Below are 72,089 nucleotides of genomic sequence, written 5' to 3' on the forward strand. Positions count from 1 at the left end.
ATTGTTGTTGTGATTTGGCGCTATGTAAATAAAATTTAATTTTACTTCATCACCTATAAAAAGTTGAATCAATACCCCCTGATTGTAGTGTATGTACAAACATATACTTAGCTAAAAACTTACAGGTAAATGTAACTACATTGTAATTACACCCTTAGACATGAGCTGTCTTATAAAGTGTTACCAATATGTTTTAATATTATTGAAAAGTATGCTTATTTCAGGGTTTTACCTGTTTGTTTGTGGTTGGAAAATTCTGTGTGAAATATTATGTAACACTTCTCTCTGCCTTCCTTGCATTAGAAAAAATGAATACTTGGTGTCTTGGTCTTGTATTAACTGCCCATCACCATGTCTACTAAATGAAATCAGCACCAATTACTAGTATTTCAATGAGGAGTGACTCTTGGGAGCAGTGCTGTGGCTTTGTCTGGTGTAAAGCATGATTAAGTATATAAAACAGACAGATGAGCTAAAATTTGCTTGAGGCGACTTTAGGCTCCTCTGGGGGTCCACTGCTGATTCTACACTGGCTGTCAAGTGCAAGTCTTGGACCTTTGACGGATGTTTTCGTTCCTTCTGCCCAGTGCTGGGATGGGCCTCATCTCTAATGGTGGATTAAGGGGATTGACAGGGGAAAAAAATGAATGAACAAAAGGATTAAGCAAGTAGAAACTATGAATGAATGACTGCTGAACAGAGAATCGACACAGCCCAATACAGCTGTGTAGCAGCCTATATGAGGCTGCAAAAAAATAAAAAGAAAACAAAGCTGAAACACAAAGTAGGGGAGATTAGACCAACATATATATATATAAAAAAAGAAGTAGTATTGTTTGGAGATGTGTTGAGTATTGTCAAGGTTTTTCTTTCACTTGCTTTTCCTTTTGGCACGAGTTGACACTATGATAAAGTGTGTCTGTCTTTATGTCAGTTACACCCCTATGTGTCTCTCTTCAAACTGCCATGCCCTCATGTTTCATCACCTTTAAGTGCTTATGAAATTATCTATATTCAGTGATGGCTCAGAGCCCGTTCCCTTTGCTTCACCAGCTAGCAATGTTGTTTGTTCAGTCAGTCCTGGGGGCAAAGAGAGCTCACCTTGTCAGAGCCAAGGACAGAGATACCACCTCTTCATCCATGCTGCACTCCCCCCATCGTATTTTCCGACTTTTCCCTCCACCTTCTTATGTACGCTTCCAACTCGCGAATGTACATTTTTTGCATGTCCGTGATGAAGTGCTCGTGAGTTTCAGCTTGTGCTTACAAACCCGTGTCCGTGGCGCAGCGCCAGATTCAGGCAGATAGCATCTCGAAGAAATTACAGTATTGCATACTCAATTCAAATTACTCAGATGTTTATAGCAACCAGTGCCACAACAGGTGGAGAGGGATGAACCTTTGGCAGGCTGGCAGGTCTTTTTCTTCATGGAGCTGTGGTTTCTGATGCCTTATGACAGCAAGTCGAGAAGAACTGACTCACCTGAGTGTAGCACGTATAAAGAAGTTTTTGTCTGCAGCAGAAAGAGAGAGAGAACTGAATGTGCACAATAAACTTGCCTTAATGCACACTCCCATATTACTTATGTATAATTTGTGTTTGCGAGCTTGTATTTATGCTCAAAACCGCACCTTGTAAAACAAATTGCACGTTGCTGTTGTTAAAACATCATTTTCATTGTTGTTTCGTCCATTTCCTTCTTATTTGCCACTTGTTACTCATGGTGCATGCCTGGCTTTAAAAAAAAACTTATTACAGAACTTATGAAAACATCTAAGTGTGAATAATTTAACTTAAACTAATCATGATTTGTAATTTGCACTTGTCGTTTCTGACAGTCATGAGTAATATGTGGTATTATTTCTCTTTGAATAACCCACAGATTAGTCATGCCTGCTTCTGCCTTGCAAGTAGCTGCGTGTATGCGCCTTGCCATAAGCGCAGATGTTTTGGAACGTCTTGCCACAGCTCCGCAATTACCTCCACTGAATATAACTGATAATTAACAAGTAGATTTCATGAAATTATTTTGTTTTGTTTTGTTTTTATTTCATTCATAAAGCCACGTGTGTGATTCAGTAGCACTTAGCAAAAAGATGCCACTTTAACAGAGTAAATGAGGGGGCTCCACTCCTAGAGTTGACAGCTGACCCCTAGCTGCTCCCTGACATCAGCCAAGGCAGAAAAGCAGAGAGCCACTTCTCAGCATCACTGGCATGCTTTGCTGTCAGAGCGACTGACAGAGGAGAAGCTAAACATATTGAGAAAATAGCAGCTCCTCACAGCATGCCAATCACCAATACCATCATCTCTTGCTTTATTTATTTTTTCCCCAAGTGGAAATATTTGACGAGAGAACAGATCCCTCACCTGAGCTCATCGCCTGCCTGCGGTCCAACATTGCTCAGATAAAGTGACACTAAGTCCTTTTACAAACACACACACACATACACACACACACACACACACACACACACACACACACACACACTTTTCTATGTATTAAAAGGACCTAAATATGAGCATTTAGATAGAAAAGAAAACCTGACTCTGTCAGCACAGGAAAGCATCCCGGTGTGTGTTTTCTTGTTTTCTTGAGTCTTGTTTAAAGAAATTTGAACAGGGAGGAAGTTTTCCTTGCTGCTCTGTCAAAGAAGAAAAAGACAAACATGAGCCAGATAAACAGTGTCACAAAAAAAAGAATCGAACCAACTGCAGACACACACACACACACACACACACACACACACACACACACACACACATTTCCTTGGTTAACTTCATTTTACTTTGGTCAGGCACAGGCCTATGAAATGAGCTTTCAGCAAATACGTAATTGCTCAGTCATTCTGCCACTCGGCTGATCCCACATTACACAGCGACCGCTGTTGCACTTTTTCCCCCCAACTCTCGTTGACATTTCCTTGGCTTTCAGAGCGCCTTCCTTCATAAACTCCAGTCTTGGTGTAAAATGTGGATTACAAGCATACTGAGCTCAGTTTGTCATGTAGCCGAGATTAAAGTGCATTGAAATCTGCTTTTTATGAACAGGGGGCACACCGAGGGTGCAGGACGAGAGGGGAGAAAGGAGAGAAATGTAAAAGAAAGGTCGGAATAAGTAGGAAATGATCTTTTTGATCAAGAGGTCCTTACATATACAATATGTACAAAGAGGTCTGTGAAATACTTTTACATACTATTACTTACTATTACTTCATTGGTTGTGCAACAAACTAAATACCAGTCAGGTTCAAATCTTCCACATCGCTATTGAATTTTATTTCGGATAGTTTCAGCTTTCAAGTGACCGTTAAATCTGGGAGGTATGGAACAAAAAAACTCATATTCAGCATCAGAGTCACTCCCAGCTGTAAACAATCTCTCCTCTAAGCCATTTTTTTTAATCTGAAAGGTCTGATTTGTTACTGTAAAGCAAAGCAAGGAACAGCACCATAAAATCCCCTGTCTAAATGGCAAATGAGAGTATATCTCTCAAAGGCCAGACCAGGTCACAGTGGGGGGAAAAAGAGAGAGAGAAAAAAAAAGAACAGCAGGCTTTGCTGGATTTTGTATGGATGACTCCCATGTTCTCAGCTGTGCCTGAGAATGAGTTATGATCACAGTGAGAAACTCTGACAGTACCCACCACCCACATGGTGGCCCTCACTTTTTTTTTGTTTTTTTATTTGGCTTTTGATGTTTGCTTATATCTTGTCATGAATAAAATATAGAGAGACATGCTGTAAGTAAGGGAAAAATATGGCAACTGAAAAAACCTCGGGCACCAAGTTTATTGCTGATATATATCTGGAAAGCAGCAAACAACAGAGCATTTACAATATGTGGTTGGATGATGACAAATATCTGTGACAGTTTGATACACTGCTATCTAAATCTTTATTCTGATTATGATTGATTCTGATTATTACGTGAATCTGAAGAAACAAAATCTATAAATTCCCATGTACGTTGTGTGACTTTAGCCATTTTTAAAGAGCACATAGGGGATTAGTTAAAGACATTATCCAAAGTTGCCTTTTCTCTTAGGAGCTGGCCCACTGCTTTTTCTTGAGGGTGCTGCCTGTATAGATGTTAGTGCTGGAGGCGAGAAAAGCATCCACTCGGTCACTGTGAGTTCATCTGACTGTTACCTGTTCTATTAGGCACAATTGGACACACAGACTTTGCACTGTGTGAGTGAAGACCGTTAACGTTTATGTTGCGCAATTCCATTCTGATGTACCCGAGTCGGGTAATTTTTTTACAAAGGTTTCAGGGCAGAAGTGCATGCATAAAATGGCTCTGATCAAGTGGGATTGGACGATTGTGCAAGATAATAAATAACATACAGTGACAGTATGTAATCCAAAGGATTCTATAAATCTTTCTCTCTATGGTGTGTGCACCTTGCATCAGCTGTATGGCTAAGATGTGGCTTTAGCTCGGCTTAGATACGAAAAACGTAGTTATTTTGCTGCTGGACCATTCACCAGCTTGTGCTTACCACAACCTTTATTTTTGTAGCACAGAGAGCACACTTCCTGCACGGGCATGCATTACTGGACGTAAACCAAGATGTGCACAACATTTCAACACAACTTCTTGGGAAAAAAGGTTGGTTTGAAAGCTCTGAATCATTAGTAGGTGAACACTTCACATAAACTGTCTTTAGTTTAAAAAGCTAAAAAAAGAAAAAAGAAAAAAAGAAAAAAAAAGAAATGTCGACATGCATTTGAAAATTTTTCAGCACAAAGCCAGTGGTTACAGGTTAACTCAGGTTTTCTTGAGTTTAACTATTCCACAGTGCAAAGTCCCCCAAATCCACACATTTCTAGGCTGTTTTGGGTGCTCATTATTGACGAGGATCTTCTCCAGGGCTTTTGGGCTAGTTTGCAGTCAGTTGGATATGGCAGCACTCAACAGCTCCTGGCCAAACCTGACAGTTCTATTACCATCTATTTCCTCAGTAGGCGGATATACAACACTGAGCCAGTGATTATGACTTCTATAACAGGCCCCTCAATATCCTTGCAGCAAAACACATATACGCACATGCTCAAAGGCTGATTTATGAGCTTGAGAGCCTGGAGGTGGGAGGCAGTGTGTCGTTACCCCAGACATGTTGACCAGAGCATGAGCTATTGAAAAGACAGGGAGGCGGGCAGCACTGTAATTAAGTCACTAAATACATTAGGCTGAAAGATCCCACAGTACATCAACAGGGGATGCATTGAGAAATGATTTCGGGCACTTATTCTTCTAGAATCTTTCTTACGGATGATTGTACAAATGACGGAAGTGATTTAAAGAAGAATTCTGACTCACGAGGTCCTGGCAACATTTGAAAGCTTCTTTGGGTCGTTTCCCAGTTTTGAATGCGGATGCTTTGAGGATGCTTCACTATCACAACAGATTTAGAGCGTTGTTGAAATCATCATTTATGATTTAAAAATGATTCATATCACCAGTTCTCTTAATGCACATTTGTGTGCACAAATGATGAAACAGGCTCTCGTGAAGTGCACGCACGTTGAGTCTTTTACTGACTGACACAACTCCACAGATCTAACATAGCAAAGCTCTCAAAGGCATCTAGATGTATAATCAGAGTCACGTCAAAGGAATGACAAGTGAAATGGAAAAAGCAAACAAGCAAAGAGCACAATGCTCACTCAGTCCTTGTCCTTGCTGCGTATTGTATTTCTGAGAGGTGTGTGGCAAAAAAAATAAAAAATTTAAGTCAAACTTTGCCCCAACACAAAGTAGCATCTGCAGTAAGGCGGGGCAGCTGTCAGTCAACTAAGTCCTGGCACATAGTTGTGCTCCTACCGCCCATATTTCTTCAATTGTTGTGGCCAAAAGAAAAATCACTGACAACTTTAAGGTTAGAACAATCAACCGAGAAGTGTTTTTTATGTTTGATCAGCCTTTAGGTTCATAGATGTATCAATTAAAAAGGGTGTACTGAATGTTGTCTTCATAATGGGTTGGTCTGCTTTGTAAGAGATGTGTATGAGAGCATGTAATGATTAATACTTTCACATGGAAACATTACAGAGTTTCATAAATACAATTAATTTACTCATTTCTAAGCAAAGCATGTCTTTGGAAAATTGCTAACCCCTTTTTTACTCATCGGCGTTTCCAACGTGTTTTTATGTTGCTGGTGATTCTTCCTCTTTCTGTTACTGTTATTGAAATCCAGATACAAGTATAACTTTGAGAATTACACTGTAAAAACAATTACGTACTGAAGCATTTGTTTCCTTTTGTTTTCTATGAGAAGTAATTTGTGACACAAATGCAATAGCTTCTTACACAATATGAATCATAGCAGCAGCTACAGCTGTCTCTCGTGTGCACCTTAGAGAGGGAGGTGTCCTTCATCGCTGCAGAGGATGACTGGTTCTCTTCAACTGTTATGGAAGACAATGGGGAGCATTGTGCATGTCATATAAAGCATCCGCCTTTATTGACTTAGGTAAGTCTCGCTGTTGTTGCTAGCACTCAGCGTTCAGAGATAACTTCCTCTGTCAAAACACAAACGCTATGCCCACTCCACGTCTCACATCAGCTCGTGCTAATTACCTGAGCATACCCTAAGCTGACAGGTGAAGGTGTGCGATGGATGTCTTAGTGGGTGGGGGGGAAAGGGGCTGGTTAAGGTTGACACCACTCCGGTGACCTACAGCTGAACTTGGACCTGTGAGAAAATAACAGGTTTTCCAATTAGGCCCAAAGTGTCTCACCTCAGGCATTTTCTTTTCTGGAAGTCTTTCTTACCTCTCCACACAACAATTAGGACCGAGGAGCTCCCCAGCCTGTGGAGACCTGCATCCCTGCCTGCCTACCCGCCGGGGCCTCTGCTTTCACAAAGATATTCAACAGGAAAATGTTTCATACTCATACACTGCAATTAACGCAGTACCTGTTCCAAAAGCTTTTGTTGTTTTAGTCATAATTTAACCAGGTGGAGAAGCTGAGTCACAGCCCATTCCACATAGGCCTAGAAACTGGTATGACAAATTCTGAATGATCAGCACTGAGTTCATTCTGAACAAGTAACCATTGTGTGCACCAGCAGTTGTTTTCAGTTAATTAATTCTGACAGACTTAATGCAAGACTGGTTACCTCAACCATGCAGCTTGACTTGTTCAGTTAAAAATAAGCAATGATGGCGATTAAAGGCTAATAACAAATAAGACTAAAAAACAAAAATACAAAATAGAAATGGATTTTTTAGGGAAATCTATGCCCACTGTTTTCTTCTATTATTTTAGACATTCAGGAAGCTTTTTGTTTCAGTTACAGAGCTCATTAATAGTGGTAGTAATACTGATTAGCATGTTAACACATCCAAACTACTTTTAGCAGTGTTGATCTCTAATAAAGTTTGTAGTACTCCTAGAAAGACTATTATACCTGACAGATGTTTTAATTGATCCTAATTATCTTACATGTTGTTTAATCAGATTGCTTTGTTATTCTTGGATGAAAAGTAAATGAATATATAATCAATAATCATTTCTAAAATGTCAAAAAATAATGTGTAAGTATGAGTCATTTCCAAGGAAATGAAAGAAAACATTCACAGGAATGAAAAGAACTTGTGGTGTGTGTTTTGTGCTTAACTGACAAACAGCAGGAAAAACATGAATGATGAACCAAACAGAAACAGGAAGTTTCTATAACCATTGATTTTTTTTTAATCTTGTCTCTGATTTATGCAAATACTGCAAAAGTTACAAAGAAATTCAACAATACTTCCTTCTTCCATACTTCCTTGCCTTCTATAGATTAATAAGTACTATATGAAGCATGCTTAAGAGTGTTTACACAAGGCGTAAAAACCCAGTGTACATTACTCAATGTTAACCTGTGCTGTTGGCTTAAGAAATCACCCATGTCCGGTATCAGTCACTAAAAATACACTTAAGACTGTTCCTGACTCGCTCAGCGACAGAGAGGAGCCCTTAGGTGCACTACGGGCCATCGTGTTCTCTGTACAGATAAAAGATGATAAATGTCACAACACAGCGTTTAAATGCTTTGTTCGCTTGACTGTGATTTATGATGAACTTTGACTGCTTTTAATATATCTTCAAAAGCTCCAACAGTAATGGATCTGCCTGAACTTCAGTCTGACAAAGCTACTGTAACTGCTTGATTTAGACGTGCTTAACATGACGTGACGGTACGTTTAGAAACCGGATCCTCTGGGTGATTTTCATTTGGTTGATTTAACTTTATAAGAGATGCACCAAAACAAACAGCAGAACTCGTTTGTGGTTGCAAATATGTAAATAGAATAAAAACTTTTAAAGTGCATTACATTGTGCTGTTCTGGACTTTGGAATTGAAGGTTTAATCAAAAGATAAAAAATTTATTTTAAAACCCTTATAGCCCCACACGTGGGAAATTTTTGTAGCCCTCTGCATTTGATCCATTCACTCAATGAAGCAGTGGGCAGCTGCCAAACTAGCACCCGGGGAGCAGTGTGTAGAGATGGCACCTTGCTCAAGGGCACCTCAGGGTAGCTGTTCGGTGGATTCAAACCCCTGACCTTCCTGTCATGGGGCAACCTCTCTACCTACAGAGCTCTCACCACCCATAATTATAAAAAACCTGTACCTCAGTAAGACCACACAAAGCTTGAACGATAGCTATTTTATTAAGTGCATTTACGTACATAAACACACACTTGTATATAGTAAAAATAATTTTACACAAACCTAAAAAAAAAACAAAAACAAACAACAAACAAGTTTACCAAACAAGCATTATATACATCGGAAAAATACTGCACGTTTCATCTTAAACAATGACAAATAAACGTAAATCTGCAAAACTCAACAGTCGAAACTCTGAAACATTTGAGATCTGTAACAGAACAGCGCAGAGTTTGATGTACATGGAGAAGTCACAGGCAGTTTAAAACTGTTATTTTAATTCAGGTCTAACGTACCAATTGGGGTAATCATGCAGAGCCTGCAGGCTGAAGACATATTGGAGACTTTATATGTGTGACGGGTATTGACGTGTGAGTCTAAACTGCTTTAGAGTTGTGGTTTCCTTGTGGTTGAAAATCATATGTACTTTCATTGAAAAAAAAAAATCAGGAACAGCTGAAACATCACATATATATATATATATATATATATATATATATATATATATATATATATATATATACTATTTTTCATCCAATCCAATTAAAAAACAGCAGTTTATATACTTGTTCATACGTGTATATATTTGAAAGACCATATGTTTTCTACATGTTTCTATTGCATGATACAGTGTATGGCTTGGCAGAAACATTTCCTTTGATCTTTGAAAAAACAAAATAAAAATGCAAGCTTATATGAGCAAATAATAACCAGAGCTCTACAATCTGACTCCAAACTAAAAAATAGAGGTCTTCTTGTCTAAACTTTACAAATCCGTCTCGAAATATGGCACTTACAGTTAGAAATGATTATAAAAAATATACTGCATTTGATATTATTTTATTTAAAAAGCTTTCCTCTGAGACCAAGAAGGCACTGTAACCGTTTCATATTACAGAGTTTTGGCAGTGAAGTAATGTATAATACAAAGATTCATAGACACCTTTTTAATAAGGCATTGGTTGATATTTTGGCACCAACGATGACTGCTGAGATACACGTTAAGGCCAGACCGACCTTTTTTTTTTTTTTTGATTACTACTCCTTACGCTGCAGGCTGAAGGCAAAAGGTTTACCAGTGCAATCAGTATTTATGGAGATTTGCTCTCAGTATGGCACAATTTCCAGTGAACGAAAAACTCAATGCTACACTGGGTAAAAGCTCTAGGCCACTAACGTGAAGCCGACGATATAGCTAAAGCAACTGGCTCTTAACACCACACAGGCTTTTTTACAGTGATCCTGAGGCACTATCTGTTTTCAGGTTGGCATTAGTCTTTGGTTTGTTCTTGCTTAGCTGGCTGTGTGAGTTTCTGACACAAGGAGTGGCAGCTCTCGCTCGGATCCCTCCACTGCTCCGGCTGGATTGTGACTTTCCGAACTGAGATCTTGAGGTTCCAGTTGGGGTGCTTCTCCTCCACTCTGAACCACCGCCGCTTTCTCAGCTAATCTCCTCATCCTCTCCTCTTCTTCAATTTTCAGTCGCCGCTCTTCAGCCTCTATTTCCTCCGTGGTGGGAATGGAGTTCTTCTTGGGTCTTCCCTTGGGCTTAGTCGGAGCCTCGTGACCTCCTTTGAGCACCTAGGATAACACACAGGCGGTCTTAGTGGACTCCTCTGGTGATAAATGGCAGCAGAAGTCAAAGGCAACGCTTGCTATTATAGTAATTAAGTGAAGACATATCGCTACTGGCTCCGCCTTGTGCACTCATTTATCTTTAACGATTTCAGGTCTTTTTTGTTCTCTCAGTTGTTGACCCTTCTACAAAAAGTGTTTGCTCTCGCTGCCGTCATCATCAGTCACACTACACTCTGCCTCTCCGCACCCTCCACTTCCTTCCATGTTGCTATATTTACTTAATATTGTAGCATAAAATAGTAGCAGCAAACATTTCTAAAACGGTGGTGTACAATGAAAACAAAATAATCCAAAATGAAAAGGAAGCAAAAAACAAATATTACTGGCCTGCATGCAAAAAGCATTCATAATAACACATTCAGTTTTTGTACTTAATTACAGATAATCCTTTTTCTCATAAAAGAATCAAACAACATTTAATCAAAATGCTTTTGTCCAAATAATCTGAATTTAGATTTGATTTACCCAAAACTAACATTGCCTTTGGCTTCAGTATTATTACTTTATTGGCTCATTTTGGCAAAGAAGATCATACACATTATTGCCAGTTGCAGTGTTAGTATAAGACGTTGTCATTTTTCCATTTCCACTACCGACGGCCTTTCCAGTTAAGAATATTTGTTGAATCTGACTTGTACAACTAAAAACACATCAAGCTTTACTTCAGAACTTACCATTTTCTTCCACTTCATACGCCTGTTTTGATACCATGTCTTCACCTGAAGCTGTGTGAGACCAAGCGACTGTGCCAGGTCTAACCTGCAGAAGCACAAAAAAAACAAGATAAAGTTTACTTATGTATATATTTTAGTGTGCTTGTTCCAGTACAGTCCTGGAACCTATCCAGGACATATATCATTACTGTTGGCATGCTTTAAACATCAGTTTCTCTTCACACGAACACAAAAATGAAGAAATCTTGACACTAATTGTGCTCTGTGAATTATAGACTATGATTTCAACTATATAATGCAATTTCATGCCTAAAGGTTCACAACACTGAAAACTTAAAAAGAGCGTTAGGCCACACTCTGTTTAAGCATCTCACGCCAGAGATTATATGCCAGGAACTCCAGTCTGACACTGTACACCTGCAGCCATCTATGCCAACATCGGTAATCCCATCATAGCGCTCGTAGCTGGATAATTGAGACCGTCGGAGAAAATTCAGAATGCATCCACCACATGTGGTGATCCATGACTAATAGGGCTATTTGTTGGTGTGTAATATAAAACCTCAGGAAGGGCCAGATAAAGTGGACAAGGCATCCATTAGTAGAAAGAAAAGTTCTTTTTTTTCTTAAATGAGATTTCCTCTTCCCTGATCTTACTCCAGGTCTTTAACAGCCAGATGAAGGATTTTTCACGACCAGCACCCCCCAGGGACAGGAGCTGACTTTCATTTGATGGTGATAGTGAAAACCAAGACAGCAAAAAAGAGAGAACAAAATCTAAAAAACAGAGCTACAGAAAAACAAATCCCTGAGATTCATGGATCTATCTGCATTACCTTATACTAGACAAGAAGCATGTGTGTCCGTGCGTGCCAGTGTGTCTAAAAAGACAAGACATGAGGGCAATTGAGCTGTCCATCAGATTTCTATAGATGTAGAGTAAAAACTGGAGGCTAGAAACAGTAATTGCAAAAAAAGCAAAACACCCCAATTATTTATAGTCATTAGTTCTCAATGGGGAAAAACCACACGCACACAGCAGTACAAACAGTATCTGAGTCACTCCCTCCAGGCCACTGCAAGGCCGCCATTTTGTTCTGTTCTCACACTTTTCACGGGACTCCTGGGTGAAACTGAATACCTCTTAACAAGGCCGATGATGATAAAGATGACGATCATTAGAACACTTGTAATAATACTCGGAAGTGTAACAAAATCATTACCGCTCCGCGATATAAATACTTTAAAGTCGTTTTTTTTTTTCAGGAATATTTTTGGTTTTGCTTCTGTCCGCCCCCGCGCATACTCTCAGTTCGAGACCGCAGAGATTCTCGGCCAAGAAAAGGGAAGAGGGAAGCTAAGTTGTCTTTGGATCATAACAAACCTAAGTGAGGCGCATGCCACACCTTTGATGTGGGGTTTTAAAAGGGGATTTTCTCTGTTGATGTTTTTCCACTACCTGGGTGTTTAATTAATTTTCAACACAGTGTCAGAATCGGATATTTTGACAGGACACAGTATTTTGGCACAGTATTTCATACGGGTAGTTGGTTTTTGATCACTCAGTTGTACTCTGCCTCGGGGCCTCTGCTTAAGATGAGGCATGGCACCTTTCCAGCAGCTCCAGGCAGGCAAAGATGTGATACATTAAATTAAATAATGCATCGTGGGAGTTTTCCCCATGGAGAGGATGTAAATGGAATGACAAATAAATCTGGTTTAATCCAGAAATGCTAATTTATTTTTAGATCGCACGTAGCACACAGTTACACTGCAATGAGTGCAACGAGGACGATGCGTTTGCAACATGTTCCTGCAAAGAGGAGCTATGTCAGTGTGTAAACAGGTGAACATGTTGCAGCAGTTATTTACGTTTTTATCACCACTCTCTATGCATATTAAAAAATGAATAAGGGGGAATAAGGGGGTACAGAGGTGCACGAAATCTCTACGTGAAGGTTCACAAGCAGCTTAAAATTCCTGCTGCACATGTGAAGCTGCTTGGAGCGCTTTAAACAACATTTATGGCAAAATGCTCTTCTGGCTTATAATGGAAAAGCAGCCTGCAGGCCAAATATAAAGTCGAGCTCTACAGTTTTAACTGGAAAAAATACGGTCCCAAAAATGACCCGTAGAATGGAACTTAAGACACAGATATTACTTCATCTTATTGTAGAAAGCTTAATGCACTTTATGTACACCTGCAGATGTGTGAAATGATTGGCAGTAAATCAGTGTAATACATTTCTGTTTGCTTGTGTTGGCCACTGTCCCTGTTTCACTGAATAAGGCAGTGTTTGGTTGCTGGGGCCTTTTGCTGTTCTAGAGCTCAGGGTTAAAACGTTACTCGTGTCTCAACTAGAACGCTGAGGTAATGCTTTGGCTTTGACGAATTCACATTACATGAGACATGCCCCACAGGATAAATCAAAACTTATGATGCTGGGTTAACCGCCACTTGATAATTGCATCTGTGGCTTTGTGGATGTGCTCGAGGGTGCGCACGTTATGCACTTTCAAATTTTGCTTCGTGTAAGTTCGCATGCAGGTTGTCAAAATGCTATGGCTGAGTTGCACTTATATCACACTTGCTGCTGGTGCATTCTCGTCAACTGCATGTAGAGGTTACCTCTGACGCTTCAGAGGTTTGATTTCTTTTATGTAAAATGTTGGTGCGGATGAGGCGAAATCGTGACTTTGTTTCGTTTATGGGCTTTTATGTTGTGTGTCGTTTCAGTCAGATTTTAGTGTCTGCACCATACTGACCTATCAGGAGTGGACAAGTACTTCTGCTTCTGGAACTTCTTCTCCAGGCCCATCAGTTGCAGCTCAGTAAAAATAGTACGGCTGCGACGTGGCTTCTTCAGGCGGGGTGTGCTGCGCTCAGTCTCCGACTCGCTGCTGATACTGAGGGGCGTCTGGCTGGGTGACAGCTCGGAGCCTCTGGGATGCTGTGGGGAAAGCAGTGGCAGATGTGGATGGGCAGCGCCCGGAGAGGACGGCTGCGGGACGTGAGCAGGCAGGTTGGGCGGCTGCCTCGTGATCACTGAGAGGAGCGGGTAGGCACGTAGTGACGAGGAGCCTGGACACAAACATAGAGAAATGCATTAAAGTCCAGTAGTTAGAATACACATCCTTCTGAATCACCGCAGCTTTCAAAGAGAGCTATTTTGGACTGCTCAGTCACCTCGGTTATACCATTATCGACCGCCTGTAATTGCTTAGACAGGTTCGTTTTTAATTGGCCAGCGTTTGCCGTGAAAAGTGTTTTGGTTGTGACCTTCCTCATGTAGAGGGCTGTGATCCCAATGACGCAGGCTGTGTTTTACACTGATCCTCTGAACCGCTCAAATGACTGATTATTTTTCAGAGGTTGTTAAGCGCTAACTGCTTCCCAACACAAAACAACCACATGCACACCCACACACAGAGACGAGTGCAGGCACAATAAGCTGTAATAAAATCTAAAAACTAAATCGGACACCACTCAAATAATAAACTTTTCCCCTCTCTTATGTTCTCTCCCACTCTTGCAAACTACACACACACACACTTTTGCTCTCTATCAGAGAAGACAGAAGCAGCAGACGCCAGAATCAATAAAAGCAGCACTTGTCTGGAGCCTATGGGGGAGAGATGGAGACCTGGAGGTTAGCACAGAGGATGCAGTGGGTCACGCAAAGCAAATATAATATCCGCCAGAGAAAAAAAATCTACACAGCTTTAAAGAGTAAAACCATTCCCTTAACCAGAAATCACACTCAATCTGAGCATGGTGCAGGCTGTAATGCACGGGCTGATAAGGAACAGTGGAAAGGGCACAAGTGGTATTATGGGAGTAGATGAGGAAGATACGGAGAGGGATAAAATGCTCCAGTGGCAAGGAAAAAATAGCCAGTTGTCACACACGGAAACGCCCAGCATGTGTGTTTCTGGGTGCCTGTGGCAGATTTGTCTTCTTTAGCTTCTCGTTAACCAATAGACAACCTCAACGCAGTGAAATATATATGCCAGAGCTGACAGAAAACATACTGTCTGAACTTTTTCTGTATGTTTTTTCAAGGTAGGTGAGAACAACATGAACCCAGAAAGAAAATGGAGCACACTTTCTGAATCTTACGGTTAAATGAGTCATACATACAGAGACTTAAGCTATAAAATGTGCATCAATTCAGTTAAACCTCTCTGTTTAATTATTAATTAACAGCAAGCATGCCACATTTAAATGCATATACGCACAGCCACTGTTGCCTTCCAAACGAAGAAAGGCACATACACACATGACACTCTGCCTCAGGCTCATCGTGACATCATGGTAAGACACTGAGGTCATCGCTAATCCTCCAATGTTAGATTGGTGGTATTGCAACAAGTCTAGACAAGAAGACCTCTCTTCTGTCCTTGTATGAGCTTGCCATATATTCATGTTTCTTTTACATGGTTTCTGTCTTTCGCTCTGTATCATATCTATGTTTGTTTGAGTGACTCATCAGAGATAATAAATACATCATACATATTTACTGAACTATAATTTACAGGAAAAGTGGACCGTGTCAGTCACTGCTGTCCGACAAAAGAACACACTTTTGTTTGTCTTCACAACTAAAGAAAATCTTGTGTCAACAAAACTAAACGGTGTCTACCGAGAGTCCCCCAGAGGTGAGACGACTAACAAAGAATGGAGCAAAGAATGCTAGCCCTCATGGTGACTTTCCACTGACAGTAAAGCCATCCCTCTGACATGCTGTTGACAAGTGCCAGTGTCCTGTCAATAGTCTACAAATAAACTGTTTGAGTAGTTGCAAGAGCGCAGTTCAGCTCCATGCAAAAGCACACTGATACTCTTGATAATCACAGTTGGAATGCAGGCACTGGTACAAATGCTTGTAGTAACCATTACAGAAGACATACTTGCTAAGAATAGATCAAGAAGAGCAGTTTGTTAAGCACTCCTTTTGATACCAGCTGTTTTCTCTATTGATAACATGGTTATTATGACATAACACTTACTGAAAAAAACTTTATTTTGCACTCATTTTCATTGAGTGAAGAGCAAGCGTGTTATTTTTAGAACTACACGGAAAATAGTTTTAATGCCACAATTTTAATGTCACAACCTGGAACTGCCTGATGCCTATCATAACATCTACACTCCTTCTGTCACTTGTTTTCTTTCCTCAATGGTGAGGAAGTATGGGTGAGTCATTGCTTTGCTATGACAAGTGTACGTGAACATTTGACATGTTCTGCATATAAACTATCTGATGACATCTAGGATGTTGCTCAATTAATTGTCTTTCTTTTTTGCTTGTTTGCTTTTGTCCTCGCTCCTTGAAAACAAATCAAACACTGCTGGGACAACCTGATGTAGTTTCTCTGTTTTTCCTCAGCCACAAATATTTAATTTCCGTTAAATTCCTCTAATCCTGACTGATCATAGGAATTTAATGGTCCTTCTCGGAATGTACCAGAGAAAAAATTTCTTGTATCTTATTGAGCGTAACTGTGTAAAAGTGTTTTTGCTCTAAGAGAGTCAGCCCATCTATCAAAAAGCATCGCGTTAAACGTGCTAAGCATTTAGCCTGAAACCCGATCTACAGAGGTGGCAGCAGAAATTAGCCCGTAGCATCAACTACTTTTAGAGACAACTTATTACTTATCCTTTTTAGAAACAGAAAAATCTCATGGCTATGCAGGAATGACAAGGAGATGACAAGCTGTCAAACATTATCCTTAACGGAAGATTGAAGACGTGTGTGCATTTTCTCTTTGTGTGTATGCATACTCGCCTGTGTGTGCCGACATGGGTGTAATCATACTGCTTAACTTGACTTTATGCTTAATGGGAGACTTTATTGTCTGCAGCAGATTAAGTTTTAAGATGGGATAAAAACCCTTTTGCTCACTTGGATTTCTCCTATAAGCCCTCAGCCAGTGCTAAACCAGTATGCAGCAGCCCTTGGGCTTCACACTACTCTTTTTTTCATTATGTTGTCAGGTGAGATTACACCACAGTTGATCTTAATCTCTCTCACCTCTTCCAGAAAACACCACTAAAAGCCCTACCCTAGGTCCTGCTGAGAGATGGAAAGCCAAATGAAATATTGTAAGCTGCCATTCTGCTGCTCACTGCTCAGCACCAGGTCAAGGCTCATTATCTCAGATCCCTCTGTAACTCACATGGAACAAATTCTATGAATACTGTACACCATTAAAAGCTCAGTTTATTTAACATTGGGAGGGGGGGGGGGGGGGGTGAAGATAAAAACAACAACAACTCTCAGAATAAATGCACTGAGAACATTAAGGTGGTATGTTTAACTAACACTGGAGCAATTAGAAAAACAAAAAAAACACAGTAAACTAACATCTCATTTGTCATCCTGCAGTCAACATTGATGGCATCACTGTCTTTCAGCGGCCTCAACTGGCAGCAGGAGGCTATAACATCTTTTCCTTCACAGAATGAAGAAATCAACTTTCACTGTTAGGGGGCCATTCAGCAGCCAGCCACCTCTCTTTGGCCCAGGACCTCTAAGCCTGCCAGCTTCCATATCAAGCTCTAAAAGCCATTGATGTTGGAGAATATACTGTGTCTAACACCCCCACAGCTACAAATAAGTAGTGGGCACAGTGTTCTGATATGCAGGGCGGGTTACACTATCCATCCGAACAGAGGGGTGCCAAAGCCCAGTCATAGTGCCTTCTAGCATACACCAACCATATCAGAGGGATGAGGGAATCGTTCCCCCTATTTTTATCCCCCCCATCGCTGTCATCATCAAATTGCAGTGGCTATTATTTCAGGCTCTAGAGCAATTATCCTAATGGTTACCAGAGCGTGCAGTAGCCTTTGAGTTGTTGTGATTCAGTGGAAAATACAAGTTAAGAGTCAACAAAAAAGTTGTGTTTTTGTGAAAGGTAACATGGTGTACCATGAGATCTGTCAAACTGTAGTTTGGTTCAGCGACTACAAGACACATTTAAGGGGCTGTTTTCAAACTGACTTCAAATCAATGGTCTATCTATCTATCTATCTATCTATCTATCTATCTATCTATCTATCTATCTATCTATCTATCTATCTATCTATCTATCTATCTATCTATCTATCTATCTATCTATCTATCTATCTATCTATCTATCTATCTATCTATCTATCATCTATCTATCTATCTATCTATCTATCTATCTCATTTCAGCAGCATGAGCATGAAATACTAAAACACACTAAATAACCTCAAAAAGAGCCACGGTTATTCGTTTAAGTCATATAATTTAGCTCTATATTTACTTCAGTATTGGTCTAAACACACCAGTATACTGTATTATTATTATTATTATTATTATTATTATTATTATTATTATTATTATCATCATCATTAGTGTTTTGTTTCCTACAACTTTTTCCATGTTACTACATCTATATTTCTAGCAACACATAATCATTTATCATCATTTAATCTGTAAATACCCACCGCGTAAGGGACATTGAGGGCAGCATTTGGCAAGCCAGAAAACTCATATTCATCAAAACAAATGAGATAAAATAGACTGAAGGTTGGCGCTTAGTTATGACGGGTTTCTAGCGTTAGATTTTTCTTTATCGTTTACTTTATCTGCTGCGCTCTTCGTTGACCTATCAGTTCAATCATTTATCCGCTCGATAAAAAAAAGTTCTTAAGCATCATTGAAATTCACTGACGAATGGACTTGAGTTTCAACACCAAACACTTAGCTGATATGAAACGATTTATCATGTAAAGTTTAGAATGATGAAGATGAAGTCACTGTTGTAGCAATAATAGAAAGTCCAGACTAACTGTGATTAAACGACACTAGAAAACAAATATGCAAGCCTTCAAAGAGATATGAAATCTGGCAATGCAATAATGTTTATATATATTTTTTTATTTGTACTATCGTATCAAATCAATTATCTATCTATCTATGATCATTAAAATAATAATAGAGTAACTGAACACAATGTGGAGCTACGTTACCATATTGTTCTGTCAACACAGACGCATAATCCTCATCACCATTGAGTGTATGTCGAGTTGTACCTGCCTAATATACCTCAGCCTGTGTACAGGAAATAACAATTCACCAATCACGCGACATTTAAATATATCATATTATTCTGATTATTATTTAAATTTAAAAAATCGATTACAGTACTGAAATACTATGTAAGTGTTTCCATTTTATGCGTAAAATTATCTGCAACCTACTAATGAGTGCGTCTCACATATATTTTAAAAATATCTGTTAACTTTATTTCTTTCCCAAGTAGACGGGAGAAACGTCTTACCCGAACACGAATGAAGAGGCTTTGGTCGAACAATGAGTGAAGGACACACCGAGTAGAGAGAGAGTTTCTCAAAATAATCACATGTCTCCTTCGAGAGGATCTCGTCAATCATGAAAGTCTTGTAGCGCCGCCTGGCAGCTTTCAGCTGCCCAGGGGAGGAGAGCCTCAACTCGGCTTGACAGTGCATGATCTGTCCCTGTGCGTCGTGCGCAATCGTCGCTGCACAAAGTCTTCAGTAATTTCTAAGCATATGAAGCTTCAACCGTCTTTAAAGCCGACTGTTGGAGTTCATGCGTTAAAACAGCTCATTGCTTATCTTTAAAAATGAAGTTTAGCTTTCCCTGAAGTGTCCCGGTGAGGATCGCTAGCCTTTAACTTGAGCTGCGCAGAGCGGTGCAGCGGTAATGAACTCACTACAATCTGTGCTCACACCCACTGCTATATAAACCATCCCTTAACACAACTCTGCTGCTCTCTCTCTCTCTCTGTCTCTCTCTCTCTCTCACACACACACACACACACACACAACACACACACACACACACACACGTACTGTACATACAATACCTCATGCCCGCATAAAAACTTGTTTCTCTCTCAGCTTTATTTTGCGGACTAGCCCACAACTTAGAGCGCAAGAGTAAAACCACAGTTTCCAGAACAGAAACTAATATTATCATTAGAGCTATACTATTAAAATAATATTAATATACCTATCAAACTCATACATTTAATATTATTAGCAGTGTTTCAGGTCAAGTAGACCTCGGTTTTCAGGCTAAGATTATTTATTAACACAAAACTGGTGGCGCTTCATGATTCACATGAAATCATTTGTAATTGTCTTTAGCTGTAGACTAGTGCGTAAGGATCTGTCCGAGAAACCGCATGCGGTGTAGTCTATTCGATAGTTTGTTTTATTCACTCTATCACAGGCTATAACCTCGGAGAACCATAAGTTCATTTATGTGGGAATGTCGGGATAACTTCTTTCTTTCTTTCTTTCTACATTATACGTTTTATACAACATACAGTTATGTGGTTTGTTATTTCTTTAAAACTATTTAATTATTTATATACACCGCAAAATCATTTTAATTTTTAACAAAACAACAGCATCAACAACAACCGTAATAATAATAATAATAATAATAATAATAATAATAATAATAATAATAGCACATAAAGTATATTTTACTTTAAAACGGTAAACACAAGAATTTATGCTATAACGGACCCCAAACCTTTTGTGGTTACAGGCCATGTCAGTTGACTTATAGTCATTATTCATATCGCAAACAAGCTGCGGCAGGTGTAATTTATCACAAATCAGCATGCATGGCAGGATCATACACAAAAAGTCTTATTAACAGTCACTTTTCAACAAAATTGGCTTCCACAGAATAAAAACATCCTTGTTCCTGCTTGGCACAGAATTCGTTTGGTTCAACGGTGAAATCTATTTTAAGAGAAGTATAAAGGTAGGATGAGTGTCAGCCACGAGCTGACAGCTCTGGCATTAATGCGTGGAAGGCTATAGGCACGTCCAACTCGCACAAACTAATCTCTGTATATTTTCTCAGTGTTTTATTTCCCTGTAATCTTCATTTTAGAATTGTTATCACACAGAAAAGAAAAGACAAAATCTAATTTTTGGCTACTCTTTTGTTTTTAAGTCCACTAACGAATAACTGTTTAAAAGAAATAAGTTTAAGAGTGCTTGCTGCATAATTTGATTTGGTTTTTATTTTCATTTTTTTTTTTTTTTTTTTTTTGTGTACGTTATGATTGTAATAAAGTGAACAACAGTCTTCTGGCGAGAAAGGCTAGTACAGATAGTTTCAAACTGTCCGAAAAACGTCGAAAAGTCGGTGTCCGGGGGAAACAATTATCACAACAGGAAATAAACTGAACCCGGTGGCAACTCGCACCTCCACAGCCGCCGTGTCCAAAGTGTGGAGGGGGGAAATGTGGGACCTCTGCACGGGAAGCTCAGCTTTCTCTTTCAGAGGGTTGATGGCTTGATCAAAGAGGAGATGGAAACAACTGCTGAGGTGTCCGCAGAACACGTTTTACTTTTTAAGTCGTTGATGCACGAAAGAAAGAAGAAAAGTATTCTCTGGTGATATAATTTCTGAATATTTAAATGTATTTAACTTTACTTGTGATTGCAAATAACAACAGTAATATTAAAGTCAAATGAGATTCAATACATTGAAGGGAGTGGAGGTAGATTTAGTCCCCGGTGAACCCAGCAACCTGAGGTGGTGCCAAGCTCCTGCAGTCACGGCTGCAGGCATCTTGTCAGATGAGGCGGGGCACGGCTACAGGGGAGGCAGAGTCCCTTGGTGTTTGCAAGCGGATCATTTCAGGAGGCACGCTTCTATATAAGTCCACACAGCAGCGGCTACCGAGCGGCCTCTAATCCGCCCGCTCCAGAGCTGGAGACGCCAGGCAGATCAACCAATTAGAAGAGTTATGCCGCAGCCCGAAGCGTAATAAAGGCCTTCCTAGTACTGACACCGAACAGAGGATACTCTCTATTAGAGCGATTTGGGAGCATCAGGATGCAATCAGACGATAGGTAGATTACAAGCAAGTCAGAGCTTAGTTCAGAGGGTGCAAATACAGCTCTACTTTTGGACTCTGGGAGATTTACTGAGGGATCTAGTTGTCGATATTGCACGGGAGCCGCTGTTAGTGGCATAAGCGCTTTCGGAAGGGTAATTATGACATCTATACAGACATTAAGTGATTTGACGACCACTGCACGAGAAACAGACCGGGACACAAAGCCTGATCGCACCGTCAGATGGTAGGGATCAAAGTCCTGCTAATTTTAAGTTGGAACAATGAACTACCTTTCGTTTCTGCGAAGTCGCACAAACCTAAACCTGTGCCACTTGCTAACGGTGAACAAGAACCGGTTACGTGGGACTCTAGCGAATAAGCAGTAAACCCAAACATAACTGAATGTAGTCAAGAGTACAGAATGAGTGTCAAACCTATGTATAGACTTGAAAGCATCATGAACTGAAAGGTCAAATAGGAGCTGATCATGTGGCTCAGTTATATTTACCACCTTAATTGATTCAATAAAAGGATGTGTGTGGCGCCACCTGTAGATTACTTCATAACCCACTGCACAAGCATATTAGTTACACGAGGTCCATTTATAGGTGCAGATAAGGCCTTGTGTGCATTCATTACAGCATGTAGCATCAACATACAATAGCCTACTTACTTAACTTAGCTGCATACACAAAGAGCTGTAAATAGGTTCACGATGTAGAGCCAAGAGCCTAAAGTATTTGAGTTGTAGCCAGATGAAAGACAAGGCAGCAGTCAAATGAAAAGGGCTTTATAATAATAATGCAAATGTTCATTTTAAAACAGTCTTACACATAAGAGTAAAAAAAAATTCTGGAAAAGAGCAAGGTTAGACGATGTTACAATCAGAAAAAGTCAGTGCCCTGTTGTAGTAAGTGGTGCTGGTGGAATCTGAAAGTTATTGTTCTTTTTTTGCAAAGTACCTGAAGATTTTCGTTTTTAACTATGGCAGCACCGTTTAAATATTATCTGCATAACATAAAAAAACTGCCCAATTTCTTTTTTTAATACTTTCCCCCCTCGTATTCTAAAAATCGCTACTAATTATAGCTTTTGTCCTTGCTCTCATGACAAAATGACACCCTACAAAATATCTGCAACGTCTGTGATGAAAAGCTCACACGAAAGAAGAGTACAAATTTTAAAATGCCTTAAAAGTAAAATAAAAATAATTAAAAAAATGTGTCTAAGGCATGAGTTATTAAATCTTAAAACTGATAGGATCATTACAAACAACCTGAGTATACACAATAATGTTTTTCTACATAGTTCATCATCTTTAGAAAAGTGTCCTCAAATCTGAAGAACTTAAGTCTGTACAGAATTAAATTTTTTTTTTTTTTTTTTTACATCTCAGTATCGTTGCCATCTACTGTCTTGGTAGCCACGGTTGCTACCCCTATCATCATATGGTCTATTGCCGCCTCTGTTGTCATAGTGACGGTTGCCACTCCTGTTGCTCTGGTGTTGATGATGGTGGTGGTGGCTCTCTCGGCCGTGGCCGTGTTGCTGATGACGGCCAGAGCCCGGCTCCTCCGCGTAGCGCTGGCTTCTGCCAGTGCTGTTATTCTGGGATGCGTGATGCCGATAGGGAGTATTGTCATGATGCCGTGAGTCACCACTGGTGGACTTTCCACCTCCAAACGTCTGCCGCTGCGGAGGTTTTAAGGAGCCGTTTAACTGGTCCATTTGCTTCATGTGAGTCTGCCACATCATGTTGTTCATCTACAAATGGAGGGAAAATAAAAAGTCCTGTTTTACACACGGCTTACATATTGACTTATTTGTTACACAATAACAGAGCTAGTTGAACATAAAAGAAGCCAAGTGCAATCCTTGAATAACGCATATGAATTCTGTCCATTATGGCAATACAGTATTGTTTTTTGAAATAGAAACTTACCATGGCATGCTTCTGCAGATTATCGGGAGAAGAAAAGGATCTCTGTATTTGGTGTGGAGGAGTATATGGTGGAGAGCTGAATTGGGCTGGGGTTCTGTAGGAGTGTGGAAATAGCAATTTATAAGGGTCTTCAAATAAGATCAACATTAAGTTTTTATTAGAACTTTTTCTATTTTGCTTTTCTACTTTGAGCACTTAAAGCCCTTTTTACTACAAGCCTCATTCACCTATTCACACACAAATTCATGAGTGCTTTGGTCCTAACTAAGCAACACACACTCTGGATGCATTGGGGGAAGCTCAGTGCTTAGTGTTTTGCCCAAGGACACTTGAAGACTTGAGTAGCTGGTGATTGAACCGTCGACCTTTGGATTTCCAGATGACCCGCTCTATCTCCTAATCCACAGCTGCCCCAACAACTTACAGTAACTATTGTAGTTGAAGGGACCAGTGACTGAGGAGAACTTCAGTGTCTACGTAAACTTCAAACTACTAGAAGGTTCTACCAAAGCTGCTAGTTACTGCAAGGCTATAGGACAGCACCCATGACCACATAAGTTATTTTTAACATCATTATATTATATTATTATAATTTATTATAACTAGTTTTGCAGGATGAGCCAAAAATTATATTGGAGTACTTCACTGACCCACTAATATAAAAATCAATCTACCTCTAACAACAAAATAACAAAAAAAACCTACAAAACATTTCGCAATTTATAATTTACTTTTCTTTTAGAAAAAGATTGCGGAAAGAAAATTTCACTAGTTGACTAATTTTAAATTAACAAAATATTTAAATTGAAAATTGAAATTAACAAAATATTTCAAATTGACCAAAATCTGATGCATGAGGTTAAAAACTGGTTTTAAAAGTAGTGCAAAAGTATGCAACAGCCATTTGAAACAGCTAGCTTCCTTCTTTAATGATTACATCACACTTCAAATGCTGCCGAAGTGTGTGACACTTTGTGCCACAATACACACCCACAATATCGGATTAATTTGCCAAGTGTGGGTAATGTTGGCAGTGCCAGCACCAGCCCCTCCCATTGCACACTAGCACTGACACACCTGTGCAGAATATCATTAAACATCACTCCAGTTTAGTGGCTATGCCTGCTTACTCAGATGCAGCCTGCATACAAACATTTTCACTCATTTTCTATGTAATCCAGACGTACACCAGTTTGCTCAGCTGTCATCTGTGTACTTTGCACCTTGCTTATTAACAACATCTCATAGAGAGACAGATGGGGAGAGAGAGAGGCTGATGTCTAATGGGAATCAAAGCAAATGACACAGTACGTTGATTAAATAAGAACATACTTGTTTCTGGCACCAACAGCAATATGTAAATGTCTACTAACTTAGTCGTGTGCACTCCTGTTTTCGTCTTCTCCAAGTGTAATAAAAATTATAAAGTTATGTGACTGGCTGGGACAATTCTCAGAATATTTGGGTCATTTTCTCATTTCCATTATCTACTCACAAACGTGTTTTCCTGAAGTGATGTAATGGAATAAGGCAACAACGACCAGTTCATGGTTTCCATGTGTTTACATCTGCACTTTGACAGACCTGTGCCAATGACTATATTCGTGTCACATGGACCACGTGGCATACATTTAGAGTTTAAATATGACTATTATCTTGAGGAAATTTTCGCCTCTACTACCATGGAAGGATATATTTGTGACAGATTAGAAATTATCTGGTGACTGTGATATCCAAAAGAACTAGGCATCACAAACATGAGCTTAACTCCATTTTCATTTCACTTTACAACTGAAAGATGCTGCTTTCACCAAACTAGCTTTAACTTGCTAATCAGCATAGGAAGAAATTTTAATGACTATTATTCATTCCATTTTACAGCCATACAAAAAGCAAAAGGGTCGTAAATCTTATATACACTTATGATTGGATAATGTTTTTGAATTCTTTAGTCCAACAGTCAGCCTGTTTTGAACAGCCTACACAATTTTTATTCATTTATTCATTAACTTTATAATTCAAAGCTCAGGTGCTATAGTAATGGTGACTTGAAGCACCTGACTTAATTCTACTACATCACAACTGTAGTTAAGTGTGACTCCAAAGTACTGATTTGTTTTGGGGGGGTTTGGTGACATATTACCACAGTCTCAATGGACTTTATTTTTTTAATGAATATTTTAATACTTGACAGTGAAACTTGTTAGTCTTTCCTCTTATTAACAGCATGTGAGCATCTTAATTGGTACAATAAGATGATAACTTTTGATGCTGTGAGACACTCTCTTACCTCTGGCCATGGGGATTTGGGGTACTTGCAGGACTTGAATTCTGTGAGCTCCCTGGATTGCTGCAATGACTGCTGCCTATGAGCGAGCAAAACAAAATTTATATTAAAAAGAAGAAAGCATATATATATACTTGATCCATACCAAATGATATGACAAACACACACTCTTTAAGAAAAATAAATATCATTGCAGTAATCTTAATATATTAGTAATATAGCAAATGCATGTATGCCATTAGGTTACTATTGTTGTTTTGTTGCTATATAAAAAAAAATTAAACTTAAAATGAATTGAATTAAACTCTTTCCCCTAGCCCCTCCTACAAGTGTTAATTAATCTAGATGAAAATGATAAGAAAAACTACCAAGGATACCAAGACTATAAACATCTATACAGCCGTCGGGAATTATTTTTAAAATACTTAAATCCTTACAAATCATATATATTACATATAGTAGCTGACTCAAAATGAATGGCTAAATTATGGCTATGTTACGTGCATGTTTTTGTTTGTAAATCAATTTTAAGTGCAGTGACATTTTTGAGGTCACTGGAACGTGTTATTACGCATATATGTAAATAACTGTTGATCAAAATGTGACACCTATAGTGTCTGCAATTGACTACTTTGTCTTATACAATGACTCACAAAGCAGAAGAGCAATAAATATATAGGATATAATTCACATAGAATTAATAATATTGATCATAATAAAAATATAAAGTTAACATATGTCTGTGTTTTCATACATGAGCAAAGCACCAGACACTAGTTGACACTAATTCATGCAATTATATAAAAATCATTTTAAATGACCCTAAACACTGACAAGCACAGAAAACTAACTATACTTTATACACACACTACCCCGTAGCTTTTAATGATATAGCATATTGTATTACTAGATTTACAATTAAATTATGTGAACACCTAACTCTCCAAAATACTTAACCAAAGCTTTAAAATAAATCTTTGTGGTGTAAATGCCACTAACATTTTCTTTTTTGTCATCAGCCTTTTAACGAGTGTTGGGGAGTAACAGAATACATGTACTGGCATTATGTATTTAAAATACAAAATATGAGTAACTGTATTGCGTTACAGTTACCGTTTAAAAGGGTGGTATTCAGAATACATTTACTTTGTTGAAATAAATGGATTACACAGCGGTCTTTTCCTGTTTCATATGTTAGGCTATGCCCTCTCTAGTTTTGCTAATTCCACACCGGCGGAAACCCAAACAAAACATGCATTAAGAGGCTCTAATGTCTGTGTCTCAATCCCGCGGCCCATGTCACCTCTACTTGCTGCCCGCACAATAGGGCTGCCACGATTAGTTGACTAGTCATGATTACGTCGACTATCAAAATCGTCGACGACTAATTTAATAGTCGACGCGTCGTTTGAAGCTTTGTAAGATCACAAAAGGAGCAGGAATAAGTAGTAGGATTTAAGAGTGGCAGCACGGTGGCAAGGTGGTTAGCACTGTTGCCGCACAGCAAGAAGGTCCTGAGTTCAATTCCACCATCAGGCCGGGGTCTTTCTGTGTGGAGTTTGCATGTTCTCCCCGTGTTTGCGTGGGTTCTCTCCGGGTACTCCGGCTTCCTCCCACAGTCCAAAGACATGCACAGCTTGTGGGGATAGGTTAATCGGATAATCCAAATTGCCACTAGGTGTGAATGTGCGAGTGAATGTGAGTGCGAATGGTTGTCTGTCCCTGTGTGTAAGCCCTGCGACAGACTGGCGACCTGTCCAGGGTGTACCCCGCCTCTCGCCCTATGACAGCTGAGATAGGCTCCAGCGCCCCCCGCGACCCTGAAAAAGGATAAGCGGAAGCGAATGGATGGATGGATGGATTTAAGAGTGTAATAACGGACTGAAACAGAAGATGGCAGTACTGCATGTACAAGGATGCCAGCTGCCGTTAAACCCCGAAGAAGAAGTAGCTCTGTCCCAGAATTCAAAGCGCAGCCCTGCTCAGTTTCTAACAATGGCGGCAGCTAGTTAGTTTTAATATTACTCTTATTATTCTTTATGGGTCACAAAATAAACGTTTAACATATTTTCAGGCGAGAATGTAGCTGTGTAAATCTCAAATATCTGCTCAGTTTATCAAGACACCACATATTTTCAAAAGCGCTCCGACGTTTTCAGAGATGTCTGTTACCCACTAGCTCGATAGCTAGCCGGGGGCAAAGCTCACTAGAGCCGGTGTGAACACCGGACTCCCGGCAAATCGTTTTCAAACCCACCACCGTCTTTCGCTACTCAGGTTAAACATATAGAAGTCACTTAGAGAACTTTAAAATGTTATTGTTTGGCTTTTTTTTAGTATTTTATTTGTTCCTGAGTAAATCGGTTTGGCTGAGATTAAAGTTGTAGTTTTTACACAGCTGAATAAACGTCAAGCAGACAACTGATTATCAGAAGCGTGAGATGCTCGAGAATATACTCCAGTGTCCCGTTATATTTTAGATAGCAAGGAGCTTATTAAACTTCACCGAAACAATCTGCAAATTTCATTAAAATTTAATAAACTATCATCTTGTCTTTATTTTAAGTTAGCACATACCTTAAACACTTAAAGCTGTAAGCTAATGATAGTTATATAAGAGCAGATGCTGCTGGTGCAATAAGCTGTACGTTTTACACCCAATGGATGCATGATCTGATTAGTCGACTAATCGCAAAAATAATCGGTGACTAGTCGACTATCAAAATAATCGTTTGTAGCAGCCCTACCGCACAATGACGTAAATATTTTAAAAAATTATTATTCAAAAAATAATTGAATATACAGGCGTAGCCATAAAGAATGTAGCCTCATGGGCAGTGTAGTCCGTGCTGCAGGGAGAATGGACTGCCGTACCCGTTATGTGTCTGTGAGCGAGGGAGGGAGAAAAAGGAGAGTCGAAAAGTACGAGTTGTCACCGAGCAGAAACGTGAAATGGAAGCATGTAAATATAATAATAACCACTGAAGCCAAAAAGAGTGCCTGACGAGCCCAGTTGTAAATAAGCTATTTAGACTCAACTGTACACTGTGTTCACATTTTCCTCCGAAACAATAAGTTCAGTTGGAGCAGCCTTTCAACGCCTCTCTCTGTCTCTCGCTAGCAAAAGTTGACGCAGACAACAAAGTAAAGATAGTTTTCGGCTACGAGCCCAACACACAACCCAACGTATTAGCCAGAGGTCCCTGCTACTAAAAGTGCAGCCTTACCTAATGTCCACCCTACTGTTATTCATTTTATATTAAGATTTAAATCTAGTTGGTACTGGTATGGCAAGCAACCTTCAGTAATAGTAATAAATCACACAGCAATAGTACATTGTACAGTGTAGTTGTAAAAAGCATGATAATATATTAAGTAATCCAAAGCCTGTTTGCTTTACATGTGAAATTGAAGTTATATTTGAACAGGCCCAAACGGGCTACTGGCTTGACAGCTAACATGTTTTTTTACTGGTCCTTGGCCGTCAGGCATTTGGTTAAGTCGCAAAGGTTTTGGAAAATTGGGTTGGGTCACACACTTCACTAACACTGCCAATAAATATCTGATGTGCCAAGAGGAAATACATTTTTTCCATGTGAAGTAATATTTTAAAGGGACAGGTTTGTCTTTGCTCTGGGCTTTAGAGGCAGTTACGCATCTAAATAATATTGGTTCTTGTTGCCTAGTTTTGCAGACATCTGCATAAAAAAATGTATGGCTTCTTATGAGCACAATCAAAGTAAACACCACTTGAAATTGTGGTGCTTTACATGCAACATACCACATGTGGAAAGCACAGTGTGTGAGCAGTTTTAGACAGGAACTAACTCTACCTTTGCTCATTTTTTTAAACTTAAAATTTAAAAAAAATAAAGAAATAGTAAAATAGTTTACCCGCGTTTAGTCTTGTGCATTTGTATTCCTTCAATTAATTGTAATGAAACAATCACAAGTGATGTTGGCTACCATGTTTATTGCCAACTATGTTTAGAGGAGTTAACTACCCAAAATGCTACAGCTACACTATCTAGTAAAATAGTTCCATACCCAAGTGCTGATTTACATGGTTAAATATAAATGTATACTAAAAATTACTTTCTGGAGGAAAACTTTGCAAACAAGGCAGTCTGCATTTCAGAGTGAGGTAGAATTATATAAGTCAGACAATGCAGTGAAAAAGAAGTGATACAACTTTTAACTATACTGTCTCATCCTAGTACCTTGTCTGAAAAGACATATCTTTATATGTTAAAAAGTCAATGCACAATCCATTCTAAGACTGAAACCCTTTGGTTTTCCGTAGACTTGAGTGATTTAATTCAACTACTAAGTCGCTCAAGGTTTTGTCTCACTTCTATTCCTTTTAACCTACTATGCACACCGACAACTGTGCACAACACCGAAACCAAAGAATCCCTATCGGGTGTAGGGTGTGGTGGTTACTGTACATGGGTCATTGCTTTTCAGTAACACTAACAGTAGTTTACTCAAGTACTGACGTCTACTTCTTTGCGTGAAATATGATGGTCGCAGCTTTGTCTGTGATAGCTTTTTAGTTACTTATTTCTGGATAGTCAAACATTAACTGAAACGTTCAGTGTTGAAACCACATAAATGCACAAAACACGTTGAAATATTTACGTCATAATTCAAAGCAACAAAAATGCCAGCTCACCTGATCTGAACTGCACATGGATATTTCTCCCATTCAGCATGGTTCCGTTTAGTAGTTGCACGGCGTAGGGCACGGACACGTCATGTTTGTATACGGCAAAGCCAAACGTCTTCTGTCTCCCATCCGAGTCCTTTGGAATTTTGGTTTTGACAAGAGGTCCTGCCTGCAGAAAGGATCAACGAATTTCGTAAACAAAAGCTTGTGATCAACGGCTAAAGCTAACGACAGCTAACTAGCTAGCTACTGTGATTCGGGGGTGAAAAACCACTACACACAACGCATGTGTAAAACACCAAAAGACATGTAAACGAGACACATTTGTTACCGCACAATACAGCTTACAGCTCCACGTGTTAGTACATTCCGGTGACTTTATTTGTAAGCGGTTTCTGTGCCACTAGCTAGCTATTATGCTACCAACAGTTTCTAGTTTTGTGCACAAGTGGCGAAAGCAGCACCTGTAAAAACAACTCGAACAAAAGCTCCTCCGTCACTTTAGTATCTAGGTTTCTTATGAAGACGGTGCGGTCCGTTTCCTCCTCTATTCCCATTGTATTTAAGCAAATCCCAAACCACTGTTAGCAACACAAACGCAAAAGTCCAGCCAAATTCCACTGCGACACACAAAAAGCGGAAGGCCAATCTTGCCGTAAAGTAAAACGCGTTATCCTTTCAACGGCTCTTTCACGACATCCGCATACTTTTAATTTCGGGCCTTCACAACGTATATTTAAAAACATGCTATATTCTAAATTAATATACATAATAAAATTTTAAATGTAATGTATTATATGGCACTTCTCAACAAAAACACACACCAGGAGAGCTGCTGAATTAATGACAGATTTTATACAAAATTAAATCGCTGCACGTTAAATTATAATCGATTTGTTTGACAGCCAAATTTGTAGTCATGCAATATTGTCGCACGTCACTGACCACGTCACTAGGTTGGTTGTGGATTTAAAGAGGACAAGAAACACTACATGTCGCAGAAGCCTAAATTTATTTGAATATGTTTTTTTTTTATCTTTGCATGTTCAGTTACAATTTTTCTTTTACTTATCTTAGAACTGTAATAGGAGGCTAGGGTTCACATTGGTATCACAAGCTAAATCCGATACATTATGTTAATAAAATGCAGAAATATAATCATCAAAACACGTGAATTTTACTGCTCACATAGTGGTTACTTAATAGCTATACTTGACCACGCAACATTAATAGTAGATGACTATTATCTAATTTTATTCATGCTTCTGTGAGACAGAATATGTTGTCAGTTTTATACCAGTTATTATTAATATTATTATAAGTAGTATTTACTTTAAATCTTGAGATAAAAAAAAAAAACTAAGCTGTTTAAATTCTAATCTGCAGTTGCAGGACCTCCTAAAATTGAAAAACCTTTATTAAAAAACAGATATGGTGGTGTGCTGTTCAACCCTTTTTTTCTGAGCCGACTTTGGGACTTATGACGGCAGGAGAAACACAGCTATCACTGACAGTGTTGACACTGTTAATAGAGAACCAGCATGAAAAATGACCTTGAAAGTGTGACATTAAAATTAGTTATTTAATTAGCTAAATATTTAATTAACTGCTATTAATAGGCCTTTGTCACAGTAGGAACAACATTGACATTAATTATTGAGTTATTCACATACTGTGACATATTCAATTTTCTTCAGTGAAATCGACAGAATACTGAATACTAAGAATACAGCTGGCCTGCAGATTGAAATGATTAGCTCCCACAAATGACTATCATATTTGCAGACATCATTTTCACCTGTTCTTTTTACCAAATCATTTTAAGTCTTTCTAACTAATTTATTTTTTTTATTAAAAAATCTGTAGGTCATTGGTACATGCTCTCGAAATAAGTGCATCTGATGGTGGTGATCTTGTTATAGTGGAGGTCAGGCAAGCAGCATGACAGGCTTTACTCTCATCTTAATCAGATAATTTTACAGTCAATGCCAGTCCTCCATATTAATTAGACCAGTTTAAAATATAATGACTTTCTCCTTCATGCCCCGGGAAGCTTTTCACAATTTCTGGTATGATTAAGCTTGAGTGGCAGAAGCAGGGATGGTCTATCATTCGCAATTGGAAAAGCAGCCACCCACCCACCTTTTGATTTTGTATATAGGAAATTTGTGGACTGCACACTAAAAAAAAAAAAAAAATCCATACCTCCATTCATGTATCTGTGAGACATTGTATGTAAGGTGGTGTTTCCATCACTTCTGTTACTCATTTGGCAATAAACACTGCAATTTAACACCAAATCTTGGCTGTCATCGGGTCTCGGGGGATCAGTGCTGTGTTGCATAGCTGTAAATGCTTGATGTGTTCGGTACACTCCAACAAAATGCTTATGATTTATAGTACTGCAAGGTTGCAATGGAAGCAATAAAAAAGAGCCTAGACCATAAAACTACACCTGTGCAGTATGCTATTTGATGACTAAAGCCCTTGAATCTATTTTTGGATCCAACATTGCCATTACCCCATACATCTCCCTGATGCTATCCCACCCCTACCCAACACTATTGGAAGGAATTCAAGAAACCACTGCAAGAATAAAACACAGGACAAAGTGTGCAGTGATGAGGGAAATGGATAAATGAAGAGCAAGATGAAACAGGCACACCCGCTAAATCTGTAAAAAAGCTCATTAGAAACCCAGTGGGAAAAAATGCATGCTTTCTAAACCGAATTAGATATGATTTAAATAATTAACATTGCCTGAAAACAACCATTTCAGTAATTAGACAGCACTAAATACTGTAATGAGCTGTATCCTGACAAGTGTGGAAGTGTAGCAGTAGATGGCAGCATTGATCCAGTGATAGTGGGTTGACAGAGCTGCTTTTTATCTGCAGGCATGTGAGAGGGTTCCTGTGCTTCATAGAAAGGAAGGAAAAAAAGAAAGGGGAAAAAACAATGCCAAGAGAGTTTCTTTTTCTTTTTTAAGTGGAGGACTTTAAATCTATTGTCATAGGAATACTCTCTTTTATGTTTCTCCTTTAGCCTGCAGCCCACTTTCAGGTTTCTTCTAACTTTAAAGGTTTCTAAATGGGCTGATATTTCCATCACAGAAGCATTTTTCTACATTTTCAGGAACGTTGCATTATGTGGATACCAGAAGACTTTTTCTATTGTTGATTTAAGTATAAGAAAGGTTCACTATCGTGTTTGCCAGTCTGTACATATGGCATGATGGTCAGCAAAACTAAAATTTAAAATCAGGAAAGCAAGGTCCCAATTTGAAATCATGATATTTAACTTAAATCCATCACCTCATACCTTTACCAACATTAAGGTTAATGCATTCATTTCTTTTTATATGACTAGGTTTATGCCTTTATGTTAGACTTGGCTGCATTGGTTTAATTAATAGGGGAAGAAGAAAAACATGACAAAATGGGAACAATGCTCAAGGGCAAGACAAAATCCAAATGTGCAGTTGCCAAGGGGGAAAGTCACAGCAGGATCCCAGAAATAGGCCATCAGCAGCCACCCATGGTCTGGTCATATATGGGTGAAATCTTAAGGCCATTTAGCCACACAAGGCTAATTCTGCATCTGACCTCTGCCCTGGAGCGTTTGTTGTGACTGTGAAGCGATTGACTGGTGGCTGCGCACATCCTTGTGTAACACCAATCTTTCCTTTAGGCAGAGCATATACACAGCACACCCTTTCGCTGCCCTTCCCCCTGTTCATTAATATTCATAATTCATGTGGAATAAAGTGATTCTGGATAATTAAATAGGCATGAATATTTGTGGGATGAAAGTTTAGCTGAGCCATCCCTCTTCGGCAGCGTGATGTCACAGGGCGGCTTCAATGGATTCAGCACACACACACACACACACACACACACACACACACACACACACACACACACACACACACACACACACACACACAGCTTAATGGCCTCTACCTTTTAAAGTGCAACTCAGAGCTTATCCAGCAGTAGCTCCCACCTATATGTAATCTTATTTTACACCTCCTGATCCGAGATTTAGCAGAATCAATGGACAGAGATGGTGTTTGTGTGACTCCTGTACTGCCAGTAACAATGTATGGATCAATTACACTTAAATCCACAGAGCAAGGAGAACCGGTTTTGTGCTAGATGCCATTTATTATTCAGGAGTGCAGAACAACAGTAGTGGTGCTGTACTTTGTGGAGACCACGTAGAATGCAAATGTGCTATGCGTGTATGATCCTGCATGGAGGTGACTCAAAGATTGATGGATTACAGCACATTAGAGCGGCAGAAAAGCTGCAGTGCGTATAGTCAGCCAAACAAGTTAAGCATTAGTCAGTCTATTCATTTCTGCAGGATTGTTTCAAGTATTAGGTGCAAGTCTTCGGGTATCCTGTCCTTACCTTGAGACATGCATCTGAGTCTCTCTGTTACACACACGCAGAGAAGATCTGAAAACTGGCAGCATGCCACCCCGTTTCAGCAGCCTTCTAAAACAAATGGATTCAAAAAGCTTTGGATGGGGTGTCCAAGCCGCTTTGTTACTTCACAGCTTTCTCTGTCTCTGCAACATGCTTGTTATCGCAATATCAGAGCTGCATGTTGCTGCCGCCCTGACATGCTGCGACATCATTTTCATTTCTGTGATTCCCTACTCATGGTCTCCCTCTCTCTCTCTCTCTCTCTCAAATAGGCCCACATTAAGGGAGATCCATCCCTTTGCTACAGTGCTGCAGTGCTGAGAAACAGTATCAGAAAAAAAGGAAATGTCTAGCAACCCACACACACACACACACACACACACACACACACACACACACACACACACACACACACACAAAGTGCTGTGGAAGGGCATCCAAAATTCTTTTTCCATTTCCACTGCTTCATTCAAAAAGCCCCTCTTATTCTTCAGTTTCCCGCATTATGATGACTAATATTAACTTACAGTATATTATTAAGTGCAGAAACAACCCTCTGTTTTATTAAAGGGGAAAAAGCGGGACATTTCATTTGGATCCACTAATCATTCAACCCCAATCCCATCATTACCACTATTTCCTTTAACTGTTCCAGGAAGTGAGGTGTCAGCACATTTCAGATAGCAAGGGTCACCCTGAAGCCTGTCTGTTGGGGAGCAGAATAATTCTCTTTGCTAAAGGTACCATATGTAGGGCGTTTATTAGCTAGGGAACTGAGGAAAATATGGTCCTGGTGGAATAATTAAGAAATGGATCACTACTGTTAAGTTCTTCACAAATATCCAACCTTTCTATATATCCCATCGCCAACTCCTCCCCTTCTTCTTCTCTCTCGGCTGCTGCTTTTTAAAGCTTCGAACACCTTCAGAGAGGATAATGAGCTCTGTCAGAAAGAGACTGCTTCTTTTTTCCCCCTCTTCCCAAAGTAAGCTTTTGCCTTTTTTCCCCCCGCAACTTCATTATAATCAACAGTGGAGTGTTCCATATTCCTGCTGCTGAGCAGAACATGCCCTCAGAGACAGTCAATATTGCAGCTTATAACCTGTAACTCTGAGTTCAACCCCCCCGAAGAAGAAAGTTTTCCCTTTGAAGAGTCTCATCACTATGGTAATCAGCTGATCAGAGGATGCTATGCCAACTCCTTGTGATGCAAATATTTGTTTTACATGCAAAACTGCCAGATTAAAACCCTTTCTCTAATTCGCACTTGAGTTTTAGGCTAACAATCTGGCTCTTGTCACTGATGTAATTTTGCTGAGGGAATTACACTCACTGGATAAAGAACCCAGCAGTCAGTCAGACCACCATCTGTAATGTCCGTATATTTAAGAAATTATACTGATTTGAATTCATAAGGAAATTCCTCCACTTAGACAAGATAACACAGCTGTTCTGAAACAGGACTTCTGCTCTATCAAACGGCACTCGAGATCCCATAACTCCGCCGTAACGACGCTGGCATCGTTCTTGTATATTTACTATGGGTTTAAAAAAAACTGCAGAAAGTAGACTGTATAAACCACGCATGGCTGTCACACAGTTAAGAGGCTGTTTAACTAGCCAAGGCTTGGGCTAAAATTGCCACCCTCCATGAAGCCAATGATGCAAATGAAATAAAATTTAATTTAGCCTTGTCATTTCATGGATAAGCTTTGCGAGTGGTTACAGAGAGCAAAGGAAGGTCAATTCTTTTTCAGTGCAATGCTCAGGGTGTTCATTAATTGCTTGCTGTGGCTTTGTGGACCACTTGAAGCAAATGCCAGCCTTACATTGGCATAAAACTGTGGCGCTAACCTTCATATTCACAGAAAGCTCTCTGGAGACCTGCGCGTTGTTTATCCACCCCCCAACCCCCACCAAGCCCAGGCCCTTTATCGTCACTGTCAGGGTAAAGCACATTACTTCAAACCCATGCAGGAGCTGCTCTAGGCGGTACTGTGTTCCTCACCACAAAATAATAGAAAGAAAAGTTCAAGAGGAGTTTGACAGATCTGGCAAGAAGGGACCATGTCAAATCTATTGAAGGCCGTTCCAGGGGTTTGGATCTGTCATTGTCACAACTAATATTAAGCAGTCCTTCTGTCCTTGGCTTGTGGGTTTTCTCTGTGCAAAAACATGCAGCATTTGCATTGGCATTCAGCTAATTGATAACGATGACAGAGAATTTTAGCTATGAAACTACGAACTGAGAAAAACAAAATGACGGGCAGGTATTGTGCGGCTGCTTATGTGTAAATATGCTTGAAACTTTTCTGTCTCTGTAACTTGTGACAGAAAGGAAACGAGCCTGAGTGGGATTTTTGTGATTAAAAATGGCCAGAAAATACCATATTTCATTTGTAAGTATAGTCAGCTGATTTTAGTAAGTGTGTTCTCCAAGTGCAAAACTAATTTACATTTGCTTTAGTCTTCTCCTTTTAAAAAACACTAATTAAAAACACATTTTCCTGGTCAGCTTTTAGATCTTTGCCTTTTCTGTAATTGTCCATTTTGAGTGTCCATTCTGGATTCCATGGATGGTTGTGGGCCTCCAGGCAACCCTCTGGGCACATGCCCCAGGACCTGCAGGTAGAAGACAAATGTCACAGAGGCACAGAGAGCTCATGGTAATTTCTGCTCATTAATCTTTAAAAACATGGTCTTTGTACATCTTAATTACAGAATTGAGTAAAAACCAGCTGGAGCTCGGCTGAAACCCTTTTCAAAATCTGGGTGTGAAATTCTGTTATATTCCAAATTAGGCTACACACAGTTTAGTTAGGAATTGGTTGCATTCACCTGTCAGCCACAGCTGACAAATGTAAATAACTAATAATACTGATAATCTCTTTACAATATTAAATGATCAGTCCTGTAATGGAACCCAATCTGAAACATATTGAATTGATACAGCAAAATCTTCATAATCTAACTAGTAGCTAAAAGAGATTCACTGCACTTCTCAACTAATTTGCAGTCAGTTCTCTTCCACATATAATTTTGATGCTGTATGATAGGTTTAGATAAATACTTGTGCTGATTAAACACAGTCATGTGCATGTTAGATGTGGTCATACACACACTGATACACAGCAAAATGGGACATTACGCTCTTTTGCTTTCACTGCACTGACGCATGCAACACTGCATTAGCTGGCTGCCCCATAGATTAGAAGAAATAACTAACAGTAAAACAGTATCAACACTCCCGCCAGCTGCTTCATGCTCCACCCGGGGACATCATATTCCATCAATCTTTCAACCATTTATTGACGGAACGTCTACATAAATTTGTCTGACAGGTTTGGAGCACTATGAAATATTAATTTTAGATTCTCTGCTCTGGGCCTCTGGCAACAAAAAGCAAAGGTTCATACATTAACTAGTAGATAAAGTTGATGAAATAGCTAACAATAGACAATGGACTGATGGCACTGCTCATATTCCATATATGCACACAGTCTAGCACAGGGACTAATTACAAGAACGTCACATTGTAATACGGGCAAAGGGGTGACCTAGTTATTTGAGAGACTGAATTATACAGTCATACATTCAATCCCCACAAAAGCAAATGTGCATTCACACTGCTGAAAGGTTCTTGATAAAGACACTGAATCCCTACCAGCACACTTATTGTATTACTTTAGCTAAAATCCCTCAAAAGGCTAGATATCTTTACTTCCCTGTATTCTCTAATTCAATGAACATGTCTTCATGAGTCATGCAATTTAGGTGTGAGCATGTATCTCGCACAGTTTAAACAACTTACACTGATGTTAGATTAATGCAAAATGAAAGCAGCTAACTGTGACCCTTGCACGGACAATTGAAAAGAACAGAAATGTACATTTCCACACTTTGCTTTCTTCAGAGCAGCAGCCTTGTAGCCGCACTTGCATCAAGGTTACTCAATGGTTTGATGCTTCCTATTTAAAATCTGTCACAAAGTAAATAAATTGTGCAATCAATCCATGCAGCAAGTGTAGGGAAAAAATGCAGTTGAGTACAGTAATAGTAGTGGATATGAGGGCTGATGGTGTTCCATAAATCAAATCTGTACAGCCAAGCTTTGCATGCATGTGGCTGTCGTGTTGCTGCAGTCCTGCCTCACAGCCACTGCGAGAACATCATATTGCAGGATATTACATAAATACTCGGTTTATTGTTTTCTTTATCATCCTTTACAGAGTCTGGAGGAAGTCATAAAGAGTGAGGCTGTGGGGGTTGAAAAATAGATAACTGACTGGTACAGACGGAAATTCAAATTCAACAGATTCAGGGAGATGGTGAGTAGAGTGAGGAGAATTGAATGACAGAGCACAGATCCCAAAGCAATCCTTTATTCATCAGTGGGGTCAGGAATGTGTGTCAGGAAGATGGTTTGAGGCAACTACAGTGAAATGCAAGAATGAGAGAATAAGCAGTCCTTAGAATGATATGAGACTTTATTAATAGTAGATATTGGGAAAGAAAAAAAAAGTTGGGATAATTTCCGCTCTTGTAGCTTGCGCTTCTGCTTCTAATGCTTTAATTCCATTATGATACAGAGACAAGATAAGCAAGCTGTCGAAGTTAAAGACCAGCAACTCTGAAATCAATGCAGCCATCCACAAAGCTGCCCAAAGCTGTGATTTAGTCATTTTAAAGGACATCAGCATTATTTAGCAGGCTAGAGTAATTTTTTTTTCAAGCTGAAATCAAAAAATTAACAAGCGTTAAAGCACAGAAAGAAAGTAAGTCAAATATAATAAGTTTGTAAGTTGTTTACGTTCTCAAATTGGAATTGTGTGCTTGTGAGATAAACAGTTTTTTTTCCTTCTTATGAATATTCGTTGTTAATGTTCGTCTGTGGTAAATAAAAGCAACATATTTAACTTTTTCACCCCCGCACAGCCGTGCACTGAGGGAGGTCTTCTTATTATCTTATTTTAATAATTTCCATCTGGCTAATGAGGGCTTATTTTCATTGTGCCTGGAGGCTCACTTGTTTGTATTGTTGTATTTCATCACTTGGTTAAATGTTAATTGAGTTTTTTTCATAGCATTTGTGCTGAGTTAATGTCTCACTCAAAGGATTTCTCCCAAATTAGCTTTAAGGGTCTCTGCAGGTGTTGCAATTCCACTCGCAGTGCTAGGTTCTGTGTATAATCGTTTGTTGTTAAAACATGTTTCTTCTGTTAATGAGCCGTCTGTTAGGTTTGAAAGAGTGAATGGGAGTGACCGACCGACTATTCTGTAAGTTCAGGCCCTTGTGTTGACCAAGCATGGCATCCCATGTCTACTCACTGCAATCAGGGATTTTAAACCTTGTAATGTTGGAATTGCTGCTCCCTATTATGTCATTGGTGAATACAGCAAGTCATGGATTTCATCTTTTCTTCTTTCTTGTGGCATTATCTGTCCAAACAATTTCACCTGTAGCCAGCTTCAGCAAATACAAAACCACAAAGACACATCTGAGTTGTGTAAACTCCTGACTTTTAATGCGCAGGCTTAAGAATGTAGTATCCACAAACTCCTGATTTATTCTATGGATGCTGCTACGGGGCATACAGTTAACTACACAGAAATAGCAAAGAGCACTTTGGGAAAAACAAGGCACGTTCTGAAACAGAAGACATTGTATATTTTACTCTGTTCAATGGTTTTATCATACTTCAATTACTATGTAGAGACATGTGGTAACACCTATGCATATTGCAGAAAAAGACCAGAAAGGATAGGATATATATATATATATATATATATATATATATATATATATATATATATATATATATATATATATATATATATATATATATTGGTGGGCAAGAGACGAAAACAGGGCGTTGTTGGAATGCTACTACGCAAGTAACCCCGGCGGCAGGGGCTACCGTACATGAATAGGATGACGGACCTATGGATTCTTCGATATATATATATATATATATATATATATATATATATATATATATATATATATATATATATATATATATATATATATATATATATATCAGTCTTAGAAAATTAGATCACACTTCTAAAGCAGTATATGGATGAGCCAGGGTGTTAAAATATTAAACATTTTGACACTGAATGGATGGGTTGCATACACTGAGGGTGAAAAAGGTTACTCTGTGTGTTAAATATGGGTAATTGTTATATTATACAATATTTTTAGATAAGTATAGTTAAATAATCCTAGTTCAATATGTGATATAAATATGTATATATCGATGTAACAAGGGACTGTGTATTAGACAATGACTATTAAATTGTATAGTACCAAGAAAAAGAAATATATGATGAGTTAAATAGGGATCAGAAACGTTTGTTTCTTCCTGCTCCTTTTCAAACAGGGCATGGTCAGTATTTCAGTACTTAATCTACAGAGTTTGGCTGAAAGGTTTTTGTCCATGTTGTCAACATATAGAAAGTATTATATAAAGATTTCAAACATTATTTCACATCTGACCTCTGACCTTACCTTCAATGGCAATAGACTGAGCTGAAGATCAAAGTGATAATAATGCTATAAAAAGATATTTAAAATTATATTTCTTGCTGCCATTGTTTGTATTGACAACATATAGGCATAAAGGGAATGAAGTATCACGTTACTTTGGATCTCTGGGCTCTTCTTTAAGGTCAAATAAGGTCAAACTTGAATAAAATGTCTTTTTTCTTAATGCTGCGTTTGTTTGTATTTAGGAAATTACACTGGCATATGGGGATTCTAAACATCACATTATAGTCTGCATCCAAACATCAGGTCACATTTGACCCCTGACCTCACTTCTACATTTCACAGCTGCGTTTCTTTCAATTTGACCCAAAAATGTGTTTTATCTTCACAGAAAGTTTTGCTAAGAGAAAGAGAATGAGATGTCTGGTTAGTTACAAATATACTGTAGTATAATATTACACAGTTATTTTCATATCAACATCTATTTTTCATTACCTACTCCTACATAACATTTGTGTAATTAAAGTATATGTGAGTTTTACTGCACCACAAGCTTCTGAAAATACTTTTGAAAAGAAAAAAGTATAAAAATATAGAAAATGCAAAACTGTTCACTTAAAAGCAAAATACCAAAAATACCATGAATATCATAATTAAAATACACTTGTTAGTAGCAGTGCTACTTGGCACAGGTAAAGAGTGAATGGGAATCCCTTGGAAGCTTGTGCGAAGAATGATAAACAACCACAACCCATGGCAGACATTGACGAGAGCAGTAACAGACAGGGAGAAGAGTGTTGATTGAAGAGTTGCCCTGAGCACTGCCTAAGTAGTGCTCAGGGCTATGAACATGTGGCTGAGGCAGTGTAGGTATTGCAGTGGCAGCAGTTGGTAATTACCACTATATCAGCAACACGTCCTCCGTGTCATCCATTTCATTAGGTGCGCATCGGCTCCCGATATATGGTGGTGAAAACATTATTACCGTCTCCCCTCCCCTCCTCTTTTCTTTTGTTACATCTGAAATAACAAGAGGTGAATAAAGAACACAGCAAATTTTAGAGGCTTAAAAAGGTAAGGGGGTTTGTTTAGTGGTATGGGCCTCAGAGTGGGATATCCCACTGTAAATGCTATAGTATGTGTATTTAGGTGATCCTTGTCTTCTCAGGTACACTAACTTACCAAAAAGTGCCTCGTTGATGTTCTTTCCCACTGAGTTGTCCTGTGTTTTTCTGTTATGCTTATTCTCTTGTTAAGGTTCTAACTGCCATAAATGTTAATTATGTCAATTTGTTTAATTTATTGTGTTTATGTATGTTATTTATTGTTGTTCCTTTTGGGGTAAGAACTAAGTTACATTCTGTGTTGCACACAGGCCCTTTTAAGTGACGCAAAGGGTAGTCAAGAAAGCATGTGCAAAGAAGCTAAGCTATAAGTTAACTTAGTCACAATAAGGATTAAATAAGCAGTTTCAAAGTAAAAGGAAGCTGTAAAGAAGAAGAAGTTGTGAATTATTTTTAAGTTTTTGTTTCTGAAGTGGTTCATTCCCTCACGGTTATGTGCAGCCAGCGAGGTATGTTAACTGTATTTTGTTTATCGCGCATTTGCTAACTTTGGTTTAAATGTTTATTTGTAACATTTATGTGTGGTCATTCTGTACATTTATGTAATCACAGTTTGACGGTGGATTTTATGGTGGTTTGGAGGAGAACTGTGATGGAAGAATAAATCCACTGGAGGGAGTGATACAGGTTAAATTTTAGTTACCTTCATGAGTAGCAGTGTTCAGCTGGGTTGATGATAAATAAATAAGAAACTTCAGTTGCACTCTTCCTGTTGATCTTTGAGTGATTCTCCGGCACAAATTGTCCCATTGTCATTTGTCTTGTGTTTTTTATTCATTTATTTTAATTTAAGGAAAATTGTTGTGCTGGAACCAAAGGGATTAAAACTGCACATCAGTCTCAAACTCCCACCTTGTTAACAATTCTACTTTTCCAATAAAAATGAAGTCATTTATACCAGGACTGCATTTCTTGAGTTACACCACAATTCTGTGCAAAAAAGCAAAAAAAATTTGTTTAGATCAAGCTCAGCATTTTATCATTGTAGCAAGTCACAGCACTTGCTTCATTAAAGTATTCAAAGACCTTCCTAGTTTAGTTGCCTGCAGAGCTGAATAAATCAAAAGCCTTTTGTGGATATATTTTTAAAGCTTCCCTAATGCTGCCATCTCTTCCTTATGCATGGAAGTACACCAGTGCAGCAAGCACTCCTTCACTCTTTACAGTTAGACATGGTGAGAATTTTTGCTCAAACAAGACCTCTCCTAGGACCTTCCTCTGAGGTGAAAAGTGCATCTACCTGAAATATGAGTAGGTTGCATTTTGCCACAAGCAGAATCTCACTGCAGGCAGAAGTGTGTAAAATACTACTAACTAAAGAAAAAAAAATCAAGAATGCAAATGGAAGTGTAAACATAGATCAGCACTCTAAGTTGAGTCAAAATTCAGAGATATGAGGAATTATATGGAGCAGAGCAGAAGATGAGCATACCGTATGAGTTAGTTAATCAAAGTTGAGTCATACTTGAATAAAAAGAGAGTTCAGATTCAGACTTGATCGAGGCTCCCTGCACTCCAGGCATTTTTTCTTATGACATTTATTGATGTGTTTAATTATTTATTGTGTTTATTTCTTTTGGAAGAACAAAAGAAAATTCTGGACAAGGAACCAAGGAAATAGGGACTATCTGCTCGGCATGTTGTGAATGTTAAGTCCAGGTACATAATACTTTTGCACTGATAAGAACAGAAATCCAGAATGTAGAGCTTTAGACTTTAGGATATACGTGCAGATAGCAGATATTAGGCAAAACTAGAAAAGCCACAGGCTTTAGTTGTGGAACAATCTCATAACAAATGGCTTTTGAGCTTTGCAATGACTTGACACAATCATTTGCAAATAAAAACATCAGTCATGATAACATAGAACTCACTTGATTTAAAACTGTAGAATTACTGTATATGGCATATGCAAGAGAAAGGCTTTGAGTCTGGTGGTGTGTGTTGTGTGTGTGGTAAAGTAGATTAGGTGTCCCTCTCATCATTTCTCCCTACCAGGTATAAATCACTTTCATCCAATTATGATAAAGTCTGTAGTCTAGATTACGTAGTTTTAGGATGGGGCAGGAAAGAGATCATTCTTTACAGACATCTCCTCCGGTGAATAAAGGTGAGATTTAATTTGAGCTTCAACAGGGCATGTCCTTTTAATTAATGGCCTCGATTGGCTGCGCAAGAGACAGCGCAGCTATTTAAAATGCCAAATTGGGTTGGGTTTTTTTTTTTTTCTCTTTTTCGTGCAACAGGATCAGCAAACACATACACCTATTCACTATGTCCCTCTCTCTGCTGTCAGTCTCACGGTGGCATCTGTTATTAGCTTTTCCACTGCTGATGAGAATGTAAGGCAGGCCAAAGCATTGGCAGCTTGATAGATTGATGCCTAATGTTAGCTGCAATGTGCTATTAACCTTTTAAGACCTGCACCATGAAATAATTGCCAGAAAATTCAAACGTTTTTTTTAACATAATCAGTTTTTTTAAATTGAGCATTTATTGAACATTCTGAGAATTCAACAATTTACTACATACATATGTGCATTAAGCGCATGCAGCGGTACTGTTCAGGGAATATTGGAGGCCGAAACATGACAGAAATTAGCATCCACAGTTACCATCTGTTGTCCTGGAGGAAGGAAAGGACACAGAAGTGACAGATGGAGGGTTAAAAATGTGAGCTGGTGACAGTTTAAATGTGAAAGAATATGATTTTTTTTTTTTTTAATAAATGGAAAACACAAACAAAACACATGTGACACAAATGAGCTTGACTGTGTGACTGTGACTGTACTAGAGAGCTCATAACCATGAAGACAAGGACCTGAATTATTGAAAGGTCATTATATGTCTGAACAGTACAAAGTACAAACTGGCTCGTGGAGGACATTATTTGACGCACAAGTTCTGAGGGATTCCCTCTGGATAAACTGCAAGACTTTATGAATCATGGGAATGACAAAAGGGGATAAGTAATGACTTTCTATTAGTACATGAAGATATCTTCAAATAAGTGTGTGTGTGTGTGTGTGTGTGTGTGTGTGTGTGTGTGTGTGTGTGTGTGTGTGTGTGTGTGTGTGTGTGTGTGTGTGTGTGTGTGTGGGTGTGTTAGCATGTGACTTAAAATAGTCTTAAAACAGGCAGATTCTCAATAGCCTCGGGATGCTAATGCCCTCTTCTACAGGGCAAGAGGGATCCCTGAATGGTTTAATGAGTATGAAAATGATGTGAATCATATACTTTCGCCTCTGCACTCACAACCCAGCTCAACAGCACTTCACCACCATCATCAAGATGACAAGCTCGATGTTGCTCTCATATTGTGGCTGTCTGTTAAATATGGGGGTCAGCCAATTAGCGAGCATAGACTGTACTGGAGAAACAGCTATCTTGGCTCTGTCCAAAAATCTCTCTGTCATCAATTCTAGAGCTCACTGATTCATAAGGTTATGCACATGAGTATTTCCTGCATGACTGGATCCTGACTTAATGGAGTATATTGTGGTTACAATGGGGTTTCAGGCACCCACTGCAGACTTTGGATTAAAAGGATGAGCATGGTAGCTCTCCCACACCTTTTCCCAGTCTCTTTACTGAGTTACTATAACCAGCAGTTGGGTAGATGTAACTTCATATTTGATGCACACAACACACTTTCCAAACTGTGCACATCGCAGATACTGACCTTGCTGCTGACCTTGAAAGTAACCTCCTGCCATGAGGGCTTCACAACAACTCAATATGCACAATGCTTTCCTCGTGTTTGTCTCATGTGAAGAGGATAGATCCTAAATACTGAATTGTTGTTGCATTACATTTGGAGCACAGTGGTAAAGGGACATTCCTGGCCACACTGCAGTTTACCCTCAGCAGCCCTTGATAACCTCCCAGCCCTCCCTCTTACTCTCCCCAGCATGCACCGTTACCCACTCGCCCCTTCCAACCACCTTCCCCCGAAACCCACGGGTCCCTGGGGCTACCATTTGTGAATTCATCTCTGCCCTCACAGCCCTGCTCAGCTGTCACATCGCATCTCACACACACAGACAGTCAACGATAACAGTGTTAGGGCTTTTCATATTCCATACACCCATTTTCCACCTCTGACTATATCGAAATGCAGTGTTACCCACAGTCTTTCTCTACTATTACACCATCAGAGACTGCCCGTGCACCCAACACCACAGCTGGCAAGGGTGGCAAGTATTTTGCTCATCCCTGCTGCGTCCTTTTTTTCCTCGTCTTTTAATTTGTCTGTAAAATGTCTGGGAGGTTTGTTTTTTTTCACCGGGAATGATGGGCTTAAACTCTATATTGCAACAGCACAAACAGTTTTTCATTTAGACTTTACTTTAGCGCTGGTAGTGGTGGTGCTGCTGCTTTAAAAATAATTACAGAGAATTATGAATGAATCGTTTCTCTTTCATTTAAACTAAAAAGCCCCAAAACACACATACACACAAATGTCAAGAGTTTCACTTTTACATATTATGCAGAAATTTATGAGCATTGACTGCATCTTTTTATACAGATGTTAAAGAAGCAAATTAGGCCATAATTTATTTTTTTTTAGCAGCTGTGGGAGTGGTAATACATTGAACAGTGCCTTGCCTATTTGTGCTACTCTACTAAAATATTACCAAACAACACCTTTTTTTTTGGTAACATTTTTTTTTTCAAGTGTATATTCTAATGTGGGTTTGTTACATTTGTGATGTGAATATATATTTTGGCGTCTTTTCTGTGGACCCATTCACTGCTGTAAAGATTCAACAACAAAAAAAGAAAAATGGTAGAATTTTGACTCCCCCACCCATTTTCATGCTTCATGCTTGCTCCCAAAAAAACGATGACAGCCAAAAATAACAACTGTCTACCCAGCTGCCACCTTTGTTTGTGTTGATGAAAGCAGACAGCTCAAAATCCAGGCCCACATACAGATAGGATCAATTTCTGTTGAATGTGATATAAGTTTCACATAACTGTAAGAATGCACTTATCGACAGCGCATCACCACCCTGCTGGGAGAATAATAATTTTAAAAAAGCTTATAGCTGGAAGGAGTTGAAGGAGATTACATCCAACTTGTTTTGCTGTTTTAAGGGGCCTGCAAAATAAACGTGAATATTCTATCCTGTCTTATAAACCATCCATCCAACTCAACAGCTTACCCAGTTCCAGGTTGCAAAGTAGCACCACAACTAAGCATCCCAGATTCCTGGGAGAAATCCTAGACAGATAATAGTACTTTCCCAACTGGTTGTTTTTGATTCAGAGGAGCAGTACCTCAACTCTGAACTTCTTCTAAATGACTTAACTTCTCGTTGTATCTCTAAGAGTGAGCCCAGCCAGCCAACTGCAGTAAGAACACAAGGATCCAGGACATTGTGGTTTGGCTAGCAGCCAAAGACAGAGGCTCAGGAGTTCTGATCCCTCAATGCCAAAGCTGACTCGAGGGACATATAGGCTAATAACATAAAGAAAATATTATATTGGACTAATCCATTACTCTTCTGCATCACTGCTATTTACATTAATAGTTTCCATGTCCCGCTGAGAACAAAATGCCCTGTTTTGTTCTTGTTAGTCATAAACTAGTTTATTTATATATAAAAGTGAGAGAACGTCTAAAATATCTAATGATACGCCTTGGGGATCTGTGTTTTAATGGAAGGTGGAATTTAGGGCAAGATACAGGAGAAAAGACTGCTGGGGGAAAGAACATGCTTTTTGAAAGCTGGTCAAATGCATTGTGGAAAGTGCAGTGTAGGGACAGGAGGCCTGGTGGGATATGTCAAAGTGGAAGAAGAGAGATGGGGAAAGTTTGAAAGAAAAAAAAAGGCTAAAAGAAGAAGTTAGGGCAGAGAATGAAATAAGAAATCTGCTCCTATTTTTATACTAAAGTCCTTAATGACTCTAGATTATCCTAATCATGAGCGATTTACCCTTCAAAATGTCTACTGTGAATATAACAGGCATTATATTCATATTATGAAGGTAATGTGTGGACAGTTATGGTAGGACTGATAAAATAGTGCACGCAAAATAGTTAATTATATGAAAAAGTTCAGAAAGTTTTTTAAGAGGTTATGTTTTCAAAAAAAAGGCCATACAATGCATGATGCATATGGGAAAAATACAGCATACATTATAAATAAATGAAAATAAAATTCACCAAATGATAGTAAATATGGACATATTCCAAATGACATGCCTCAGTAACAGCTAATATTTTACAACAGGCCAGTTGTAACTATAGGGATTTGAGGTATAGGCACACTGTAGGGGTTAATCTCAACTCAGCTCCCAGTCATAAATTCATCCGTACAGCAAGTTGCAATTAATATTACTGGAATATGCTACTTGTTGTGAACTCTTTTCACATTTACAAACCTTATTTCAGTTCAGTAAATACTATAATGTTTAGAGTGATATGAATCCTGTCAAATGCTACTATTCATATCAATAAGTATGTTCTTTAGAACGTTCACTGACATTTTTAGGTGTGCTACTGGAAAGCATACAAAGATTTCATGAAATGGATCTAAAATTATCCATCCACCTATGCTCTTCTGCTTACCCTTATTGGGGTATCACCATTTGACCTAACCCCACTGCATGTGTTTTGACTGTGGGAGGAAGCCGGAGTACCTGGAGAACAGGAATACAAATCTTTAGCAAACAAAAATAATAAAGTACATCAGCTCCTTTGCTGGGACCTAGCAATATATCAGCAGACTAGTGGCTCAGAAAGCTAAAATGAGCTAATAATCTCTAGTAGTGATGGGATTTACCGCTCTTTTTAGAGAACCGGCTCTTTTGGCTCCGAACCGGCTCTTTGGGTTGTTTTGTTGCTTTAATTAATTTATTATTAACAATAATATAAAATTATGCACACAAGGAATTACTAATGTAAAAAAAGTGGTTTATATATGCAGTGGCCCCCTGAGACAAATCACGTACAAACTCCAAAACCCATTTCTAGCGTTGATTGAACTTCCAAAACAGAGCTACCTAGATCAATTAAATTACACAATTGAAAGCATATGTGTATTGTTTGTGTATTTATACACAAGCACTCATATATATATTCAAATCATTTTAAAAAATGTTCATTTACCTGTTACTACCACACACCAAATCCGGTCGTTGGTACTTGCCGGCTTGTGTAGCCACTAGGTAACAAAAGCTCAACACTGTGCCCAGCATCCTGGAGCACTTCTGTTGTCTTTTGTACGTGCTTCAGAGTTTGTACGTGCTTCAGAGTTTGTACGTGCTTCAGAGTTTGTACGTGCTTTGTCTGTAGGGGCCACCATAAATAAACATTTATTTATTGACTTCACATAAAATGTAATAAAAAAAATCATATACTACAAAAACCAATAATTCACATTTAAATTTTCAGCTTTTTCCTTTTAAACAAATTTAAAGTGAAACAACACAAAACACTGCAAACCACAACACAATTAAATATAAATTAAAATATGAAAACAAAAAGAACATGCACATTCTCTGTCATATGGGCCTGCATGAATGAACTTTCTGAATCCTTTATCATCTGCAACTGAAAATAGTTGTGGATGATTACTATACCTTTCTAATGTGACACTGTTGTCCCTGGCTCTTTCTCTGTCTCCCTGCTGCTCTGTTCCTGTGGGCCTGAGTGTAACTACCGCCTCTCCCCTCTCATCCCAGCGTAAAGCAGGAGGGTGAGAGAAAGAAAAAAAAAAACCCCCAAGGCTCGTGATAAGGAGCCGGCTCGCGTCGGTCACGTCAAAGAGCCGTTTCGTTCACGACCGACACGTCACTAATCTCTAGTGATTTTATGCTACATTAGCTAACGCTTCTGATGTTATTTGGAGAACAAATAAAAATAAGCGGACACTTTATAAGTCACAACATTGCCCTGCATTATCAGCACGGTGATAACTTTTTCTATATTCCAGTTAAAGTGTGCTTTCAATCTGTATCACTGATTTTTGTTGTGAAATTATCTCTTCATCTTCTTTTTACCACAGCAACTCAAGTCTTATTTAGTCGTTTAATGACGAACCATGCTGCTGAAGCAGCAACGCCTCTATGCTAGCACACTGTAACATCATGACATCAATAACACTGGACAGTTTTCATTCTCTCCTGTCTCCAGTAGAGGAGTTGGCAACGTATAACAAGAGAACACAATGTCTGAAAATGATACTAAAATACATTATCACTACTACTGTTATTAGAATTTTTTTTAGTGGTGCTGATTAAATTTAGGGGTGCCTGAGCCCCCCCAAAAAGAGTCTAAACTCGCCTATGCGCAATGTTAATCCTGTATGACACCATGAAATTTGAGGGAGAAATTAAGCATTCAAAAACAGGACTTAATGATACCCCCATGTACAAATCACGAATGGTAGAACAACTAAAATACATGTAGTTCTACTCATCTTAGACAAAAAACATTGACTTTTCTACAAATCTAATGAAGTTCAGCACTGATTGTTTGTAGAGCTTTTTTGGCTTAAAATATTTCCTGTTTTGTTGCTTTTATTTGAAAAAGTTTAAGAAATCATTTTGCTCTCATTGATCCCACAGAACCTACAAAAAAGGAAGCCAGTCTGGTATGCGTGACCTCAGGACATTAGTGCACTCATAGTTTTGTGGTGCTCTGTTGCCATCCTTATTAACCTGCTCTCTCTGCCTTTTTGTCTCTCTCCTCTGATTCATTCCAAGTGCTGAAGGGTTGAAAAAGAATCACTGCAGGAATATAAATCCAGAGGAGGTGGCCTCTTCGTTGTTCTCGCCTCCTACCTCATCTCCACGAGCAAAGGCCTCATTCCATTATTGCTGCTATAGCTTTGTTTATTAAGTACAGGCCAAGTGTGAGTTACCAGCAGTACTGTTTTCGGTTTTGGTTACTTTTAGCTTAGTTTCCAGAACCAGGTTTAGGGAGAAGTCTGAATACAGTGGCCCATTATGCAGCTGGTTCATGGTCTGTTTTGATTGTTTTAGCTGGGGCTACCATTTTGAATTGTGTTCTCGCACCATTAAATAAGTATTTAAACCTGATGGTCAATTTAAAGCCTTTTATGTCAAATGTGTTAATTTTTGGTGGGCTGTGCTTCTACCACTTGCTCCGTATTAAGATGATGACCTGCTGTGTTGGTATAGTTTGAATGTGTCAATATTCATTTGTTTTGTATTGTTTGGCGCCCCTTGTGGGCACCGTTGGTACTTAGGAAGCAGCTAGTTCAGTACAAGTGTGCAGTTAGAGGTGAAACCTTGGCCCACGCGTGCCTGTAACTTTCCATGGCGTATTATAATCTTACTATTTGATTTGTGCTGCATATTTAATGCAAGCATACTGAGTTACTTGTTTAGCTGTGTGTCTATGAATCATTTGTAAATCAAGTGCTAGCGAATATATATCAGCATGTCTTTGCTAACTTGTTATGAGAAATAATGCTTGTTCACTGAATGTTATGTTTGATTAGGGCTACTTCGAGATTTATATTGTTGCAGTTTGTCACATTTTACAAAAAAAAAAAAGGAGGAAAAAAGTGGAAAATGGATAAAAGATAGCATGTATACAAAACTCAAAGTAGTGTGTCATTTTAATAGAATAGAATAGAACAGAATAGCCCTTTAATGTCATTGCACATGTACAATGAAAATATGGGTGCTCCACACCAACTGTGCAGGAATAAAATATAAATAGTAAGATTGCAGGAATAAATAACAAAGAAGAGAAATATACAATCAAGAGGAATACATAGAAACTAGAGGAACAATAGAAAGGAAAACAATGGAGAACAAAGTGCTTAGCAATAGTGCAAAGGCCTAAGTGAATATAGTCCGTATGCAAGTGGCCTAAGTGATGAGGGTTATTCAGACTGTGGCTCAGATTGGTGATGTGCGTGGGCAGGGGTGGGGTATGGGGGGGATGGTGTTTGTTGACAGTCCAAATGGCCCAGGGGAAGAAGCTGTTTGTGTGTCTGGAGGTGTGGGACCTGATTGAATGTTAAAAGAGCTCAACAAACACCACACACACAGACTGTTTCTACACAATTTGTGTCTAATATACAGTTGCTATATGCCCCAGGAAGAGGAAAAAATCTGCACTAATGTGTCATAAATTAGCGCAATCTTTCAGAGATTGGGGGAAAAAAAAGAAAGGAGAGGAAGATGAAAGAGTACTTTCAAAGGTAAGGAGTGTTTAGCAAGTCAAATTTTCTAAAGCAGAAATTTGAATTTGCATGAAAATACTGCGCTATGGTTGTTTGTACAGTTTAATGCAGGTTGAACTGGTTACTTTGCGGTACTGTGATGAAGTTTACAGTGATGCACTCGACCGGTGCAGAGCAAGCTGTGGTGTTCATGGCCAATGTTAGATCACATGAAGTGTAGTAGACAATTTAAATTTACTGTGATGCTGCTAATTAGATTCACTCACTGAACTTCTGGCATAATCAATGAAGATAATTAAAGCTGTGGACTCATGACTCAAGTGGAAGCATGACCCAACATACACAGTGTATCATTTTAAAAGATTTATTTTTCAGGAGTTTGGGATTAAACAACCGGAATTTGCAACAGAGAGCCACAGGAGAGCTTCAGTTCACAGAGCAGGAGGAGACTTCTGTAAGAGAGGAGAAGTAGGTTAATCCTCGTTGCCAGTGAAATACTGAAGACTTAGAAATTTGGATTGAATTGGATTCTTACTTGGACTTCCAGGTGAAACTGGCAGCTGAGAAAGCAGCTGGCCAGAGTTTCCCAGGAGATAAGAAGATGGTGTTGGGTGAGCAGGCAGGTGACTTTGCAGATAAATGAAAACACAACTTTCTCCTTTGCTGGAATGGACCAGCTCAGGATTGCAGCTAAACAATTTCCACAGTTAGAAGGCCCTTCAGCTTACAAGCAAGGTTACTAAGAAGCACAGAGAAGTGGCATCATCAAAGGTTTCTTGTGAGGAACTTCAGCTGGTATTAGAGAGGCTGAATATCAAAACCACCACAACAGGAGAGTCCTTACTCTCAAAGGCTGAACTGGTTTTTAAAGTCATGGTCACAACTTGGGATTGACATCACTCCTGAGTTAGCGCTCTAGTAGGTAAGTGAGAAAAGTGAGGTAGAACAGGATTTGTTTTGCTTTTTAGCAAGGTGGAGCCATTCAGGTGTCACTAGCATTACACTTGAGTTTTGCACCCAAGAACACTGATGCAGCACATTTATGGATAGAGCCTGATCAATGTTCTGTTTGTGGCCTATTTAGCAAATCAAAAATACACAGAAGTATGAGGACAGATTAAAAGTTTTATAGTTTTACTACTTGATACATTCACTGCTGCTATCTTAACTCGGGGTTGATGGGGCTGCTGGGACTTAACAAGTTGGAAGAATCCAGATGAAACTCCGACTTCTGACTTAATCTGAAATGCCTGATGAGGAATAGGTGCAGAAAATGTCCACCAGCAGGCAGAGCCCAAGGAGGGAATTGCCCACCTCCACCTCAGCGCAAAGGTAAGGAAAAAGATGAGACAGGGAGCAAAAGAGGGAGAGAAAACCTTGAGCACCTAGACCAGGGGTCTCAAAGTCTAGTCCTCAAGGGCTGGTGTCCGGAAATATTTTCATGTGTCCCTTTTGCAACACACCTGAATACAATTAGTAGGTCATTAGCAAGACTCTATAGAACTTGCCTGCATGCTGAACTGGCAATTCAGCCATTTGATTCATATCACAGCAGCTCATAAGTGAATGAACATGGTGCAATGAAAGTACTTTTAAAAGTAAATTCTTCTAAACACTTACATTTACTTGAGTAGGGTTAGGGGTTGCCAGTTCAGCATGCAGTCAAATTCTAACTCTTGCTAACCTACTAATTTTATTCAGGTGTGTTGCAACAGGGACACATGGAAAAGTTTCAGGACACCGGCCTGAGGCCTGGAGTTCCCCACTCCTGGTCTAGGGATTAAAACTCAGCCATAATAGCTATCATAACATCTGCTTTTTGTTGAATAAACTGGATAATTCCACAAAGAGCACTAAAAATTTGAGTAATAGCACAGCCTGAACACAGACAAATCAGCTTGAAATAGTTACAAAACTATAAATCACTAAAACTAAAGTTACTCTTTTAGTTATTTCTAAGTAATTCTTTACCACGTTATTTTTACTTTTAGAGTTGTTTAGTAAAACTCTGAATCCAAGGAGAATGCCTGAATCCCTAAAAGACAGGTGTTCTTTTTTTGCCAAATAAAGAATTTATTTTGTCAGTAAAATGCCCTTACAGTACAGAGAGTAAACACTGCAGGTCACTAGAAAGGACTTCAAACACATGCTACAGGCTGGAGTCTGTCAAATCAATAACACCTCCTGTGCATCACTGCCAAAACCACTCTCTTGATGACATTAAAGGCCTGTTGCAGACTGGGAAAGGAACTTTCCTGCAAGTTTGTGAACAAAGTAGCCAAACCTTAATAATTAAGTCACTGAACTTCATACATACCCAACAGAATAGAGACTTGCACTTGATTCTTGAAAGTGAACACTGAACAAAACTTTAGTGATCATCAGAGAGTCATTTTTCTTAAAAGGGTATCCAATCAGAATGTTTAGGCGCTAGAAGCTTTGTATCATAAGTTTATACAACATGCCTGATATATACAAGCATTTTTTTCTATATCTAAATGCTTTCTATCTGATGTTCACACTAATAATAAACACATTGGAGAGCAACTTGGCATTCAGCATCTTGCCAAAGAATTACAGTGACCCTGAGAGGTCACACCAGCAATAAAAAAAATGCTGCTAAAGCACACAAAGAAGTGAGAAAAACACAAGGGAAGTGTTTCTGGGGAGACAATAACCCGACGGACCAGTTGCAGGAACCCAAAACATGGTAGGTGTGTTTTATCATGATTCATATAATACTGATGATGGATTTTTAGGCTAATAGTTAGGCTAACACACTTACCTCATCTTTTCTTTTCTCACAAAACCAATAGATCCTCAACTTCTTTTAAGTGTCTCCCAGCGCAATTCTTTTCATATTTTGGTTCCTGCAACTGGTCCTTCGGGTTATTGTCTCCCCAGAAACACTTCCCGTGAGCTTTTGGAAATCTATTTTTTCCTATTTCTGCTTTCTTTTTTCCTATTTCTGTTGTGTTTTGTGTGCTTTTGCAGTGTTTTTCTTATTGCTGTCCATTTGGCCTCTCAGGGCCACCGTAAAGAATACTCTGGCATGCAGACTGCATGGAGAAACCAATCACTCCAACCTTCCGATTAACAAATGACCTGCTCTACCTTCTGAGCTACAGCCACCCCGAAGTATCAGTATCAGAGGTTGAAGCACTTTTCACAGATTAATACAAATATTAAAGCATTTCGTAAATGATATCTCAATATGTATTTTATATGTATAGACACTATGATTTGGGACACTGACAACCAAATGAATCTAACAACCAGAACAATACTTTTGACACAAGACTGGGATGCACTCACTCTTCATAACCCAGGTAGATGCTTTATTTCTTTCTTTCTTTCTGGACAAATGCATTATTTTACAGAGAAAATCAGGCAAAGCAGTGTTTGAAAAGTTGTCACTGTGAATAACTGCCAGAATGTTGTGAACCACTGAACCGTTGCCAGTGTTGTGTCCTGCTGATATTCATTTTTGCTGACAGTCTCTTCCCAAAACCCCCTTATCACCCATTCTTGTGGACATATTATTGTAGCATGTCAAAGGAAGGTCTCTCTCACTCAGTCACAGGGATTCAACCATCCAAAAGCAGACACAAGAGTTTTTAGGTGTCGCTAAAGTATTCTTCAATCAGCTGCCCCATTCAGTGTGATGATAAGGAATGAGTTGAGCATGAGAGAAAAAGGAAAACAACAACACAGTGTCACTCGACTTGAGCGAGTGACTGCCTCAAGTTTTTATCGAACTGTGCAAAGCTGACAAATAAAAAAGGAGATGAAAACATTCTGTCAGTTCTTCAATTTCACGCAAGGCTGCCTTGCATCATTGCTGTGTATCCCTATAATAAAGAGCCTTTGCGTTCTGAATAGTGATTACTTCACCTTCACTGTGGCAAATTGCTGCTCATCTAGCTATTTTTAGGATTCCTCACAAACAGCTGTTGACCACAGTTTAGTCACATAATGAATGAACAAGTATAATGTTTGTTTATTTGCTTAAGACTTTCTTACATTGCTCACTGGCAGCATATTACAGAAGGAGCCACAGAAGCAGGTGACTTCCCATTTTTGCTTTGTCTTTGCGCTTTCCCTATCAGCTGGGACACCTGTCACATGAACATCTCTCTAGGGTACTGCACCCTTGTGAGGGAAAAGAAAAGAAGGAAAAACAAGCAGCACAAGAGGAATTAGGCCGACAAGGACGCCTGTCAAACTGGCCAGCAGGTTGCCTGACACAATCTTGCAACTGTGTATGTGAGCAATAATTGCCTGATGTTGCAGACAGATGCACTGACGCGCACACAAGCACACATGTTCCCCGAGCTACAACCATCTCTATTCCCTGATTACCCTAACTCGTTTATTTATGTGTCCACTTATGCCAGCAAGAAAAATGTCTTGCATCAGCATTGTGCCACTGGGCTGTGTTTGCCATTAAGCTTTTGATTGCATTATGGGACATAAGCATGATTGATGCAAGTGGGGAAAATGGTGATGCTGCAGAGGGAGGACAGCACCTCCACGGATAAATCAATTCGTTTGCAGACGGATCATTTTGATCATTGTGTATAGCATTTGCTCAAACCAGGAGTGTTGGAGGAATTGTGAACAATGTAGAATTAAACCACACTTTGGCTACGTTCACACTGCAGGTCTTAATGCTCAATTCTGATTTTTTGATCAACTCTGATATTTTTTTGTCTGGTTGTTCACACTACAAATAAAATGTGACAGTAAACGTGCTCTAGTGTGAACCGTTCAAGTCCCTCAAAGTGGCCCGCATGTGCAAAAGAAGACGTCACACACAAGGCGCTCTTTTTACGGAAGTAAAAATGGCGGCTACAGAGCTAGTAGGTGTTTTTGCAGCGGTCTATCAATTTCTGCACAATCGTAACTGACAGAATTTTGACAAATGAATTCAAGAAAGAAGGACACTGAGAAAAAAAAGAGAGCCCATGCTTTAACAGTGGCCTTGTTTGGAGCAGTGGCTGCTACCTCCGTGCAGAGGTATATATGGACACAGACACGTTTAGCTTGAATAGAATTGTCTCCCCATATGCTAATCAAGTCCAGCAGTTGCTTTAAAAACATCAGAATTGTATCGGATTCAGTACAACATACAAAAGTGACCCAGGTCGGATTTAAAAATATCGGATTTGTGCCATTCACACTGTCACACCATGATTGTATATGGGTCGCATAGGGTCAAAAAAGTCGGATTTGATGCACTTTCACCTGCAGTGTGAACGTAGCCTTAGAAAAACAAAAAAATTAATAAAGCTGACCCAAACTATACATATTCAGACTTATTGTTGTCATAAGCAAGGAGTGATAACCTAAAAGAAAACACAACAAGCATCACAGGAAAATTGTTTACAAAAGAGACATTTTTTGCTTTTCATGTTAAAGAAAGCTGCTTAAAGTTAATAATAGTAAGTCCAGGTGCTATAATTGCAGGCTAACTAAAAGTAATCCAATCCAGCTTGTTCACACAACACAGCAAAGTGTAAACTAAGAATGTAAAGAGTAATTACAACAACGCTTGTGGTTTTTAAGTGCTTTGAATGTAAAAACATCACACTAATGAAGTGTTTTAAAGCCAGGAAGTAAAGCTGGGAAAAATGTGGACAGTGTAGGTTGATAGCCAGTATTGCTCGCATATTGCTAAGGTTCAGATTTATAATTAACTATAATTATAACTGTTGCATTGTGTTCATTGTTGCAGATAGTCCAGTAGCATATGAGGCAATTTTAATCTTTAATTTTTAAGCAGCAACTCTGGTTGTATGAAATGGTCTGACAGCAAGTAAAGCACAAACTTAAAACAAAAATAATTAAAAGCAGTAAGGAGGCTTGCTTGCAAATTTTATATAACATCAACACAGTTTTAGTGCTTTGTTATAGGATTGCATTGCAATTTTAAGGCCTTAACAAACAATAATACTGCTCTCCAACTGCTGACAGCCAGTGGGGGTAAAGGAGTAGCCTAAAGTTGCTCCTAAAAATCAATAATTCTTGAGACAATCTTTAAAACTATGAAGCATCTTACTTATACTTAATGCATTTGGACTGATGTGACTTTGGACATGATGATCTCTTAACTTTAGCAGTACCTATGCAGCATGAGTTACCCTTGTGATGTACCCAAGTATGAAGTGAGCCATGTGCATATGTCAGGGTAAGCCCTAAACTTACCTTGCTGAAAAGCAAATTTACATTCACTGTACATACGTGTACTGCACCCATGAAGAGTCAGAGAAAAGGAAGAAGGTAAGATTAGTTAGACTGGATTCATTGGATTTTGTATACGTGACATTATCTTTTAGCTACATTAGTAGATTTATTTTGTCAACATGCAGTACAATACTAATTGTGTGTATTGACTGTATTTTTATTCTCTGGGTGTGAGGGAGTGTACTAGCTGAAATTTGACATAATCCCCTTTCAGTGTACTATCTTAAATGACATGATGCCAGATAAACTGAAGATAACAATAATATAATATGAACATGTACGTGATGTCAAATCTTAAAAGTATTTAGAATTTTTTTTCAGATTTTAGAATCAAATAATGACCATAAATTCTGGACGATAAAGATAACGGAAATTAATTTTCATAATGCTGTGTTATTTGATTCAGTTTATTCTTTTATAAAACACTGACTCTTTTTGAAACGGTGGTCCACTAGAGTTTCAAAAAACTGCTCAGACACAACGGCTGCTTGTTTCACTCCTGATATGCCTTCCAGCATACAACATGGAACAAAATATGGAAATGTTAGCAAGGTAGAAAAAATTTGATTTTCATTGGTGACCTTAAAATGATGTAATTATGCCTTGGGATATCGCAGTATAAAAAATGAATCTGTCTCTTAATAATCCCCGTGTAATACCATTAGTTTGTAGCCTGATCAACTGAGTAACAAGTAATTCACAGTTGTAATATGGCATTTGCCCTTTACGTTAGGTTTCAGTGCTGAGTCAGAACATTATTCAGCATTGTTATTTCCTAAGCTTCCACCTTAGGGCAGGGTCTGCAGATGATGACTATGACATATGACTTGGTTTTGGTGTTCTTTTTATCCACATATCTGTTTCTAAGCCCTAACAGAACTATCAGCAATAATATCCATTGTTGTCCCTTCTGATTAAAACAGATATGCACAGTCATTGTAAAAAGAAAGTATACCCTCTTTTAATTCTAAGATTTTATGTATTAAGACATTAAAAACACTCTCATCCTTAGCAGGTTGTTTAAATACAACTTCTGATGACCTATAAAACATGACATGATACACTGAGCATGCTGCAGTGCTCTGAGAAACTGCAAAACACCCAATAGCTAAATCTCAGACTCTGCAGCCCTCAGTTAAAGTTGTGAAATGTTAAAGTTCATGATAGTAAAATGAGAAAAAGACTGTGCAAGTATGGCTTTTTTACAAGTGTTTCTGGGAGAAAGCCTCTTTAAAAAGAACATGTTAGCTGAATAAACCATAGGACACAAGACCAAAGTGCAGATGTTTAGCCATGAAGCACAGTGCTACATTTAGCAAAAAAACAAACTCAGCATATCAGCACATACACCTCTTACCCACTGTCAAGTATGGTGGTAGAGGGATAATGATTTGGGCTTGTTTTGCAGCCACAGGAGCTGGGCACCTTGAAGTTCTTAAGCCAACCATGTCTATTTACCGGAGTATTCTGGAGTCAAATGTGAGCCTATGTGTCTCACAGATAAAGCTTGGTCAAATTTGGGATCATGCAACAGATCTGCACATCAGCAAATCTACGACAGAATGTAAAAGGAAACAATGGTACAGTCAAAGTCCAGACCTCAACCTGAAATACTACAGGGGACTTTGAAAGAGCTGAACTCAATGAACTGAAGCAATGTTGTAGAGAACAATGGGCTTCCACAGCTATTTGAGAACCTTAAAAAAGTCATAGAGAAAACAATTACTTCAAGTTATTTCTGCTAAAGGTTATTGAATCATGGGGTTTACATGGTTTTTCACTCACGGCTTCTACATTTTGGCCTAGTTTTTACAAAATCGGTAATGAAACTGTGTAATATGATGTGGTTTTGTTCATCTGAGGTTGGACCTGCTATAGGTTAGATCATATGCTGCATTCAGTCTTTGTTGTCATTTACTGTAATTTTCGGACTATAAGCCGCTACTTTTTGCACAAGCTTTGAACCCTGCGGCTTTTAGTCAGGTGCGGCTTTTCTATGGATTTTTCATGATTTTTGTGATATCGTAAGAGGATTTGTTTTGGTTTGTTCCGCTGTTGTACGGCACTACTTTGCCTGGCAGAAGGACATGTGATCAGACATACAGTATCGGGGAAAAAGAGTGGTATGTTGATCACATGTCCGTCCGCCAGGCAAAGTAGTGCCATACGAATTAGCGCGAAAAAGAAACTAGATTAGCAAGAGCAAGACGAGTATTACAGAAGCAAAGGAAGCTTTCATTCACAAACCCTCATCATGGCAAACAAAAGAAATGCATATGATGCAGCTTTTAAATTAAAGGCAGTCGATTTGGCTCTCAGCGAAGGAAATAGAGCTGCTGCATGTACCCCTGGTATAAACGAATCAATGGTGATATGTTGGAGACGCCACCGTGAAGAACTGGCTCAGTCTAGAAAGACGAAAAAAGCTTTCAGAGGAAATAAAAGCAGATGGCCCAAACTTGAAGACTTTATTGAAGACTGGGTGAACACACAGAGAGCAAACGGGCGAGGTGTTTCAACTGTGCAGATCCAACTTTCAGTGGCTTTCAGATTTATTAAACGAAAAGGACTGCCCATCAGGGCGCGGACGATGGTGACAAATTGATCTTCTGAAGCCAGCCAGACATGCTCTACTGGGCGGACGTCTGTGTAATAAGTGACAACTGCATGCTACCCAGTTCCAGCAAATCAACATTCAAGATAGAGAGCTCATTCACAGGCCTTATGGACACCACTGGTTCTGTAAGTGCCCGTTTAATGGGCCAGACACATAAATACATACACACAGACACAGAGGAAGTCAGAGGGCATAAAAAACAAATGATTCTGTCTTTCTGTTCATATCTCACTCATGAAATTCCACAGATTTTTGTCACCACTGCCATTTGATTATGTATTACTCCAAGAACTAGATGTTTAAAAAAACAGGATATGCCTGCGCCAAGGCTCAAGGGAACTCCTGTGTCCATTAAATAATTCATTGTCGGACAATCCCAAAGAGACAAACCTGACAAATATGTAACACTGTCTGTGAAGCTGGATTTAAGAAATATGTGCTCAAAGTTTTAAAAACATGTTTAGCTCCATCTTCTGTCAGTACGGACCGTGACGTCATGAGGTTGGTAGTTTGGTTGGTTGGTTGCGGATAATAGACTTGCATTAGTTTATGCTAGCTAATTAGTGATAGAATCGATAACTCAGAGGAAAATAAGGACACTAAAACTAAAAATCACTTTTGTGCTGCCCCTAGCTGCAACAATGAGATTTATGTTGAGAAAGCGAGGATATGCATTTTAACTCTGTCGCTTTAGCAGTAACCAGCTCTACGGTGTTTGGCTAGCTGAACTCAAACAGAAAAATCCACCTGTTAACTGTAATGTTCGGGTTTGTAAAGCACTTGAGGACAATGTGGAGGAGAGCCTGGTTGAGTCAGGTGACAGGTTGTTTATCTGAACCGACAAGCTGGAGTCAGAAATTCCCTTTTCTTCCTTGGCGGCTGTACCCAGCAACACAACCAGCTGATGTGAGCAGTGCTACTTTATGCAATAAAATATATTCTTTGCCCAAGCACATCCAGACAGTTTATTACATAGTTATGTTTGTGGTGTCGTGTAGTTATCTAAGTTTCATCCTAGCACGACCAGGGCCGTCATTTTTAAGCACTTATTTCTTAAATGCAGTTACATCTATGTCAGTTTTCTGTAAATTTGCCTTTATATGTGTAGTGTTTCATGTCCTCTTTAATGATATGAAAATGCAAGATGCTTATAACAACGAGCATCTGCAGACTTTCACCTATAGCCTTTTTTAAACTTGCTCTTCTTCTTTTTTGTTTTCTTGATGGAGTATCTCACAAAGCATACCCCTAGGTAGAGCTGGTGGCAGACAAGAGTTAGTAACCGTCTGGACACTCACCCCAAAGAGCACCCACTAAGGGAAAACCACCCAATATGAGGCCGTGCACCTATCATATTATATTTTGTGTAAAACGATGATGGGTGGCACCTTTGTTGACAAGTCTACATTCTGTGTGTCCCAAATCCCCATCCTGACTAAATCCTGAAGATCATGGACACATTGTCTCAAACACTCATTCAGCCATCCCTCAGAGGCTGGCTGTGGGACAGATGGAGAGAGGTGAGGATCCAATGATGGAACTGTTTTCCCACAAAGGACTCTTAGACTCCTTGTCTGTGCATTTTGATACACATGAGACTGGCAAAGAGTGAATAACAGGGAGCTTTGTGAGAAGAGATCAGCTGGAAAAAATCTCGAGGGCCACAGTGCTGAGATAAAATAAAGTTATATCTGACCTCTGTCAGTCATCCAAGTGAGGGTTAATGGTGTGAACCAGTTCACTTTTGTGCTGCTTTTTCCTTTTGTTGATTACAGAAAAAGTTAGACAGCAAATGGACATTTAATAAATGATTATCTATAATGGTAGTGGTTCACAAGTTCACTTAACCTGTGAGCTATCCTGCCATTTCCACACTTATGTGGGTGTTAAAAGGCTGGAGTCCCCACTTTCCCTAAATAGTAGTGTAGATAGGTCGCAAAGAAGCAGGGTACCATTGTGTGACCCGTGAATTAAAGCTAAAGTGAGACTGTAAAGGGAAACCACTGATGTTCTCCTTATCTTCAATGATGCCTCTCACTAAATGTAAAAGGGCAGGAATCCAATCAGAAAAAGGACTCTGGAGTAACAAGGCGTGATCTGTGGGCCTAGGCCTATGTGAGTGTCTAACCCAATTACTATGATGCTGGCGGTAAATTGCTGTCCAGAGTGTTTTGCTGTTTTGCAAGGCTCATGTTTTTGTTTGTTTGGTGCCATGACCTAACTGACCTAATTGCAGCCTTGACTGGAAAAGAGGAGTTCAGATGTAAACACAAATACTTCAGAGAAACAGAAAAAACGAACACGCTTAGAATTAAGGTTTGTTAAGCAATATAAAAACACTAGAACTAATATAGTAACCCTATAGTAATTGCCAGAAATTCTTTTCTTTTTCCCTTTTTTTATTGAACCTTCTGACTATGACACAGAGTAACAGAGTATTTTTTTTTCCCACAATTTAGAAAAATAAAGAATACTGTCTGGACCTGGTCAGGTAGCAAAGCTGAACCAGCTGTGTGATGCCCATGCAGCCCCTTCTGTGGACACCTACATTTGCATTAATTTATGCTGGAGATAACTCAAACAATGGGCTGCGTGATGTCCTGCCAGCATCAGCAATCTCATGTGCTGCCTCACAACCTCACCAGCCGCGTGCTACTGAACCACATCTGACATGCAGGAGGTGACGTCGAATTGTCCTAAAATATATTCAGTGGAAGTGGCACAAAGTCACAAAGCTACCTCACATGTGTCAACAAAACAAATGAAGGGCTTCTCATTTTAGTATCACATCAAGGTCATGTTGCTTATCATTATCATCAAGCTAATGAAATAGAATAGCCTCCTCTTATTCATGTAGTTTGTTTATATTCATTTCAATACAGATTACAGAAAGGTGCACAACAACCTAGAAGTAAGACCTGGAATGGTTTGACCTATTTTAGTAATAATTACAATACTTTCACATGTTATGAATCCTGTCATCACAACAACCATAGCAGCTGCTTCAGATTAACAAATATAGATGGAAAACGTTTTGTTGCAAAAATATTTAAGAAGCCAAATTGCTGAAGTTCAGTGGTCATGTCACAAAATGGAATATGTCTTGCTCCAAGACCTCTGGTTGCCTTTAAGGAGATGTTAGTGAACCATCAGTCAACTCGGAAGGGAGTGCTGCTGATCTCGACTGCGGATAAAGTTAGACTGTTAAAGGAATAATCAGAGGATCTCCTATGGACACACTTTCCATAGAAAATGTACAGTCTGGAAAAAATCTCGAAGGTCACCATGCTGAAATAAATAAAGTTATATCTGGCCTAACAAAGTTAAATAAAATAATTATTTTTTTAATGAGGGTGGATCAGATTTTGCCTTAGTTCCTCGCGGATGTGTGGGGATAGACAGCTTCTTTCCCATTGACTTCCCAGTCGTTCCACCGGAGAAGAGCCAAACAAACACGAACACTTACGATACACTGTTTCACAAGATTCACTGAAATAATTGCATTTTAACAACTAACTACATTATTAAGACAACATACTAATATACACTGTACCATATTTTGACTATATAAATATAGTACACCAATAACTAAAAGCATCTCACATATCATGTGATTTATCACAATTTCGGAGTTTTCAACTTGCACGTCATCCTGTTTATATCTGCTCCCTGTAAATGAAGAGGTTGCTCAGACTAATGTAGCGTAGAGTATAGCTATACTTATACTAAGTGTAAACAGACGATTTCCTGCCTGGTGATCTGGATTTTAAGTGTTGGTTTCTGTCACAGTACTTACCATGTAAACAAAGTCCAGTGTCGCAGTGTGGAAGCAAACAACAACAGTGATGTGTACAAAAAGCACAGGTCCCTTGCTTCTCTGCATGTTGTTGCTGTGGTTATTTAATGTGTGTTTATGTGTGTGAAAAAGAAAAAAGATGGGGAGAAATGACAAAAATGCAACATTTATCTGCCTTTGAAAAAAAAAAACCTCCTTTCTTTAATCCACATTTCTAAACAGAAAGGTTTGGTGTAAAACAGAGTCAAGGCAGTATCCATGTCTGAAAGATCTCCTTGTGCTCTGTAACTGCTTTTGCTGCCATTAGTCCAACCAGCTCCTACTGTTCTGCGTAGGATATTGCCCATCATCATCACAAGCAAGGCAAAGGCCAAAAACACAGACCATACTTTCTTCTCCACAGGCCCATCTCTGCGGATGCCTCACCAACAGATGTCCAGGGATTACCCAGTCCCTTTGGAAAGGCACTGGCTACGGTTTTGTTTGTGAGTTTGCTTTACTCATTTTTTCAAGTATTTTTAGACAAGGTTGTGCTGAAATGCAGAATCAGTGGGTGGAACAGAACATCTAAAAACCACAGGTCTTCCGCTTTGACAGCAGGTGATGCGTCACAACCACCGCACATCTGGAATATGGCACTGTTTTATCTTCCATTTAATCCTGTATACTGTATGACTGGAACAGAATCATTTATAGTTAATAGGACTGAGTATGACATTACTCAGGGAATAGCAATCAAGCTGTTTGTCCTATAATCATGATCTTAGTGTTTAGTATGTATTTTGTTCAGTGGCTAAAGCTATTTATATACCATTTAACATGCAACAGTGAGTCATAACGTTGTGATGACTCATTGAAGTCTCAGTCAGAGCATCTCTATAATGGTAAGACTTGTTGGGTTCTCCCATTCGGCAGTGGTAAGTAAAAAAGGATAGTAGTCTTTGTATTTTTGTATTTCCTTCTGATATCTAAGCTGAGGTAACGCAAAAATTTCCCCATCGTGGGATCAACAAAGTCTTATCTTATCAAACTATTAACCAGACTGAGAAATCCTGAAATAATTCTTGTGTAAGGCAACACCAACATGGATGGATTAATCCCTTCGTAGGAGATACTAAAAAGCTTCTTTATATAAATTTAGTGGTGCTAACAAAAGATATTATTATTATTATTATTATTTTCTGTAGTCATTTATATTTGGTGATATGGCTTCATTGTGGGGACTCCCTGCCCTTCACCGTAAAAACATGAAAAGCCTAATGCATGCTTTCCTGCTCTTCCATGTACATACATAGAAAGCCTAAGGCAGGACCAGAGGGAGCACCCCACCTCAACTACCACTTCTCAGCTACAGAGTAGAGCAGACATTAATACCGACCCATAAGAAATTAATTCAGAGACAGCCCTAAATGTGGGAGCTTGAGTAGAGACACGTTACAAAGCAGCTTGCTAAGGAAACAAGTGTAAAAAGCAGCTTATTCTGTGTAGCCAGCTGGATGTCTGTACGATGTGAACGTCTCAGGTGGCTTTATGAGACATCATATGTATAATAACCTGTAGGGTTGTCCCAAATAGATTTTTGTGGGGTACTGTGTGATCAAACCAAAAAACTGGAGGAGATGGTGCTCAAAATTCATCATTGTCTTGAGTTAAAGACCACAGTTGCTTTGGAAATGATTGTTTGTATGGGATATTGTATTTGTTTTAAATGTTATATACCTATGTGGTATGTGACTTTTGTTGCTATGATGCCAGGTCTCTCTTGGAAATGAGATTTTTAATCTCAATGAGATTTTTTTACCTGGATAAATAAAGGATTAATAAAAAAATAAATTACAATTAAAAATTACAGTTTAAGACAGCAGAACAGTTTCATGTTAAATCAAATTTTCTCTCAGGTCTTTCACTGCTGACCTGCAGGGCTTAGAAGCCCTTTGGCCTTGTCAAAAGTAGAATGCAGATGACTAACAATGGCACCCTTTTGTTTTCAATATTGTCAGCCCAAATTACTTTGTCATTTTGTTCTTTTTCATATGCAAACTAAAGCCTGACAAGATATAAATCACCTTTTTTAAATATATAAATCATGTTACACATTGTATTTATACAAAGTGACATAACTGTAACAAAGTCGGTTATCAGTTGTTTTTGTTTTTTTTTTGCTTTATATTTGTCTGCAAAGTATTAATTATATGGCCTAGCATATATATACTCAAAAAACAACAACAAAACAGCTGTTAAAACAAACAAAAATGCTTTAGACCACCTTTTACATCATACACAATGACTTAAATATATAAGGTCTATGCCCCGCTAGAGTAGTTAATATGCTAGCTAATTAAAGAATTTAGTTACAGCAAGTACAGCTCATATCTGAAAATTAAATTGTTAAATCCAAAAACTGTCAGATGAAATATTGCCAGAATGGACAGGTATATAAAGTTGGTGCTCAAGTGCTGTCGATGCTGAGGTCACGGTGTCTCGCAGAATTTCATTGTGTGTTGCCTCTGCTTCTGCCCCCTCTCTCTGTCTGTCGTTAAAGCTTTTCTGCCTGTCAATTATCTATTCCCACAATGACTCTCTGCCATCTGGCTATCTGATGTACTGATGTAGATTAATGCCACAGAGACCCGTATTAAGTCATAAGAAAAAATGTAGTTAACCCTTGCTCACAGGAGAATCCATTTCTGTCACATTCGTTTGCATACTGTTTATGTTCTCTGCCTCTTACACATCAATTAGCCTTTTGTTTCACTCAGCTGATTCTTGCAAATTATTCTTTTGCAAAGCCAAACACAAAACTAAATTCTCCACTGGACTAAAGTAAATATCGATCAATAAAACTATAGAGCAGTTTGAAGTGAGATTTTAAAAGCAGTCGCAGGAAGGTGTTGATAAATGCTACGCACACTTTCTCACACATATAATCACTCATACTCTAAGAACTGCTGCTTCAGGAAAAAGGAAGACAACCAGGCCAGCGGCAAGGTGACAGCCTCCAAGCCAAGGTGACCCTTTTAAATCTATCAGCTACTCATAAGTGTGTGCACATCTCAAGAGGCAACAGCATGCTCACTTATTGTAAAGTCTCTCTGGCATAAAGACCAGTGGTGTAGAAAGCATTCGCAGCTTTTACTTACATAAATCTATAACTATATATCTGTGCGGGTATTGTTATGCAATCAAGCCTACTCTTAAAAATGGGAATTTAAATAATAATAAATAAAAAGTAAAATGTAAAGGCAATGCAGAAAAATGTACATATTGTACAGTAATGTCATTAGTTTTCTTAGGTTAGTATTGGTCTTGTATTATTGTAAACTTTGTGCTCATTTTTAATTAGTTTGTATTCAGCTACAAGTTGTGGCTTCAAAAATGTTTGTATGTATGAACAGATTTTTAAAAAAGCAAGTGGATGAATGGATTTTCTATTTCCTTCTTATACTTTGAATTTTCTAAAAGTATTGAGAAGGCTGTTGTAAGTGGTAAAGGATTATCAAGGGCCAATTTTCTGTCAGTTGACTGTACTTGTATAGTTTAGTCAAATGTTAAGTGAGTTCTACATAATAATAAAAATAAATTCTTTGCAGGTTTGTCTCCAAAAATCTTGTTTTCTTTTTTAAGTAATGAATAAATAAAGTACCTTGAGTAGATGTACACACTTCCATTACAATGCAGAGAAGACATGCATGCAGAGCTCAGCTGGATGTAACCTGTAGATCGGTGACAGATAAGTGCTTAAGCAAATTGTATCAAAAGAAATATGAATCACCTCAAAGGGCTGCTAAAAGCCACTGACTGTGTCTGAGTTTTTTGTAGTTAAAGGTGGGAGCAAAGCATATCCAAGTGTTAATGTGCAGTAAGGACTTTCCAGCCAAGGTCCTCTCTCAACACAGCTATATATCTTCTGTAGATGTAATTAAAGAGATCATCCACTTGGACTGAGAGGCTAGCCCATGCTCCCTAATATGGCGCTAATTGAGGCAAACCCTCTCGTACTTCAGAGGTCACAAGGTTCTCCTCCCCTCTCGCCATAAATGTGCAGCCACAGCTGGCAAGAATCATCCTTCACGAATTGGTAGAAGCATGTTGACAGAGGGATGAGAATATATTCAATGAACCATAATACCTCTGGGTCAGTTTCACTGACGTGCTTGTCCTTGGTTTCTTGTACTTCTATAAATGGTGGCACTTCTTCATTGTCTTTGCCTCCACTTTTTTCACACTTTGAAGCCAACTCCAATCTATTCTCCTCTCGCTCACTCTTACCTCCCGCTGGCAAGAGTGCTGGCTCTTTCCTCCAGTTGCTTTGAGCAAACTAATTACAATAACTACACCTGCGGGAACCATTTTTTGGTTTGACACGTTGGCTAATAGAGAGCGGCGATTAACTGCTGTGATTCATTGTTCACCTTACTGGAGTCATGTGTCATTTAAGGGGTGTCTGCTCACAGATTCTGTAGATACAGGATATATTGTAGTTTTCTTTTCTTTTGTTGTTATTTTTTGGTTTTAGTAATGTGCCATAAATAATCCAATAAATTGCATTTTTCTTTTCAAAAATACTGTTTTAATATACGTGTGATTTAGTATCATTAATAGACACAGAGTTTCCAGTTCTAAGATGTTATATAACACACGACCCTAATGACATTGGCCAGTGGGCACACTAATATGTTCAGTAATTGTATGCACTAAGTAAACAGTGCTCCAGCTGAGAAATTAGCCTGAGGAGCACATAAACAAATTGTGTCCCTAAGCTTGTTAGCCCACCCCCTTTCACAGACTAATTACGACAAAGTTTGACTTTTCCATAAAATGGTCAGTGTTTCCCTGAGAACACAAGCACAAAAGCTCCCCTTTGAGTGACACCTGCCAGCAGACAAGGCATCTATCTGCATTCCCATTAAGGCAGATTCTTCAGGGCAATAGACTCTCCTTCCGTTGTCCTTTAAAATCAAGGTGGTGAAAAAAAATCAATGCTGCTCTACTGTGGTTCTGCATCCGCACATAGGATGCTGAGTGTATGGAGGTGGCAGGCATCACTAGGGGACAGGCTAGTGAGGCTATCTGGAGGAAATCAATAAAAAAAAAAGCCCATAATAATAGCAGTAACAGTGTCACAATGTTGCTGAGAGTATTTTCTTTTAGTGTATTGATTTATAAAGACGGAAGCCTTATCTTCACGTGTCAATTACAGCTTTGGAATATAAAGAAAGAAAATGCGAGAACTGCAGGCACTGTTTCAGTCATGCTTCATTTACTGCTCCAGTAATGGCAAAGGGATTTGATTTGGCTGTCCTATAGTCGCTCAGAGGTCCCAATATATCTGCCAAGCCAGAAATGGAAAAAATCTCTTGGAAAGACCTGGAAAGGAAAAGGTTCCTCTGTAGAAAAGGAAAATGATGAAGGCAATCACCTCATGAGTGAAGAAAGATAAGGAGCTCTGAACCAAGGGGCTTTGCTCTTACGGTTTAGCACACTTGACCTCGTGGCCTCGTGAGATCTTGCAGCCACAGTCAAAGCTTATTGTTAACTTTTTGGGTCTCACCAGTGATGACGACTTCCACACATGATGGTTTCATTTGTTAGATAACAATGTGGGCTTTTGTTTGTAGAGCTCAAACTCACGGACATATATATGTTGACGTGAATTTAAATCATCAGTTTACTATATATAATATTGTGGGGCATTATAATATCACATAAAATTAAATAGCCCTAGTTGTCCTGAATGATACATCAGTTATATATATTCAGTTTTATTAAAGTAAGAGATCCAAGACACTGTGAAAATGAAACTAGTAAAGAAACACGTGATAATTAATCTTATTCTTGGAATATTGCATATGTCAAAGTGTAAGGTTCCGATTACTGATATTGTCTTTAGTTACTTGAACTGCATCTCACTGAGTCTCCCACCTGAGATTTTGCTGCTATTGAAATGTACATCAAATGTACATCTATATCCATCCATAATGACTACTTATAGTACTGTGGTTGGTTTGTTATACTCAACTATATATATATTTTATTTTTTATTTTTTAAACAATTCCCCTCTTGCCACTGCGAGCAGTCTATCCTTCAAGCTCGGGTCCTTTACCAGAGGGAGCTTTAGGGTCCTGCGCAGTATCTTAGTTGTTCCCATGACTGCGCTCTTCTGGACAATGATCTCGGATGTTGTTCCTGGGATCTGTTGGAGCCACTCGCCTAGCTTGGAAGTCACTGCACCTAGTGCTCCAATTACCACTGGGACCACTGTTACCTTCACCCTCCACATCCTCTCGAGCTCTTCTCTGAGCCCTTGGTACTTCTCCAGATTCTCGTGTTCCTTCTTCCTGATGTTGCTGTCATTCGGTATCGCTACATCTATCACTACGGCCGTCTTCCTCTGCTTGTCCACCACTATTATGTCCAGTTGGTTAGCCACCACTAATTTGCCT

The 72,089-nt window shown here is 38.9% G+C and overlaps 2 protein-coding genes and 1 long non-coding RNA gene across 3 annotated transcripts; all 3 read right to left on the minus strand.

Annotated features, from left to right (window-relative positions):
• Positions 1–9,190: 9,190 nt before the first annotated feature.
• Positions 9,191–19,715, minus strand: barx2 (BARX homeobox 2). The gene is made up of 4 exons (XM_026193392.1): positions 19,299–19,715; positions 13,751–14,066; positions 10,985–11,069; positions 9,191–10,253 (listed from the first exon to the last, which is right to left on the minus strand). Exons 1-4 carry the CDS (start codon positions 19,483–19,485, stop codon positions 9,966–9,968), a joined length of 876 nt encoding a protein of 291 aa, XP_026049177.1. The 5' UTR covers positions 19,486–19,715; the 3' UTR covers positions 9,191–9,965.
• Positions 19,716–23,225: 3,510 nt separating this feature from the next.
• Positions 23,226–31,468, minus strand: rbm7 (RNA binding motif protein 7). Its single transcript, XM_026193433.1, has 5 exons — positions 31,232–31,468; positions 30,774–30,936; positions 26,102–26,177; positions 23,812–23,905; positions 23,226–23,633 (listed from the first exon to the last, which is right to left on the minus strand). The coding sequence occupies exons 1-5, from the start codon at positions 31,322–31,324 to the stop codon at positions 23,262–23,264; spliced, it is 798 nt and encodes a 265-aa protein (XP_026049218.1). The 5' UTR covers positions 31,325–31,468; the 3' UTR covers positions 23,226–23,261.
• A 21,868-nt stretch (positions 31,469–53,336) lies between these two features.
• On the minus strand, positions 53,337–54,421 carry LOC113036898 (uncharacterized). Its single transcript, XR_003274519.1, has 2 exons — positions 53,522–54,421; positions 53,337–53,438 (listed from the first exon to the last, which is right to left on the minus strand). It is a non-coding gene; the product is annotated as an uncharacterized LOC113036898 (long non-coding RNA).
• Between the last annotated feature and the right edge of the window lie 17,668 nt (positions 54,422–72,089).

Source organism: Astatotilapia calliptera, chromosome 14 (genome assembly GCF_900246225.1).
Source record: "Astatotilapia calliptera chromosome 14, fAstCal1.2, whole genome shotgun sequence".
Lineage (NCBI taxonomy): Eukaryota > Metazoa > Chordata > Actinopteri > Cichliformes > Cichlidae > Astatotilapia > Astatotilapia calliptera.

Coding starts and splice junctions, on each gene's coding strand:
- rbm7 (XM_026193433.1), bottom strand. CDS start 31,324: ATGGGAATAGAGGAGGAAACGGACCGCACCGTCTTCATAAGAAACCTA. Junction 30,937..31,231: donor TGTTCGAGTTGTTTTTACAG/GTGCTGCTTTCG, acceptor TCCTTTCTGCAG/GCAGGACCTCTTGTCAAAAC. Junction 26,178..30,773: donor CCATGTGCAGTTCAGATCAG/GTGAGCTGGCAT, acceptor GCTCGCTCATAG/GCAGCAGTCATTGCAGCAAT.
- barx2 (XM_026193392.1), bottom strand. CDS start 19,485: ATGCACTGTCAAGCCGAGTTGAGGCTCTCCTCCCCTGGGCAGCTGAAA. Junction 11,070..13,750: donor TACTTGTCCACTCCTGATAG/GTCAGTATGGTG, acceptor GTGCTTCTGCAG/GTTAGACCTGGCACAGTCGC. Junction 10,254..10,984: donor GTATGAAGTGGAAGAAAATG/GTAAGTTCTGAA, acceptor GTGTTATCCTAG/GTGCTCAAAGGAGGTCACGA.